General features: G+C 38.7%; 1 long non-coding RNA gene and 1 pseudogene across 2 annotated transcripts; both read right to left on the bottom strand.

The window, feature by feature from the left end:
• Nucleotides 1-28,705: 28,705 nt before the first annotated feature.
• Nucleotides 28,706-42,107, bottom strand: LOC140948767 (L-tyrosine decarboxylase-like; annotated as a pseudogene).
• Nucleotides 42,108-51,092: 8,985 nt separating this feature from the next.
• On the bottom strand, nucleotides 51,093-55,015 carry LOC140948413 (uncharacterized). 2 transcript variants are annotated; one of them, XR_012167038.1, is made up of 3 exons: nucleotides 54,835-55,015; nucleotides 54,624-54,749; nucleotides 51,093-52,197 (listed from the first exon to the last, which is right to left on the bottom strand). It is a non-coding gene; the product is annotated as an uncharacterized lncRNA (long non-coding RNA). The 2 variants fall into 2 exon arrangements; XR_012167039.1 differs by having other exon boundaries at nucleotides 51,094-52,197; nucleotides 54,624-54,729.
• Nucleotides 55,016-58,359: the final 3,344 nt, after the last annotated feature.

Genomic DNA, 58,359 nt, shown 5'->3' with positions numbered 1-58,359 from the left:
TATGTCGCCTTACAAACTCCTGCGTTCCAATGGACTCGTAAAGGTACTTGGACATGATTTCCGTAAATTCATGATGTGCGAGGCTGGTCAAAACTTCTACATCAGAAACGGAAGCATTTTTAAGATAGTGTCGACCTCAAGGTTAAAGAGTTCCCACTGTGAGGCCGAGCTGATTACTTTTCTTCCTTTACTCTCTGAGGCAGTAAAACCTAATCGGAGAAAATTTAAAAAAAGGTGAATTTTGTTTCCTAAGAATCTCCCTCTGGGAAAACATATTGAGTTTTGATCGACGGAAACAAAATTCCGAGACGAAAATTGTTGACGTCCGGCATTTAAAATTTAAGGGGGTAATGAACATGAGCAAAAAAGTCTGGAGACTAGGCCGAGGGCCGTAGAGAGTCAACCTTTCATCACACGGCAGAGAAAATTTGCAGGAAAGTAATGTTCTACCTGATAATTTTTTCATGACTAAAAGAGGGACATGACGTCATCAGCCACGTAATCAAAACGTTTTGAATGTTTTAGTTCGTTTTTAAACTACTTTTTTTTGTCTTAAATTGACAAGTTTTGTTTTTTTAATTCAACAATTCTTTACACAGTATTGTCTGTGAGTAATTATTATTCCATTTGTAAAGCAGTAGCAAACAAAACCTGAACCAAAAGTTGCGTAAATTGACCGATATTGCAAGTTAAAAACGAAAAAGAGACCTGCTTTTAAGACTTTTGTAAAATCATTTTTCAACTTAACTGTTTGTTTGCCGAAATTTATTTTATTAATTACTTGTAACGAAAAACAGCATGTTGTTTGTAGGCTACAAAGAGCCAGTTATTTATTGCAACTTAAGGTGACTCGACCCAGTTGTTTGGGGGGGTACCATCCTACTTTGAAGCTTTCTGGTATCCCCACCTTTACTTTTATCGTAAGTCTAACACATAGAATGGATATCATATAGATCAATCTACAATATAACATACAATTTTTGGCGATCGGAGTAAATGTCACGTGGTTATAATGCCACGCCCCTTTGAGGTCTGCGTCTAAAATCTGCTGTTGCCGGCATTTTTTCACCAAAATCGCAAAGACCCAATTCGAGAAATTCAGCGGTTTCCAAATTTAGGTCATAATTTATGCGAAAATGAAAAGCCAACTTTACACGATTATATTATATTATATCTAATAAACTATGAGATTTATCCCTTTATTTTGGGGATCTTTATAACAGATGGGTCCTTGCAAGTCAGCAAAAAGCTTTAGGGCCTTGTAAATGCGCGCGATTTCGAGCAATGCAAGCATACACAAATTATAGTTTAAGCTAGTTGTTGACGTTTGTAAGCGTTTAAGAGTCCTTCTCACGAAAAAAGCATTTTCTTAAAAATTCGTAGTTTCTTTTCCTTCAAATTTTTCCAGGGCCACAATTGATTGACTAACTACCCGGATTCTGAATTTCATGATCATTGAAAAACTGTGACATTATCTTATATAAGCCCAAACTTGAGCAAACATTGAAGATTTTTTAGCGTTTTGGCTGAGTTTGTGCTTTGGGACGTTTTAGCATCGGCCCGCCGAGTCTGGAAAGCTCAAATTTCAGAAAAATACTACTTGTATTTTTTGGCCTCAAAAATTTTCTTTTCAGTTGCCCATAGTTTTGAAAACAGATTTTGAAAGAAGAGATAACGCTCTTTAACTTGGTATAAGACTCGTCACTGAAATGGAGGTACCAGTCGACGATTTTGGGCTTTGAAATTTGCCATTTTTTCATTGAACGAAAACGTTCAAAATATTGAAAATAATGAAAAATCTCCAAAATATTACACTTTCGTTCAAACTGAGTAAATCACCACTTAAAATGTGTGCAATTATGTACTCTTCTGAATAAGTGATTTATTGTTCGCATTACAATAGATTTGAATTTTAAAACGATTTTTTTGTCACACATGGTCTCGGGCCTGGAAAACCCGGTCCGTTAGCCGCGAAACCAATAATCCTCCCCCCCCCCCCACCCCGTACGTGGAGAATAATTATCGGATCGAAGTAAAAATTACATTTAATATGTTAATAGGTTACCTCGTGCTACTTTGTCAATTTTTTTGCGAATTTTCGATTTTTCACTTTTGTAGACCTCTGGCCGATATTTATTGACATCCGCTCTTAAGGAATGACCAGGATTTAAAATTTCATTAAATCATTTTTTCTTTTCGCAGAATGATTCAGATGTGAATGCAGAAAACGAAATACGTGCAACAACAGCGCCACGTCTCATTTCAACGGCGGGGGCAACAATTGATGATGTTCAATCATTGGTGTTGGCATCGGAAGGAATGGTTGTCTGTCGTTTCAAAACCATCCATATTTTAAGTGCAGTTTTCACCTTACGTCCTAGTTGTTATGTCTTTTCAATGCCGACTATCCTAAAGGCCATGGTGGTCATAGCAAGAACGTGCATTTATTTTTTGAGTACATTTTGATGCAAAGGAGCAGACATGCACTGCCGATAAATGTTGGAAGCAGTGGTAAGCAAGTTGAAATAGAATGGCAAACAAAATAACTCCCCTTAGTTTAAAATGTATAATTTTTGCAAGCCTGCTCCAAGCATTAAGATCATGATGAGGGGCAAGAAGTGATGAGCAGAGTGAGGAAAAAAAAAAAGAAATAGGGGAAAGCATGTTCTTAGCCTCCTGAGAGCTTGCCCACAGGCTAGGAACTTCCCGTCGGTTTTTCCTTACTTTCTGGAATGTGCTGCTCCCCATCATCTGAATCCTTTGAAGAGGCTATATTTTAGGAAATTTGATGTAAGGAACTGATAATTTGCATGATCAGAATTATTCTTTTACAGTTGAGCTGATCCTAAAATGTTGGACAATTTGGTAACGTTCCCAGGGGAGTTCCCTTGTAAGTGGCTAAATGCTTATATCCTGCAATTCGTTCTATTTAACTTTGCCACTTTTGCTTTAACAGAAAAGACTTTTTTTTTTTTAATTCTTCAATGCTGTAGATAATTTCCGTGAAATGTGCACTCAGAACTGTTACAGCACGATCTCATTAACAATTATTCCACGAGGGCGCGTTGGATATGAGATAATAGATAGCCAACGAGGCGCGTAGCGCCGAGTTGGCTATAATCATCTCATATCCAACAAGCGCGAGTGGAATAATTGTTTTATTAAAAACGCCCACAAAATCTCGTTGAATCTCCCGGACAAGAACAAACCGAAAAAGACAAGGGACTTCCACTATTCACATGACACACGTCTATCAAAACTGTCAACGCGCGAACGGACTCGCCTGGACTGCATGAATGAAAAATCAAAACATTGATGAACATTAGTTTTTTAAAAACTCATCGGGATTCTAGGATTTTACACACATAACAGCTAAAAAAACCTGGCAGATAATGTAAAGGAGAAGAATTTTAAGTGACAGCCGTCGAAATTACTGTGAATTGGGATTTTCGGTGCAGTTATAAAAGTAAGAACAACAGAGAAAAACTATTACCTCGTACGCTTGTTATTAAGTTGTTTGAAGCCACAAGCTGGTTTTGCTGAACGAGAAAAGAAGCTATACTGCCGCCTTGATTGCTCTAGTGAATGGCTGCATAGCCTGTATTTGTAGCTGGTTACTTGTGATTTATATTCTTGATGTCGGATAAACAAGTCGCGGTTATCTATCGGCGAGTGACTCGATCGACGAATGGCTTCGCGATCATGAAGAAACAACACCCTGACTTGTCTTCTTTCGTAGCTGGTCAAGGTACTTCAGTTCCATGTGTTTTCATGTGTTTTTCGACAAACTTTCAAACAAGCTCTTGTGGCTTTTTGTTTGTTTTTGTCTTTTTTCTTTCGATGGAATTGCATTTCTAGTATTCTAAGAAATGAATTAAAACGATTTGCTTCGGGCGCCGCTCTATCCTTCGCGAAAAAAAATCTCAGCTAGCTTCCAATCTTAAACTGACGCGTACACCGACCATATATGGAGAGCATGGTATAATAGCTCATATACCATAACGGCTAAGCCATTCAAAATGCTAGAATTGCATTATCCATTGATTCAGTTTTTAATAATATCATTTATACATTTACAGTTAAATATATGAATATTGGCAGTTGCAAAAACAAATAAGAGTTAAGTTCCCATACCTGGAAAAATAAGGTTTAGTCCTATATTTTGCATTCGAGGACGCCATTTTTTTTACTGAATGTATACATTCGACTACGTGCATGTTTAATCAAGATGCAACAGAATCTGTTTGTCAATGTGGTCTATTTAATTGTTATTTTAACCCTCTTACGGGGGTTAAATCTAGTCATTAGTTAAGGTGAAATTAACAATTTCGTGTAACCTATTCTATTTTAGTTATATTAACAAAAAGTAACTAAAAAAAATGGGTTCTCTCAGATGCACCCCGAGTAGTATCTTAATAAATAGTTGAAATAACTAATTTAAAATGGTCTCTAACTTAATAAATTACGTTATTTTAAACAAAAATATTGGTCATTCTAACTTACAAGAAACTGGTTAAAACTACCGTACGTATATTAATAGTTAAAACAACGTAAATATTGAACTAAAAACAATGAAACAAGAAGGTAAAAATAACCTGTTGATATTTATTTTAACTGCTTTTTAATTAGTTATTTCACATCTAAAGAATCCAGTTATTTCAAACCAATCTAAATTGGTCTAAACAAAAGGAATCTCTCTGATGAACTTTGCAACAATTTCATTGGTTATTTTAACCACTCAAATTTTATAGTGTATATACCAAGAAAAATAACTTAAGTACGCGTCTTCCATTAGAAGCGTCCTAAATAAAACGCAAACTATCCTGTATAAATGATAGATTTTACGCGACTCAGCAAAGACGCGTCTTATCGAAGAGCAGATGTTAGCGGGCTGTTCTTAGCTACGAGGCGTCTTACCTAAATTTCAAGAGAAATGTGCCCTTTATACGGGATATTTAGGAGGCGCCTTATTTTTCTTTGTTTAAATGCCCCTGTTGTCTGCCAGACTATTGAAACCTCGATCTTGAATGTAATCAACAGCCCTGAACAGCTTTCTGGGCCCGTTAATTAACAATAATTGAACGGGTCCCTGGGTCCCAAAATACCTGAAAACCATACTGCAAACAGAAGATTTAACGGAAGGAATTAACGGTCCCTTTTGCACCTGTTCAAAGAAATTTAACGAAAACTCTTTGACTTGACATATTTTTGTTCAGGACATGTACAATTCCCGAAACAGTCTTGCGTATTTGACTGAAGAATAACTAAGCCATACACTTTTTCATTAAAATCAAATCTCCTAAGAGTGTTGCATATGGCTCTGACGCTAGAACCTTTCCTCTTCAGTAGGTATTGCTTTATTTGCCAAACATTGACTGTAGAATAAATATCCCTATATACAACACAGCACCAAAACCGAAAAAAAAATTACTTGTAACTCAACTTACAGGTGGGCTTAGAATGGAGGGAAAAACCAAATTTAATAATAATTGTTTCTTCTTCAGGCGCTACATACCCAGTTCGGTCCGAGAGAGGACATTCCCTTACTTCGCCTAAAAGGGCATGTGCCACTTAACGGGATTTGCTCAGTTTCATTTGCTCAGTTTCTCTATTTAGCGTGTAGGTCGTCAGAACGGGACCCTAATGCGGTCCCGGGGACGGGGTGTGAGGGCACTTAACAAAGTTTTATACGTGAAGGCTCCGCCCCGAGGTCCACCCGGCTTTTTTTTAAAACTAACACTCAACAATACATGGTAAATAATCCGATTTTACTTACATAAACACCAAATAAATTTGAGAGAAATCGTTCGAGCAGAAGTCCATCACTAGAAAGTCTTTTAGAATTTTAACAGCTGTCAAACTGTTTTGGAATTTCGACCACAACAGGGGCGTAGCCAGGATTTTTCAAAGGGGGGGTCACAGAGACTACTCACCAGATCACCATCCGGGGATCGCCGACTATATATGGTTTATACCGCTGCTCTCCCTCGTGTACCAGCGGGCTCAGTCGTATTATCGCGGCATGAAGGCTCATATTAACTAAAGACAAGAGCCGTTGACGAAAATACAAAGAAAACAAATTTTAAAAAAGTGGGCTTTTCAACAATGGCTTTTAAGGCCAAGATATTATATTGTCATGGCGTTTTCGCCAACTGAATATTGTAGGTTGTTTGCTCAAAAGAAGGCCTGCCAAGGGGGGGCCAGGGGTACCCCAGGACCCCCCCCCCCCCCCAGCTACGCCCCCTGCACAAATTGCTCTGAGGTAGAACGAGCCTGCAATTCCAATTTTCGGGAAAAGTTATTTCTGCTGCCTGCTAATCATGAAACCAAGGCGATAGTCGATTTTTCCATTCCGGCTTTGAAAAGTACCCTGCCTTTTTTTGGAACAATATAATATAAACTCCTCCAAACCTTGCTCTGACGTCGGTGAGTGATTATTCGACATCTCAAAGTCCTAGTTGTCGCGTTAAACCGAAGAAGTTATAACAAAAAGTTTGTCAAAGTTTAATGGGCCTTTATTAACAACGGAGCCACATTAACTGAAGTCAAGGCACTGTCTTTCAAATAAGAATAAATCATTAAACCACGAAGTTTTCTGGACTTTTTAGACCTGTACAACTCCTGTGCGCGTCCATTGTGTCTTTCAAAGCCTTAAGTTAAAAGTTTTTTTTGAAAAAGTATGTCTTTTGGCGATTTTTCTTTTCTATAAGAGAACAAGGGTCGGAGGCCCCTTGAATATCTCTCCAAGTCACGGCTGGGTCTGTATCAGATGCCGTTTGTCCATAAGTATGTTTTTCAAGTTCGAAAATGACGGTTGAAATTGCGTCACAAAGGTTGGAATCCTTTTCTGCGTTCTCAAGAGTTTGCTCAATGAGAGCTTCCTTCCTTTCAGGTATAACTTATTTGCAAGAGTTTGTTCTTAGACATATGAGAGCCTCTCCTTTGACAAAACCTTTTTTGACGCCCGTTAGGTGACAGGTGTTTAAGTGTGTGCACTGAAATGTTTCAGTAGGCTTAAAATATGTGAGCACATCGAGGATGCTTTTTTCTCGAATCGTTCTCCTTTAAAGACTGTTGTGTCCAAGAATGTAGTTTCTACTTCTGATACTTCAGTAATAAACTTGCTAGTAGGGTGATTAGCATTGGCTCTCTCTCAATGAAAAGTTTTATTATATTCCTTGTAGCCTGCAAAGCAGGCGAATTTTGCTGTGCGATCGACTTGGACTTTTCAACTGACCGAGATTTGGGGCGAGTCAAAAAATGATTCCAAGATAGAGGTTGACCCTTTGCCTGCCCTTCCTCCATATACCTTTGGGTCGCGCTTTGGGGAAAAAAAAAAAAAAAAAAAAAAAAAAAAGGCTGCTCTGCAGACTATGTTCCTTGTACATGAGTGCCACCACAAGATACCTTTTCAATGCTTTATTTCAATCAACAGTAACATCGACACTAATTTCACAACTACATTTAATTTCGTTACATCCAGTTTGCTGTTAATGGCGTCAGCTTTCCAATACCGTTGGTCTTTCAATCACAAGTTAAGGACTAGCCAGCCTTGATGGGTACGCAGTAATTCACCACTAATTTGCAAAACTTTGTCTGCGTAAAACGAAAATAAACTGTGTGAATTTTTTTAAACCTCGCCTTGTACGATACTTAAAATACTTTGTTGATTTCTTTTTCTTATCACATGCCAGGATTTTCATTGATTAAAGTTTCCCCTCTTAATCATTTGAGGCTAATCATCATTCACAAAACTATGACTACTACACCCTTTTTTTTATAAGAATGTTGTTTTTCCGGCCCAGGCTGAATATTCTTATTTTTCTGCCGATTTTAGGCTGAAAATATTCTTGTATTATTCTTAAATTATAGCTTATGACATTTCCGTTTTAGAATTTATTGGGGTATCAATTACAAGTGTTTGGTATCTACAATAGATCTGTGCTGAATACTGTACATGCGGTATTACATGTACCGTTCATCGAACTGTCATTAGCGTTGAACATTTTGCTATAGCTAGTGCAGGTTTTTTCGTATGTTGGCTAGTTTCGCCGTTCAGAGAAAGGAATAATTTTATACGGTTAAGTTAAAAACATAAAATTGTATTGTATTTACAGATGTTTCAACACACAAAATTATATCTATCCTTTTCAAAATCTCAGCCTCGGCTTTATTCTTAAAATATTCTTAAAATTTCGCAAATTTCAGCCTCGATATTCTTATAAAATATATTCTTATAAAAACAAAAGAGTGTATCTTGACAAAAGAGTGATCACTTGCGGCTGGAAAACGCACAAAAGAACTCGCCGTGAAACCGTAAATACATGTATCTAATAGTCGTATAAAAACGATTACATGTAACTTAACTACACCAAACCACATAATTTTTCTGTAAAACTACTTCTCGACATCCAAGTCCAAGTGTTCACAATGAAGACAAGAAAGATCTTACCTTGATGGGAGGGCAGGGCGCCGTCACGCACCAATATAGGATTCTTCGGCACTTTTTAAGAGAAAAGAATAAAACCATCAAAGTGAGTTTTACAATAATAGCTCAAAGGTACGTTACTGAAATATATTAAAACACCGTGTGCTAGTATTTTATTAATCGATGATACCATTCTTTTTCATTTGATGTTAGCCATCAGAAGAAAACGACGGCTACACTTTTTAACAGAACGGTTATCGCGCTAACATATTAACCAAATAAAATACACAATTTCTTGGTTGAGCGAGCGCGATTCTCTCGACGTATTCCCGAGGACTCCACACAAAGAACCTACTTTTTAAGAGTGTTAAAAGGAATCTTAAACAAATTAAGTTAATTCTCTACATCCCAGTAGCCTGGTTAAAAATGAACACAAGGGAGGAGATCTTACCAGCCGTTTTGGAAAAGTACCAGAGTCTGCCTCAGCACGCTCGGCAATGTTTTCACCTTTCTCTTCATCTAAGTACTCCTGGGCTGCCTCTTCCTGAAATGGATTCTCAGCCAGAGTCAAGACTACCGCTCCGAGAAACAGAAGGAGAATTAGAGATTTCATTTCGAAGCCAATATTCACTGCTAACAATATCTACTAGCAATGTGACCAGCATAGCTTTTCGCGCCCTTTTTATTGACCCATGACGCTGATGAACGTGAGGCATGTGACAAAGGCGAGGGCAAACACACATTTGCTGATTTCTGTTTAGTTTTGGTCAGGTGGAAGTTGATAAATACCTTATTGATCCTTATATCAACAGCCGGGATGTTTATCCCATTTTTCCCTTTTGTGAGCAGATGAGTATTTTTTTTTTCGCCAAACTCTTTTTGTTCAAACTTATGCCCTTTTTGCGCCTACGCGGAAGGGGTTAATAATTTACTTTGCGTTTGAAACGTTGCTAAAACATTTACCTCAAGTGCATTTCCGCACGAGTTCAATCAAAAGTGTGTATACTTTTTGCGGGAAAGGGGGAGGGGGCTTTGCCGGGAAAGGTGGCAATAAGTAAATAAATATCTTATTGACTCTTACATCAACAACCGGGATGTTTATCGATCACTTTTTCCCCTTTGTGAGCAGCTGAGTAACTTTTTCGCCAAACTCCTTTTCTTCAAACTTATGCTCTTTTTGCGCCTACGCGGGAGTATTTAATATTTTACTTTGCGATTGAGACGTTAGTAAAATATACGTGCTGACTTAAAACCTGTGTACACTTTTTGGAGGAAAGGAGGAGGGGGATGGGCCGGGAACGGTGGCATTAAGTTAATTAAGGTCCTTTGTATATCACGAATGGTAATTACATTATAACCTGCAACTAAAGAACTGAACTGGAAAGTGCTTCTAAAAAGACTTTCTCTAAAGAAAAGATGTAGTCATAAGCTATTAAGGTGGCTCCCTTATTAATAAAGGCGCATAGAGCTAGGACGAACTTTGCCTTGAGAGAGAACGAGCTACCACTCCAATTTTCGGGACAAGTAATTCTAATGTTTGCTGATTTTTACAACCAAGGCCGATTGGAAATCGTGCTATTCTTTAAAAGGCACTCGTTAATTTTAGAAGCACTATAAATTGCTCCAAATCTTGCTCTGCAGTCGAATGACTTGTTCCTTGTCGTTTCTGAAATACTCTTCAGCAGTTTTGGCTAAAACTGCTACTACATACATTTTAATATATTACATTCATGGGCTCTTACTGCTGTGCGCTGCTTCCAATGCGGTATGCTTATTATTGTGAATAAAAGCCGATACCAGAAATTTCCGTCAAAAAATCAGGAAATTTTTTTGCCAGACGCGATTTTCTTTGAACAGAAGGGTCCACTTAAGCGCGAATTTCTTAAAAAATATTCACCACCAGTATAAAGCATACGTATGTATGTAATACTATGTATGTTATATAGCCTATATGGGGACGTGCCGCTGGATAGGGTTTGGTTTTAGGGACCTTGCGAAACTACGAAGGCGTCGACAGGAGCGCAGTAATACAGGGCTTAGTCAGGTTTACGCTTTTCTGTAAGTTTCTTTGCCGTTATCCGTCAACTGCGAAGTGAAATGACCAAAGATTTAGTTTTCAAGAGAACGTGAACAGCAAGAGGCGAGCTGAAACACAGTCCCCTCTTTTCAGATCTAAATAACTGAGGAAAATTGCGTAACGGTTAAATATTGGTGCACAGTGTACAAGTTCGAAAGGATATCAAGTCAGTTCCTCAGTGGAGTTTCACAGTTGTCCCCGTTATCGTATTGTAAAGTGCCTACAGAGGCTACTGATACACCATTGGTTAAGTGCCAGCAACACGGGGAGTTGCAGAAGGGTAAGGCCATTGGAGGACAAGTCTGGCCAGTGTACTGACCGCAAAGTTCACCTGCCCTTAACGAAGGAACTGCATTGCAATGTCCCAAAAAGACCCCTTACATGTAGGTAACCTGAGACATGAGCCCATAAACTCCTAGCTGATATTGTTTTTGACGCTTACAATCCGCTGTGTGGGCTGGCATTCCGAAAGCTGTATAACTTCTTTACAAAGCAATATCAATTAAAAAGATCGTATTTGCTATTTCTTTGGCCTTTTGTCATCTCAGATGTAACAGTTAGACCGCTGCCCGGTAAGCTCAGTTGGATAAGTGCCGGTCTTCCTATCGGAAGGCCACGGGTTTAACTAAGCCTGGAAGGACCAATAACCTGGGTCTATAAATAACTAAGGAGAAAGTGCTGCCTTTGTAATTACCTGCAAACGGTTAAACGTTCTATACTTCTCGATTAAGGACATTAACCCCCTCCTGGATTAAACCGAATGCGAATGCGAATGCGAATTAAACAAATCGAAGTTTACTTGAAGGTATGCGTCAAGTTAATTTTAGGTGTTTTTCCCGCAACGAGGGAGCCCTCACCTTTTTTTATGTTTCTGTGGCGTTCAAAAAAATATTACAGGAAAAAAAATACCACCACGTTCCTAAGCCCACCATAGGGTATCTCCGGACGAAATATTAGGAATTTTGATTTTTCATCATGTGCCACGAAATTTCGATTCGGCTTGATCTTAGTGGACATTCCCTCTTAAGGTGGCTCCGTTATTAATAAAGGCGCATTGAGCTAGGACGAACTGTTCGTCATAACCTTTTTCGGTTTGAACGCGATGGCTACGAAAGTTTGGGAAGAACTTCTAATATCATTCAGCAATAATACGAAATAATAATCGGATTTTACTAGTAACGGTAAATATTTTTTTAGGAAATAAGCCCAACATTGCATCTCGTAAAAAATTTTGCTGACGTTTTATACTAAAATATTTCAGGGTATTAGGTTTTATTGATACCATACGTATGCCGTGTAAATTTCAGAGAAATCGTTGGCGCAGAAGTCTGTAATTAGAAGGTCGTTCCAAATTCAGCTTTGGAATTGTTTTGGAACATCGAAAACGATTTGCCTTGACATGGAAAATGACATGCGGAAATGTACCTGTAGTAAATATTTTAGTAACGTCTCAAACGCAAAGTAAAATATTAATCCTCCAGCGTAGGCGCAAAAAGAGTATAAGTTTGAACAAAAGGAGTTTGGCGAAAAAAATACTCAGCTGTTCACAAAAGGGAAAAGATGATAAACATCCTGGCTGTTGATATCAGAGTCAATAAGATTTTTTATTAACTTCGCCCCCGACGAAAAATAAACAGAAATCGGTCCCATTTCAACTGCTCGTCGTATTCCAACAAAGCTAGCGCTGGTAAGAATTCCTCCCTTGGCTCCATTTTTAAACAGGCTACTGGGATGGGGAGAATTAACTTAATTTGTTTCAGACTCCTTTAAACGCCTTTATAAAGTGAGTCCTCTGTGTGGAGTCCTCGGGAATACGTCGAGAGAATCGTGCTCGCTCAACCAGGAAATTGCGTATTTTATTTGGTTAATATGTTAGCGCGATAAAGGTTCTGTTAAAAGATGTAGCCGTTGCTTATTTCTAACGATTCGCATCAAATGACAAAGAATGGCATTATCGATTAATAAAATCTCAGCAAGCGGTGTTTTAATATATTAAACAGTAACGTACCATTGAGCTATTATTGTCAGTAAAACTAACATATTTTTATTCTCTTCTCTTAAAAAGTGCAAACTTGTCGGAGTATTCTGCCTTTTTAGTAAGAAGGTAAGATCTTTTTTGTCTTCATTTTGAACACTTGAACTCTGACGTCGAAACGTAGTTTTACAGCAAAAGTATGTAGTTTGGTGTAGATAACTTACACGCAGAGTGATTGTTTTCATACGACTATTAGATACTGGTATTCATGGTTTCCCGGCTAGCTCTTTTGTGCGTTTTCCAGCAGCGGTAGGGATTACCCTTTTCTAAAGAGGTGGTCATAGCTTTTTCAATGATGAAATAAAGAGAGGCAACTTAAATCAATGAAAATCCTGGCATGTGATAAGAAAAGGAAATTAACAGAGATTTTAAAAATCGTACACGGCGAGGTATTAAAAAATAGGTCCGCAAAGCGTACATGTGTCTAGTGCTGGGTAATTGAGTATTATCGGTAATCTTGACGGTTCTCGGTCTCTATGACGTTTTTCCTGTACTTTGCAATGTCTATCAAATTCTCTCACACATGGCGAGCACACCTCCTCATCAGTGCTAACCTTCGCAAGGAAAGATTCACTAAAAACAACCCTTGGGTGATATTTAACAAGGTTAAAAGTTCTAGTATGACTTTGTCGGAAGGAAATCGCCACAGCTTTCGTATATGTTTGGCTAACGAAAGGTATTTTCACTTTAAATCCTTCAGCGACGAAAGATTTTCTGCCGTTTACATTTCCCTGACAGGGCTTATTTCATCCCTCAGCAGGCTTTGTTATCCCCAAAAGGGGCTCAACATTTCCCATAACGGGCTTTTCTTTCCCCAAATGGGGCTCAAAAAGCTTAATTTGTATCCTCTTCGCAGGCGGTCGCAAAATTGCAGCATGGAGATTCTGTCCGCGCCAAGTACCTTGATCTTCAACTTTGAAGCACCTTTCGAAACCTTTCATTCGGCCGGATTAACACATACTTCGAAAGCTGTGGCATGGTGAGAAAATACGTCTTAAGAAATTCATCGCAAAGTAAGAAACTAAAAGGTAACTTACCGATATGACAACTCGTATCACACACGTCGTAAAGAGTTTTCTTGCATTTGTCGGAAGTTGTCGTGGAAAGCACATGGTGTTGGCGCAATTGTCGTCTCTACTAATACACATTCGATTGGTTCCGATTGTCATTAAAGGTTTATTTCGGGTCACGAAGAAATTACGAGTGATTATCGATGATATTACCCTCCTGGTACCCAGAAAAGAATGCTTTATGTAATGTGTCACGTAGGAGAAACCTCAGTGAAACTTTATTCGCAGGACGTAATAATTTGCCATATATGAAGCACTTACCAGAGGATTTTGGCGTTTTCTTATAGTGTCTGTGCTTCGCACTAGACGCAAAAATTCACTCATTTTATTTTCTTTTTCACGCAGACAAAGATTTGCAAAATACTAGTGGCGTTATACAAGCTTCCGGGCTAGTCCTCAACTGGTGCTTGAAAGCTCAACGGTATTGGAAAGCTAACGTGTTCCATTAACAGCAAACTGGATGTAACGAAATTAAATGTAGTTGTCAAATTAGGGTCAGTGTTACTGTTGATTGAAATAAAGCATTGAAAAGGTATCTTGAGGTTGTACTCATGTACAAGGAACATTATAGTCTGCAGAGCAAGCGTTAAAGCGCGACCCAAAGGTTATATGGAGGAAGAGAAGGCAAGGGATCAACTTCTCCCTTAGAATCATTTTTTGACTCGCCCCAACTCTCGGTCAGTCGAAAGTCCAAATTGATCGCACAGCAAAATTTCCCTGCTTTGCAGGCTACAAGGAATCTAATAGAACTTTTTCTATTGAGAAAGCCAAAGCTAATCACCCTGCTATCAAGTTTGCTACTGAAGTATCAGCAATATAAACTACATTCTTGGACACAACAGTCTATAAGGGAGAACGATTCGAGAAAAAAGAATCCTTGATGTACCTACACATTTAAAGCCTTCTGAAGCATTTTAGTGCACAGACTTAAACAGCTGTCACCCAGCGGGCGTTAAAAAAGGTTTTGTCAAAGGAGAGGCTCTCAGGCCTCTTAGAGTAAACTGTTCCAAAGAAGTTAAACATGAAAGGAAGGAATTCGAAGCTCTCAAGCAAAAATTGAGATCGTGGAAAAAGTTTCCACCCTTTGTCACGCAATTTCAGCCGTCATTTCGAAACATAAAAAACATACTTATGGACAAATGACATCTAATGCAGAACCAGCCGTGACTTGAAGAGATATTCAAGGAGCCTCTCTTGTTCTCTTATAGATAAAGAAAATCGCTAAAAGACGTGCTTGTTAAACCAAAACTTTAAAGGCTTAGCTTTGAAAGACTCATGCTCGGTAGAGTGTAAACATGGTATTAATTCCGTACTATAAACAGTTGTGTGAATTGATCATGTGACAACTATCGTCGGAGTCACAAGAATTGCGAGAGCAAACGTTTGCCGGAACTCGGTTGTGAGAATGTACTCGACCCAGGGGAGGTTTTGTGTCCAGCGGTTTTAGTCAAAACAAGGGTTTGTTTGGGTTGCTCAGTCTCGCGGGCTCAAAAACCTCAATTTGGTAGATCTTAGTTTGTATTTGCCCATCTAATGACATCCGTTCCCACTCTTCATTAGGTCAGATCCGTAAATCAGTCTATATAAATGTTATTTGGTCCATGCAGTGTAAAACGGCACGTCATGGTTACCGTAGGGGTGGCCAAGTAACCGCGTTCCATCAATTACACACGCGCAGGCTATAAAGTTATAGGTCAACTAATTTAGTCTCGCAAATTTCGTGCCGCACCTAGCCACGGGCTATACGCGGTGTGCTAGTGGTTGTTTACCATTCACAAAAAGTTTCTCGCACGCGAAGCGTGCCAGCGGAACACCATGGGTAAGAAAATGAAGTAATGTACCCATCCGGGTAAATTTAGTAATCCCATGACCGTACACCGACCGAGCGACCGTCTGTCCGCACCACAGGCATACCAATGTAAAATAACTCAATGAACAGGTATGGCAACCCAAATGCAACTCGAGGTTACTTTGGCGGTCAACTAATTTAGTCTCGCGAAAATTTCGTGCCACACGGTAGGATAGCCACGGGCTATACGCGGTGTGCTAGTGGTTGTTTACCATTAAAGTTTCCGGAAAATCTGGTTGGAAAGTAGATGGAACACGACTTTTTGAGTCTTTCCAGCGGAAGACTTCAGGGAGAAACGAGACATATAAAAGAATCTCCAAACAGAAATTTGTGTTCCATTTCTTCGATCATTCAAAGCCATTTTTGATATCAGATTCAGGCTTTCGCGGCCGTTTTTCGAAACTGATGGGACTGATTTCTACAAATGGAAAACGCGATTCTGGGACGAAATTTACAAATGTTGAATTTTGCTTACCATTTGGCCAAACCGTGAACCGACCGGTTTGCCCATGTAAATGGTAAAAAACCGGTGTTACGTAATATAGTTGGAGTTAAACGTTTTCTTATTACTTTCTTAAAGGTGACGTTACACGAGACGATTCGTAACGAGTTTTAGCTCAGCAAAGCGTTGCAACGTTATTGCGACATTGTTTCGAATAGTTTGAACATTGTTCCAACATTGCAACGCTGTGTTGCACTAATTATAAAAATCGTCGTTCCGGGTCCCGTGTAACATCACCTTATAGCTTAGATGTGGTCAACGCTAGATCGCTTTCTTGATTTCATGTTATTGCAAATCTAGCTGTTTTGGTCAAGCAGCAATCATGTTTTTTGAGCTCTGTCTTTTTCGTTTCATTTCTTCGCTCCAGTCGCTATTGCTGGCAGTCCGGGCCATAACCATTTCTGGATATCAGTTTCGTGCCTTGTGACTGGTTGAGGTCAAACCCAAAACAAAATAAACTTGGCCGAGAGATACTGGAAATTAGTAGAAGTAGCACAATCTTTTTTCATGGCAGCCTTAATAAACACTGCACGAAAAGGCAGCATAAAAATAATTCATTTATTTGAAACATCCAGCATACAAGTCTTGACACTCCCGCACTCTGAAAGAGGGAAGCGGATTCCTCCCAGTACAAATTCATCATTTACCGGAACGTGGTGGTCTTCCACACGCGAAGCCAAATAAAATTCTCAAACTGCATCGCACCAGAGATCAAATCGTGCATTTAAAGAAACAAAACCCCAGGAAATAATGCGGGAAGTAGGTCAGCTTTTTGGCCTGTTAACATACCAGCGGCAAAATAATATTTGCTCCACAGCATAATCTACCCGCTAGAAAGGAAAAGAATCAAAAAAATAATATTTTGCATTATAAGATAAAAGTCGTTTAGACTTGCAGACCTCGCCGTTTTTTACCGGTTAATTCGGGTCAGTCAATCACTATACATGAAAATTCAACGGGAATTCTGATGAACTATTCATCAGAGGTGAATTCCTGTTAGAAACAAAAAGCACAGGAAATGACCTCTAAATGTGAGACAAACAGCAATGATAAGATTTACTCAGTTTGAAAAGTTTGAAATTTTCCATTGTATTATCTACCCACTAGGAAGAGAATAATCAGAACATAACACGGCACTTCCCAGCTCCGCATCAGATTTTTTCCACGAAGACGACAATGGGTCACAGCGTAACGAGGCACAGCTGTTTCGAAAAAGGTTGTCGGAAGAAATGCGCACGCGACAATCCCGAAATGTAATATGGGATATGATCAATACACTGTTCGTAACGACTGAAGCTGTGGAACCTACTTTTGTTGCTTTCCTTTAGTTCTCGCAAACATATGTCCGTGGCCTCCCGTACCATTCTTTCAAATTTCTTTGAAGAACAGTGTTCTCAAAGCCACCCACAATACCTTTCGGGATTGTCGGATGCACTTTTTCCGACAACCTCTCTCGAAATAGCTGTTTTCAGTTCATTCATTAATTCATTCATTACAGTTCATTCCAGGCGTACATGTGAGCTTGTGTGTTATGAATGCAGTGTTCAAAACTCCGGAATACCGCGGCATATTAACTGGATTTTTATTCAATAAATAACAAACATTTGCAACCCCTTGCCACACAAACAGTTCCAAAGTCAGGAATATACAACTCTCCGACAGCTCTCAGGAGCTCTAAACAAAGGGAGCCTGTGCCTACTTTCAACGTCCGAGCACTTGAACTCAAAAGTTGAGCACTCGACAGAAATCTTGACAAATCGCAAGCAAACTTATTCTAGTTTTAGAAAACATTTTTTGCAGGAACTAGAAAATGCTACATATACCTGAAAACGTTAACTTAAGGGAGGCGAATCCTTAATCGCCCTCTCTCTAATCACAACCGAAGCTATCACCTATTTGCTTGTCGTATTGTTTTTATTCTTTGCCTTTCATTTCGCAAGATTTCATGGAATATAACTGAGGACTAAATCCACTAAGGCTCAAATAAGAGTAGTAAATGAGTTTCCTCGTAGAAGGAATCAAAAGCCATTTCTATGGTTATGGCCCGCCGTGGACTGGTTGGTTTTCACATGACGTCACTAAAATTTAAACTACAAAACTGTCAATCTTACTGAGATTTTACTCTCATGATGTATTAGAGCAACTAAAAAATAATTTTCATACAAATTTTCGCTTCGAAAAGGTTCTTGGTTTTGTGATAGAGTACGCTTGAATTTCTCAGCTTTTGCGCGACGCTGCATTTATGACGGCCAAGAGAGCTGTCATGTAGGTTAAAAAAGTGACTTATTTAGGGGAATTTTTCTATCTCAGTTCATGTTTTAGAAAAAGTATTACTTATGATTCCTCGAGGAATAAAAATTCACGCTTTTGTAGCAAAAGTCGGTAACAGATGTTTCTCTTGATTTCCGTCCGCCATGTTGGTGCCCATCTGGATGGGCACCGGCATAGCTTCTCCATACAAATCTCTATCTATCTCGCATGCGGAATATTCCTTTGAACTGAATCATAGCGAGCGTCTTTGCATATTTGCCTCCTTTCATTTTCCAAATTCTGGACTTTATCTATTGAACGGTTTTGATTTTTATTTTGATATATTCTGCTTGTTGACACCCCACTCTCACTGTCACCCACATATTAAACAATGTGACCTCATAGCTTTTATCTTTCTTGGCAAGGTTGTCTAAAGGCAGCACCTCACTGCATAATTTCAAAGTTAAAAGTTTTCATTACTGGGCATAACTGTATCTCATAATAGCCGGAGAAAATCCCTGGTCAAAGGTCTTAAATAACACCCCTGCTTTAGTTGTCAAGAATGGCATTAAGTATTGTTTAGTACATAATAAATAAGACTACTGTAAGTTCTCTTATTTATAATTAAATTATTTAGTTATAACAATAATAATAATAATGAATTTATTTTAGTGTCAATGTATTTAGCTTAACAGTTGGCCTAACTGGGGACACTTTAAAGTACTGGCACACTAATCTATTACATGATTTTTAAATTAATGATCTTACCTAAAACCTAAAACTATTTATAAAATAACTAGAATAGTACGCGCGCTCTCATTGGCCGAGCGGAGTGTTTGCATGACAGTATGTAAACATGGTTATTGTGGCGTCAAGATGTTCTGCTTTTCGGGCGCTAATCACGCAAGAACGAATTTAAAAAGTTTTCGAGTTCAAAACTCAACAAGTTTACTTTATTTACCCATTTCTTCGTCGGCTGAAACTTGGAAAATCGTTACAAAGAAAGAGCGTCAATTTTTTTTCGCTTAAACTGACATTTTAAGCGAGAAAAGTCCGTATTTTGGAAAGCATCTTTTTGCAAAACAAGAACTGATTTGGCGTGCAAGACTTCGTGGATAAGACAGAACAGTTCCCAGTGCCGATATATACTGCTGAAAGTAAAATAGGTAATAGCGTCATTTCGTTGCTATGACAACTCCGATGTCATTGCAACCCTGATCACAACAAATTTTCATTTTTATCTAGTACAACTGTGATGCCAATTTTTTCAAAACTTTGTTTATGGCGACGTAGTTTAAGCTCAAACTTGGGAGGTATTGGCCCTGGAAAACTGAGAGTGCATGTTTTTGAAATAGGCCTACTCTGGGGCCTTAAGTCGCCTAAAATTGCCTTAAGTCGCCTAAAGTCACCTTAGGTCGTCTTAAGTCGCCTTAAGTCACTTTAAATCATTAAAATGTTAGAGAGGTTTAAAGTGTCTCGTAGTTATTACTTTTTTAGTTTTGTTTTATTTCCAGAATACATGATTTCTCAAAAAGTGTGTAATAACCCATGTTCAATAATATTAGCCACAGACCCACTCTACCCCCCAACCCCCCACAAAGAAACTCCCACAGTGACTTAAGACCCATTAATTTCTTCTCCAGCCCTCTAATTTATACATTGAATTTTTTTAGGCAATTTAACACACATAATAATTAGTTGTAAGCAAGACATTCCTGTATTGTTAATTGTTTATGCAAAAATGACAACACATGGTACACAACTTTATCCAGTCACTTGTACAGGTATTTTATTTATTTAATCAGGGAAGGTTGTCTGGTATTTCCGAGTAAAAGTGTTGTTAATAATAAGGCATTCGAAGGTTCAAGTTCTAGCTAAATTATATTAAACAGCGTGCAAAGAGAGTAGACAGAGTAGTGTCCAGGCAATAGCCCTGGGTTGGATTTTATGATTGGTTTGGTGAACTGCATTTTTAACTTGCCTGGCTGGCAAGTAAAGGTTTTTAGGGAATTCAGATTACAGAAGAACTGTAATCAATCCAATTCATTAAAAAAAAATTGGGGCTAGTCAAAATGGCTTTCAGGCTAGTGCATTCTAGGTACAGCTTGCCGGAATATCATGCTGTAAAGCTGACTTTCTTTGCACTCTGAACAAATATAATCAGAAAGGACTGGGACCGGCATGGCGAACAAATAGGTCGCGTAATGTTGAGCAGGAGGCAGTGATTGCAATTTTTCATCTTTATACACCTCTAATGTCTTCCAAAAGGAAAGGCAAAGGAAGGCTTCTAATCAGTCACCTGAAGAGAAAAGAAGCAAAAATAGTGAAACGGACGAAGTGTTTGAAGCTCTGGAGATGGCGGAGGACGTCGGTCTGAAACTGCAGCGTGTGCTGAATAAATTAGAAAAAATCGATAAGATAGAAGCGCATCTTAGCGAGGTCTCTGCTAGTCTTGCTAGTATTGAGGAGAAAGTATCTCGTTTAGATGAAGATGTACAAGACCTGAAGCAAAAAACAAACAGAGTGGAAAAGAAAGCGTCCGAATTGAAAGAAAGTATCCAGTTCAACGAAGACGACATTTCAGACCTAAAGAAAGAGTCAAAGGAGTCAAAGTTTGAAATAAATGATGTTCGCAAGCAGTTATGCATCAGTCAATTCCACCTGCGCCCAGCCCCGCCTCGGGCTGACCCCCGGGCATTAGCATTTTTTTTTGCCTTGGATGGCAAATTCCCGGGGGTGGGGACTCTTGAGCTGTCAAACCCCCCGGGGTGGGGACGAAAAAAGAGGGCAAATGCCCCGTCCTCCGTCAACACTGCAACATTTTTCATTGCTCGCACAGTCAAATAGTGCCATTTTAAGCATTTTGATGTGCGATTTTTTGTTTCAATTGACGTCTTCCTTTGTAATAGCGCTAGGATTCTAATAAAGACTTCACGCCGCGACGACATGCACCAGCTTACGGTTTTAGTATTGATATGAAATTATTGACATCAAAATTAATACAGCGCTGTAAAGTTATATGTTATGAATAGTTTTATAAATATGAAAGGATGTTCTTCAAATAATATCAACAGAAATTTGATTCAATAACCAAAAAACGTTGATTCACATCGATAGCTCCAATTTCGCTACGTAATTCTGGCTTGATAATAAATGAAGAAATGCATACATACATGTAAAATCGAGAACATGCCTTTACAGCCCTCTACAATTTATTCCTGTCCTTGACAGATGAGTCAATGTGCTTTTTTTCCAGTTAAACCTTCTGTGTAGTTATATTCTGATAGAAAACCGTGTGCGTGTCAAAAGCTCGCAAATGGCCCGGGGATTGGCAAATGCCCGGCCCCCGGGCAGTGCAAAATTTGCAAATGCCCTACCCCCGGGGCTGACAAGGCGGGCAAATGCCCCGCAGTTGCCCGGGGGGGGGAGCTGGGCGCAGGTGGAATTGCATGCATTATTGTATTTAGAAACCTATTCAAGAAGAGAAAATGTTCAATTCTTTGGGATTGACAAAGTAGTGCCGGCTTCTGAAGTTGACTCCCCAACCGAGGATACAAGAGATTTAGTGTTCAAATTCCTGGAAAACAAGCTTCGTATTGAAAATCCTCGTAGTAGAATCGAGTTCCAAAGAGTCCATCGATTGGGAAAGCCTAACAACAGCAATGACAAACCTCGCCCAATTATCGCACGTTTCTTACGATATTCGGACAAGGAAATGGTGATGGATCAAGCCCGCAAGGAGTTAAAGAGGCAAGAGGACAAACAATTTTCGGTGTTTGACGATATACCAAAAGAACTTTACGAAATAAGGAAAAGTCAGATGAAAAAGTTCAAGGAAGCCGGAGGCAAAGGCTGTACAGTATATTTCAGCAAAGCGCAATCAGATAAGTTATTTGTTAATGGTAAATTTATCCCTGCAAATGCTCCATCGACAGATTTTGTTTAGGTACGAGCACCGCTCTCTACACATTTCCAGAGACAAAAATGTACATGTAAATATAATACTCTCATCGGAGCTTTTCTTTCACTCTGCTCTCAAATAGTCATGTATTTGCATATAATTTCCTCGTAATATGTTGTAGGCGTTAAGTACATTCACTTTAAAACTTTATTTCCGAATCACTGTCTCTACAGCTCGACTAGGCTTATGCTGTAGTACGCAAACATGCAATCTCAAACAACTTTACGTAGTTCCATTCCAGCGTGCAGCATTCGAGATAGTTATCTTGCTGATCTTTTAATTGTTTGTATCAGTATTTTAAAAGGTGCTAAAACTTTATCAGAGTTGTCTCTGATAAAGATTTATGACAATACTTTGAAAAATTCCTTGAGAAGAAAGTGTTCAAAAGTTATCTTTATTGCTATTAAAATTGTCATTGCCAGTTATATAATTTTTTGTTGTTGAATTGGTACCTATTACGGGTGCAAATGAATTTGGGAGACGCCCATAAAACAAGATACTGGTACCTTTTAGGGGTGTTCTCGACGAGCACCCCCTCCCCCACTTTTATAGGGGATTACCCCCGGAATATTTTTACCTTAGATACGCCGATTCCAGAAAAAAACGGAAGTTGCATGGAATCGCGGCAAATTTAAATAACATACATGGCGGACGATCAAGTCGATCTTACTGCAGAGGACATTCCTGGTGCTCGCTTTAGTGAAGAAGAGAAAGGAAAATTTACCTTTGCTCACCTAAAGTTTTGGCTAAAATGCAGCCGTATAAATCAAAATGGCAATTTAAAAAAGACACTGTTCAGACTGTTGGATCCGGCTTCGCGCGATCGATCAGCTGTTATGTTGTTTACTTTCAACTACAAGCTTAAATAGCGGCTAAGACACATGTTTGCGTACAAAATTTTCTTTCTCAGGGTCAAGAACCTACAAGGAATGAAAAATCTTAACTGACTGACGTTAAGTGCAGAACCATACTCAGCTTCTTCAACTATTGTGTGAAGTAACTTGTTAATATCCGCGTCAAGGATCATTTTCGGAAATGGAACAGCAGGATTAACTTTTTTGTATATTTTGTTTTAATCTTTCAACTTAAATATTCTAGGTCTAACATACGCGTTTTTAATGGTCTTGGATCGAACAGCATAGAAAGGACACCTCGACGCTTTCTTCCCAGGATGTCTGAGGAATGGCGGGGCTCTGTCATTAATTTGGCTTATGTTGTATGGTCCTCTTTCCCGGTATTCCCCCTTTTCTAGGTTTGGAGGTACAGCTACGGGTATCAATAGGTTGAACTTTCTTGTTTCTGAATATTTCATCCAGTTTCCAGATTACCAACACCATGTGGCAGCAACAACCATTTTTCCGGGCATACCCGCTTGTCACAGTCGGTAGCTAAAATTTTGCGTTTGCCGTTTCTCTGGAATACCATTTTGACTTTGTATTTCACAGATTTCCTTTAGGAGGCCCATCAAAGCGCTCTAAGGTAAATAACACCATCCTCGGAATCTGGACTCGCACACACTTGGAGGTCATGAACAAATGACAGCATTCTGAGCCCTTTAAAAACTATTAAACTCGGCAACGGCATCCCCAGATTTCCTGGCGTTCTTTTCACAATTCTTTAGGTGTTCTAATGCATCAGTTGGAACGAACGTGGGAAGGACGATAAAATGATCACCAAATGCTGCATCGATGGTTTGAAAGTTCTTGACGTTGTTTGCTGCATCACTCGCGGTTTCTCCATTTTCCCTCCGTTCTTCATTCTGTCTCGCTAACTTAACTTCGCTTTAGTGAAGCTCCTCTCTGGGTCAGGGTCATATATTTTTAGATTTTTCATTGTTTGCACGCAGGTTCTTGACCCTGAGAAAACATGCGTCTTTCTTTTAGTTGAAACAGCTGATCGATCGCGCGAAGCCCGATGATGTGCACATACCTTTCCAACAGTTTCTTTTTTAAAATTACCATTTTGATTTATACCGCGGCATTTTAGTTAAACCTTTTGTTGAGCAACGGCCAGTTTTCCTTTCTCTTCTTCATTAAAGCGAGCACCAGGAATGTCCTCTGCAGTAAGATCGACTTGATCATCCGCTATGTTAGTTATTTCAAATTTGCCGTAAGGGCTATTAAGCCTCACTTCCATGCAACTTCCGGGGTTTTTTTTTCTGGAATCGGAGTATTCGCTACTTATTTCCACTCACGATATTACAATTCGCCTTACAAGGTGGGAAATGGTTTGCCTTTGAACAGTGCAGCGAACGAACAATCGTAGTTTCGGAGGCGTTTTAACATAGTTCATTATTCGATCGAGTACAAAATCAAGAACATTACTGGTCATTTTTTAGCAATTAAGAATAAGGCTAACTGGGATATGAAGAGTTCAGCAGATCGAGGAGAGTGTTATCCACCGAGGCCGGAGCCCCGAATTCATTAATTGCTTGATTATTCATTCAAAATAATTCCTAGTTTAAAAACATAGCTAAAACATGCTTACCTGCATCGATGTTAAGTTCATCTTCGATAGTGTACGTTTAGGTTTGTCCAGCTCCGTAAATATTCTCCAAATAGCAGATGTTACCCTCCGAGTTGTCTTCTTGCTGTTTTTGCCATGTTTTAAGCAATTATGTCGCCTAGTTCCAGCTGTAGTTCTTACTCTTGAAAAGATTGAAATGTCCGCAATTTTTTTTTAAACCAAAACGGCTCAATCTCGTCCCCAGGTCTTCTCGGTAACGGTGGCTTAACCTGTAGCGTGCTGCACTTTTGACGTCATTTCCTCGTTAAACACAAAATTCTTCCAAATTTGGTCATCAGTAATTGGTTATGGTGAGTTATGCGTGTGCTTTAATTTTCGCCAATCAGAATTGGGGAAATATTTTGAATAAATAATAATGGTCATTATGGTAGTTACTACACAGTAGGCAGGCCTTACCACGTGACCGCCTGATTTGCATACAAGAAAAAACAGGTGAGATCTTAGCTTGCAAACATTATTTATTGTTTTATATTAGTCATTATTCAGGATTATTTTACATCTTCGATACTGAATTGCAAGATCGGCATAGTATCCGGTTCTGGGGTTCTGATCTGACGATAAATTATGCCAATTCAAATTTTTCGAGGGTGATATTCGTTTACAAGGTTTAAAATTGCGTGATAGCAGCAACTTTTAAACATTTAAAATGCGCTTGACGGTATTAATTTAGAGAGCTCGATGTGGTGACCTAATGAGCTCGAGCCACGCTGTGAGTAAGTAGTCACGCTGCGAGATTTTGCCGGCGCATTTAAACGTTCTTTTATTTTTAACGTCTGTGAGACTATAATTACCGAGAATTCCTGAGAATTCTCAAGAATTGCATTTTGAATTACCTTGTCAAATCAAAACACACATTATCCTCGAGAATTCCTGGGAATTCCCGAATGTCCGAGAAGGTGTGAAATTCTTGTAGACGAGCCCTTGAAAATTTTCGGGAATTTCCGAGAATTTTATAATGTCGATTTTCTTTGAAAAGTAGGGTCCAATTAAGGGCTAATTTCTTAAAAAATATATTCAACACCAGTAAAATCGGATTATCTCATATTGTTGCTGAATTATATCTGTAGTTCTTCCTAAATTTTTTATCATTTTTTTAAATAGCAGCTTCAGTGAAAAATTAAAAGTGTTTGTGCAAAGCTACTCTGATTATTGTGTTCCTATTTTGGCGACCACTTAAATACATAATTTTAAACGGAAGACGGATTTTTGGCTGCTCCTGAGGCTGCTATGACGTTTCGGGGGAGGGGGTACTCCCTTATAAACACCCGGAAAACTATCAAGGATCCAAAGGCATACAGGTGCAAGGTGTCCGCCCGCCTCGATACGAAGCATTAAGATTTTTAGACTCTCCAAATATGTAAAGATATTTAATGTTTTTTCCAAATTTTGTACATTATTATTCACATTTTTTATGATAGTTCTCTAGCGGCTCACCTTTACTCAAATAATGGACCAGTACCCTCGCCCCTTCCCCTGGCATGACGTTCCGTTTTACTGGGTCTCCGATATGATCCAATTCAAATCCTTAGTTAAGCTTTCATGTGAAAATGATGCATGTTTGGATACAGTCAACTCTCTCGTCCACTAAAAGGAGTAAAGAAAGACAAGGACCATGTCTAGGTGTCCGTTTTCTGTAACTTTATCGCAATTAAGGTGGCTCTGTCATTAATACAGGTGCATTTAGCTATGACGAACCTTTGGTCATAAATTTTAGGTTTTAACGCGAAAGCAACAAACATTTTAGGAAGAACTACATCATCATTCAGCCATAATGTGAATTATTATTCATTCAAAATTTTTCCCCAATTCTGATTGGCTAAAAGCACACGCATAATTCACCATAACCAGTTACTGATGACCAAATTTGGAAGAATTTTGTGTTTTCACGTCAAAAGTATGTAAACGCTTGAGCAGGTCACGTGCTAGTTCACGAGCATCTAATTTTACTTAAAGAGATTTTTGACGTGAACGACGTAAAGGCGGCCACATTGGTGTTCTAACACAATGAAACAGCTTAACTTTTTTGTTTTGTAAACGCTTTCTTTTGCTCCATTAATGTTAACTTCTGTTATTATGTTAACTTCTGCCAAAACGACAGTACAATGACATTTATTTAAGACATAAGATCTTTTTGTTTTTGTTTTTTTTTGTTATTGTTGTTGTTGTTGTTTTTTTAATGTGACGTCAAAGCCATTTGCTCAAAACTATAAACTAGTATATAGACATTAATTTAAAGAACGTTGTAAGCGTGTCCTCGTACGTTTTGCAACTCGCCACGGCTTTTTTTAAGTTATTCAAAGATTTTGCGAAATTTAGAATTTTAGAAAAGTTGCGTACTCACTGTCGCACAAAGTTAATTATCGTTGACGTGCACTTGGGTTTAATGGATATGCGTAGTCATGATACGTTTATCTTTTAGATCAAACGCCGCTCAAACAAATCGTTTGTCTTTATATTGCGTAGTAACCACATGATATTGGACAGTTTGCACAATTTACATATTCTTATTGAGCTGTTTAAAGTATATTTCTGATATTGAGCAGTTTACATAAAACAAAACCTTCAATAAAACCTTTTGAAATGAGTCTAAAGAATGAAAAACATTGATCAGGTAAACTCATTTCAGGGTATAAATTTCCTACGCTTGTACTTTAGCAGAAAGCATGCTCACGTTTCCAAAAATAGAATTATTTAGACTGTTATGAAAGGAAGGAAGAAAGAAAGAAAGAAAGAAAGAAAGAAGGAAAGAAAGAAAGAAAGAAAGAAAGAAAGAAAGAAAGAAAGAAAGAAAGAAAGAAAGAAAAATAAAACAGTGGCTAGAACTATTCTAATTTTTCTGGGAGAGAAAATGTTTGTGTGTTACCATCAGAAGAAATGTGCATCACGTGACTTTAGCAACTCGTAACACGCAATGGCTGCCATTGCAGGTGTGCCTTCTTGTAGAGAGACCCAAAAGTGGCTCGAAAAGCTTACCAGAACGTCTGTTTTGTTGTTGTTTTTGCTTTACTTCTCTAACTGCAAATTAAACCGAAGTATTAGCTTACTCAGACTAATCTTTAGTGAACAGGAAAGATGAAAGAAAAGGTTAAAAGTCTACGTACAAATAGCAAGTTTTCTAATCAAGGTTTAAAACAATTTTATTATTAGAGTTGGAGCCACATCTTATTTTCCGTAAGTTTCAATTGTTTCGTAACCATAATGAATGGTTGAGCTTTTTTCGTGATTTCCGGAAAAATCAAAGCCTGGCCTTGATTATTCCGGATATCACAAGAAATCACGTCTGCCATATTGGTTTCCCCAAACAAATGAAACGGCGGCCACGTTGGTGTCCCAAACTAGTCCCGTGGGAGATCAACCTTTTGATATGAAAAACCTTTCCACGTTTGTAACAATAAATTTGCATAGTTGCTGGCCACGTGGTGAAAAAGCTCTATAATTGTTTAGGGCTTCGAAGCCGCCCGATTATGCTTAAATTTCCAAGACTAAGAGCTCAGTGCATTCATGCTAAAAGAGAGAGGCATTTTGGCTGAAAGGTCAAGTCGAGTTTTTTTTTATAGACTTCTTTGGATTGCTCGCTACTTACGGTCACTCCGCAGCAGTAGGTTTGTCAAATAAAAGGTGTAAGTCTTGAAGGACATTAAAACACAAGAATACGCGAGTTACATCGTGGGTAATCAAACCGAATTAAACTTCAGCTATCCGACCCCTTAGGTGTAACTTATGAATTCAAAGAAAACAATTCAAAACTCCTTGACTTTGCATTTCTTATTGACTTGAAACTCTTATCAAAGTCTCAAACGCAATCCACACCCACCTCCCCCCCCCCCCCCCCCTTCCCCCTTCTCCCCACTTTGGAAACAGGGCTGCCAACTATCCACTCACTGCTATCTCTGGCCTATTTGCCACCACCAGCCTTGGCCGAAGGCCGTCTTTTAGAAACTAAAAAAGAAACAACTTTCTCTAAGGTTATCATGTGACACGTTTTAATCGGACACTAAAAGTTGACTTGGCGATGTCTCTTTATTCAAGTTTCCTACAAGACCCATAAAACTATTTAAAAACAATTTTAAGTACAAACTTAAAATTAAATCTATAAAAAAATTAAATTTTGTGCTTTAGATGGTTTTCTTAAAAGAGATAGACAACTTTGCTTTAGCAAATGCCAGTTCTCTCATACTTTGTTTTAAATAAAAGAATGATAAATAGCGAATTCACATTTATTCAAAGGTATTCCAGCTCCAAATTAAATAGCTTGGGCGAAATGTTATAAAAAAAATAATAATTTAAATAGCTGTCACACTGTTGTCACATATCCTTAGCCCTCATGCCACCTGCACTAGGCTTAAATATATTTGATAATTGCCATAACAATAAATGTGTTGTGTGTGTTCTTAAAAGGGCCCGGTGCCCATTTATAAAATAACAAAACAAATTGTACTTTCAACAGCATAAATTCCAAAACTTGACTAACAGTACAAAAAAATAGCGAAAAAAAACAAACACGAAGCAAAAAAACACTTTTACGTTAACTATTTGCTTGTTTGTTTCTGTTTTTGTTTTTCTTTTACAGTCTGAAAAACTGCAGTGCGCTGTAATTACTTAAATACCATAAGGGACCATTTTCTGAGACACCCTTTCTGAAGTCACTGTCGTTAACAATTCAGTGCAAGTCTAAAAAAAACTATGCGTATTGAAACCACTGAGTCTGACATTTTTTGACATTTGGATTTTAAATCTAAACTTGAAACAAATTGGTAATCCGCCGCCAATGCGTGTACGTGTTTCAACTTAAATTTAGCTGAACTAGATGACTGGCTAAATTCTCTGAACGAAGCATACTTTTTCTATCAGTGACTGAGATAAGATTGGAAAATGTTCTTGTAGATGGTGCAAACCAAATCTTTTTTCCTAATTTCGCCTTGGTCTTGACTTCTTTACCGTTAATTCCGACGAATGATATGTCGAATTCCTTTTTGTCCAAGGGTTCCTGAATTTCTCCGTTAAGAATCACAGGCTCACCAGGAATGCTGGGAATTTCGACTTCAATCCCATGCTTGAGTAAAAGTTCATCCTCGCCTTCAATTCCTACACTGTCTGAAAAACCATCAAGCTGCACTACCTGTAGCAAACGAAAAAAAAGGGGAAAACAAGGAATTTTTCTTGTCTGCATGTCCGGTCTGCTATTCACAAAATCTTATAATGATGATGATGATAATAATAAGGTTGATAAATGAGAGACTTAACGATATAATGATGATGATGATGATGATGATGATGATGATGATGATGATGATGATGGTGATAATGATGATAATCATGATCATGTGATGATGATGAAGAGGATAATGATAATAATAATGAAAATGACTGAATGATAATGAGTTGGTGTGAGTTCCTTGGTCGGGCACCGTTACCTGAAAAAAGTCGGGGCTCTTGGTAGGGATGTGAAACAAAAAGACGTTTTTCCTGTCACCGTACATAAAGTAGGAACTGTGCTCAGGGAATTCGTGGTTGTCAAAATGCTCGTAACGAGGAACATCGATGATCTTCATGTTTGGGCACATAAATGGGTGGTTGCTGTTGTCAGAAGGCAAGCCAATAAAACAGTCAAACTCTTCCAATTCACCAGAGTACCCTGTATCCTTAAAGAAGACATCATGAAGTCTTTGCTGTCTACTTCGGAAGACAATCGGTTGAACAACATCATTCCACTTTGACAGCTTTTTTTGGGTGGCGATGTACTTCTCGGCGTCTTTTGTTGCAAACGAATTTTAACTTGACAATTGCTTCGTACTGCTTCGGAACTCTATTAAAATCTCCAACATAACAGGCGATCACTTCGTTCTGTTCATTTACAACTCCTGTGCTGACAAAGTTGTGAAGGGCAGTATGATCAGTAACCTAAAATAGAAATCAAAACAGTTTGACACATAGTTGCAGCAGTCAAGCTGCCTCCTTGACTTGTCAGTATTGCTTAAAGTTATTAGAAGACCCGTGCATCTCAAAATATTTTTTTATTCTCCAGTTTATGATGACTATTAATACCGCAGTTTTATAAACTGCCAAACTGTTTTAAATCACCAGGCATATTATATATAATTTATATGTACATATTAGACATGTTAGGCTGCTTTGCTTATGTATAATCACTTCTACATGCTTATTATTCTCGTGAATAAAGCGATATTCAACTGATCAGGAATTAAAGGCGATGTTAAAAACGGTAGCCTCTGAAAATGACGAAACCTTTCCGAATTATTGTGATGAATGGTAGAATGGCTTAAAGGGATCTTGACACGCTATTCCCTATTATTTTTCATTTTTCTTTTTCCCTATTATACTTATTTTCTTTAGCCCTTGAAACTATTTCCTATCGTTTGCTGCCACGGATGGCAAGAATGGAGTTGGATTGAAACTTAAAAAAGTTGGTCTTGCTTTTTCAAGTTTTAATGCGATGCTTGCAGAAACCACCCACAAAGTTATTATGGTTAGTCGGCATCTCCCTTATGAAATTTGTTTCATATCTTCTTCACGTTTCTACAGGAGCATTTTTGGATCTTAAAAAGCAATATCGTGCTGACATTTCCCCTTTAGGAAGAGCCTTAACCGTTATAAGTAATCGTCATGGTTCATGCAGTTGGACTCTTACCCTTCCAATGGCGCACAAAATACTGTTCCTCATAATTGAAGCCATGTGGTTCATGAACTCTATTGATGTGGCCCAGGGATCCATACAAGTTGTTTTGATGTATTTGACTGGCGCGTCGCTGTTTGAGTTGAGCTAAATCAAAGAGTAGCAAAAAGGAAATTAAATAGATGATTGCAAGCGGGTGAGCAATTAAAAGGACATCCAGCCATTTAAATAATACCACATATTAAGCGCATAGTAGTAGCACATAGTGGTGAATGTATAATAGTTTCGAATAATAATAATAATAATAATAATAATGATGATTTGGAGGTAGCACATCCACAAAGTGGTTCTTCGTCTACGCTGTTCCTGGTCGAAGTGGAATTTGGAAATGCTTAGACTAGCATCAACTGTTCACTTTTCATTACTAAATTAAACACTAATTCATTCATTGTTTACAATCGATAATCTCATGACATATCACGTGACCTTCTTTTATTTAACTCACATAGATTAGCATGATTACAGAAGGGTTAATATTAGTGGGTTATATTATAAAGGATACAAAAAAAGAAAAAAGAAGGAAAAAACAGAGGAAATAAGGAAAACGAGACAATGTACAATTCCTTGTTTTCAGGAACCTATCTCCTGTTGCTTTATACAGAAACGAAAATGAGAAAAGGGAAAGGCAAATTATTCCCGTTCTAGGATGATTGCGTAGAGTTTGGCCAGGCACCTTTTTGAAAAAGAAAAAGACAATGAGATTGCTTAATTGACAGTAATATATATATAAATCAGTTAAAAAGTTACTTAAAAGGGAAAAATTGGTTGCTAAGTAACTGAAACTTCAAGTCAGCGATATAGTTAAATCTAATAAATTTTAGTTGCATCGCAACAACTGTATTCTTATACATGAATACTTCCAGTCGATAACCTACGGTTTTGCTAGACGTTTAACACATTTTAACTGGTCGTTTATTCAAAGAAATCTTACCCCTAATCTTCTCTTGAAATTTGTAGCTGCAACACTGTGGACGTGGGATACCAGACTTGACGAGGTAACAAGCATTGGAATACGAAACGCAGTATGTTCCCCTGACGTATGACTGAGGCTTTCGAATATCGCTGTGTTGATTGCATTGCACACTTCCACACTTTGGTTTCCTTTCAGGTTTACAGAGAAACACGGTATCAAGGTGTCAGGACCCACTTCTTTTAGGTAAAGCATAGCCTCATCATCCTAAAAGACAGGAGAAGCTAAATGCTTACCACGTATACGTCGCTGTGTTGTTAGTGAATTGAATCACAAAAATATAGCTTTATGAATTATTGCCACCGAAGAAGAAATTTAAAAAGAGACTTTTATAGTGCTTGCCCGTCCTTACAAAAAAGGGCTGCAACGCTCGAGACATCAGCTTTGATAAAACAAAAATATCGATCATATTTTTTTAATTATCAACCAATCATATTATTCTTAGCCACACATCGTTCGGTCATAAAATTTTTAAATTCGATTGGCGGCTAAAAGTCACCTAACTCTTAGTCTAGCAACTTGAAGTACAATTAAAGACAGTTAAATTTGAAACAGTTTTAATATTTATGACCCTTTTTTCCGTAGTCACGAATTTTTTTTTACATGTAAGAATAAAGAATAAGCAATTTATGAGGCATTTTGATACGGAATTAGTAGTAGGACTCCATCAATAGTTTTAGAGATTTTTTTCGTAGATTTTCTCGGCAGAAAACTCGAATCCCAGTAAAATGCAAAACAATCGCTAGTACTTGGGTGCATTGCGGCGGACTCAATGAACATTAACATTTCAGTCTAACAAGCTGAAATATTTACCCGTGCAAGTTCTTCGTTGCTTTTGCCAAGGATTCGTTCCGTTATAAATTTGATATGCTCTTCGTCTGACCAGTTATTTAAATTGGGTAAAGGCTTCGTTGTTTTGATAACAAAAATGTCGTCTTCTTTAGCCAGTGTTGCCCACTGACAGTATAGGATCTTTGAGGTAAACATGCACTCAGCCAGGATACGACCGTAACCGTTCCTATGAAGACCGATCACCTGCGAAGTCAAGAACACGAAATTATAAGGAAAACTAAGCCTTTGGTTTTGTTTTCTTTTGTTTTCTAGTTTCTTTTTCAATCTATATCTGCAACTATAAGGACTTGAGGGCGCCAAACAGTAAGTACTCTTGTAGAAATGGACTTACGATGGATTTTCAGTTTGTTTGATGTTTTTGCTCTGTATGAATATACGTTCCCTGAGGCCTAGGAGAGTTGAAAGAATGTCTTAGCCTTTCCCGTGCGTGTCAATTACCCTGATCCCGCTTCCAAATTGCCCCATTTGCATTATTAATAGAAAAGGGTTCCCAATCTTCCACCCCATCTCTCCACTGATCAAACCTGGACAACTTGTTTACCAGAACTGATCTGACTAGCTGATCTAGCCTGTGCCACAGACGAAACCAAACTCTAATTACGCCCTTCGACAGCAAAAGAGCAGCGAAATCCTTGTTCTGGGCCCCCACCTGTGTACCAGGAATTAAGTACGCCCCATGATTACCCTGTATATAAAGCCATTGTTGATTTTGCCAATAGACTGATAAAAGGAGGAAGCTCGAAGCGCACTTCCAGTAATTCGTTGAGTCCTTTGGGGAACCAGAACAATGATCACCGGGCGCTGCTTCGTTGACGTTACTAACCGAGGTTAAATGACGTCTGCGACGCAGGCTAGAACTGATCTAATCTTCGAAAAAAAAAAATTCTGGGACAACTCTTCCCAGCTGTTTTCTGGAGAGACTCATTTCCAGTGTAGGATCTCTTCTCTTTTGTTACGACAGCAATTAGATCTGCAACATTAAAAAGGGCCCAAGCTCAGGAAAAAAAAAAGAGATTTGCTTGGAATATTCCACTAAACAGCGTGATGTACTGAGATAAAGCAATCGTGATGTTTGTACTGAGGATTTCTTTTTTGCTTTGAACCAATATCGGAAAAACAGTCATGAATGATTACCCTGTTTGCCATCATGACCCCTGCAGCAGCTGCCCCAGGTTTGGATCCCTCGATACCGACGTCACCGAGAATCATTTTTCCATGGTAGTAGAGCACTTTAGTGGTGATTGACAGAAATGAGTTCATCCTTCTGTCTCTGTAACAGATTGCACCGCCTGGATAAGGACAGAAGCCAGATTTGTGGGGATCTACAGTGATTGTATCACAATGGTGGAGAGCTGATAACTGTTCGTGGACGTAGGAACTCAGGTACATTTCCGGAACAAATCCTGTTTCTTTGGCTGTTGGCATAGGACTGCTCTCCGGCTGCGCTCGCAGCATACTACAGAAATATCCTCCCCAGGCCGCATCCGCGTGAATGCTGAAGTTAAGACCCTAGTTGTCAAAAACATACAAGTGGAGGGTTTAGTAGATCATTAATAATATACATGAAAAAATTTCTCGATTGTGATTGGCTAAGAGGAATGCAGTTTTTAGGTAACACAGTGCAGAAGAAAGGTAATTGAGTGCAAAAAAAGGTAATTGAGTGCAGAAAAGAGTAACAAACGTGACATTCTGATGGGCTAATAGACAAAGGAACTCACTGAGAACCAATCAAATGCGCCATCTAAATGGCGCAAAATTTGAATCCGCTCCGGACCAATCTCGAGCAAAAACCGCAATGGTTGGCGATTGCAGCACATTTGCTTTTGCGACCGAAACAACTGTAGAGGAGCTGAAAAACTGCTCTAAAAACCAAAACACTGCAAAAAGCATTGGTTTTTGGCTCTCTTTTTGGAAGAATTGGTGCGTAGGTAAGGAAATTACTGATGAAATAGAAAATTATGAGCCGGCTGGGCTTAACACTTTGCTCGAGCATTTCGACGCCAAAGTAAACAATACAAAAAAGGTGAAGATTATGAACTAGAAAGCACACTTAAAGAACAAAGGCTGCACCCTGTCCATTGTACGTGATCGAGAATTTAGTTCGTCCAAAGAGGTGTTGGAGGAAAAAGCGAAACAGCTTCGCTTGGCTGGCCGTGGTAAGCGCCCAAACAAAGCTCGGCAAGTATCAGAGGAGGAAGAAGAAATTCTCTGGATGAGCGGTAAACTCGAGGTAATAACCCAGAATCTTTATTTCAAACACATTGAACAATTCCATGAACTGTTCAGCCCGTTTCTGCAGCTTGCAAACTTTAAAAACATCGAGCAAAATGTTGTTTTGACTGCACGTGTGATGATAATTGCAGCATTTGAATAATTTATTTTTGCACGTATTTTACGCGGGTTGACTCCCTATTAAAGAGATTTTTAAGCTATCTCGCAATTTTTTCATGAATATTATTAATAAGTAATCACATGATTTTTCTCGTGCAATTTGGAATAAATAAGCACTCGTAAATTTTTTCAAAGACCACAAATTGCACTCGCCCTACGGGCTCGTGCAATTTTGTTAGCCTTTGAAAAAATTTACTCCTGCTTATTTATTCCAAATTGCACTCGAAATCATGTGATTACCTGTACAAATCGCATTGCTAGTTTAAGTAAGGGAAACGAGGTATATTGGGTCTATGTATAGAAAAACGAAAAAGCGATAAAAGTGTGACTTCGCCGACAATTATTCACTGATAGTGTTTACAATAAAGATAACAGCGATGATGATGATGATGATGATGATGATGATGATGATGATGATTAGATGATGAGGATGATGATGATGATGATGAGGATGAGGATGATGATGATGATGATGATGATGATGATGATGATGATGATGATGGTGATGGTGATGGTGATGGTGATGGTGATGGTGATGGTGATGGTGATGGTGATGATGATGATGGTGATGATGATGATAGTGATGGTGATGATGATGATGATGATGATGATGATGATGATGGTGATGATGATGATGATAGTGATGGTGAATTGGTTTTTATTAACCGAATAATTACCTTACTTCTGAACTTTTCACGCAAATCGACAATTGCAGTCACTGGATCCACAGCGCTTTGTTCTGTTGTTCCTGTAACAGCTACCACGTTAATGACTGGAATTTCCTTATCCAATTTTTCTCTCAGAATCCGGTGCAATTCTAAACGTTGACAAACAAAATTAACCTTCAGTTTAAAACAACTTTTCTAGTCTAATATATAAACAGCAAAAATAGTATCAGACTGAAATTAAGCTTAATTCTGTTCACACTTATGTAAGCAAAACATGCCGACATACATTTTGTACGCATGCAGTTGCAGTTGCTGTTCTTTGTGCCTGATTAAGCCGATAGTGAGTGACATTAGAGTAAAACCAAACACAAATCAAAGCACTGCAAGTGGAAGACACAACACTGGTCAGTTCTGATTTATTGTACTTTAGCACCTGCCAATTTATTGATATAAAGTCGTTGAAGAGTAATCACTTTTACACCACAAAGATAACAGTTACATTAAGTGTTGTACTATTATTATTATTATTATTTTTTAAGCCAAAACAAAGGCTACTGTCTTCCACTGCAAGGAAAATCTCGTACCTCGAGTCTTCCTCCCGTTCTGCGCATGCTAGCTTGACAAAACTGGCGCTTTTCCAGACCGCTGGTCAAGGGGAATGAAGACGCTTGGTACGAGGGTGCTGCAACGATTGAAGTACATCAATACAATATAGGTAGATAAAACTGTGTGAATAAAAAGAGAGTTGTTTGTGGCTACTCGAAGATAACACAATAAAACATTACCAGTAGGATCCATCCGCGAGTTTTCGTCAACTGCTACAGAAACAAGGCTCTCTCGACCAAGTCCAAGGATGGTAGCTGCTTTCGTTAAAGAAATATGTAATGTGCTTGGAACAACAATGCATGGACTTTGTGTTAGCATATGTCGCCTTACAAACTCCTGTGTTCCAATGGACTCGTAAAGGTACTTGGACATTATTTCCATAAATTCATGATGTGCGAGGCCGGTCAAAGCTTGAACATCAGAAGGCATTTTTAAGATAGTGTCGACATCAAGGTTAAGGAGTTCCCACTGGGAAGCGCTAATTAATTGTTCTTCCTTTCCTCTCTGAGGGAATAAAACCTAATCGGATACAATTTAGAAATAAAACAAGTAAATTTTGTTTCCCAAGAATGGCTCAGAATCTCGGTCTGGGAAAACATATTAAGATTTGATCGAGGGGAACAAAATTCTAAGAGAAAAAAATGTTATATGCAATAGCTCAAAAAAGGTAAACTTTTATGGGAATAAATTCACGCTAGCGGTCAACATACTCGGGAAGTGAGGCAACCGCACAGACACTTTGGCGGGAAGCAGTGTTATCGTCAGATGTCATGTGACCTCCACGTTATCCGCTAGAGAGTGCTGTTATAGGGAAAATTCTAAGTTTTATAACACAACAGTAGCCGAAAAGCGGCCTGCAAAGTACAATTCGCCTAATGGAATTATGTTTTAATTTTATATTTATAAGTGCAATTTTGAATCCAACAAAGCCAGCCTTTCATATTATCCCTAACATCCAGTACAACGTGTTGCAATACACCTGATAAATTAGAGCAGAAATGAAGCAAAGAAATTTACCTTATATCCTTCGGCACCAGAAAGTCTTTCGTCTTTTAACAAAGCCTCTTGCAGTCCCAATGGAAAGTACTTCACATTTCTTCCCGCCCAAATTGCTTCAATGTTGGCTACAGACCCTCCAGCGGTGAGATGTCCCATACATCTGTCCCTGTCATACCCCAGCATGACACACAGGTCTTTGCCCACTTCCATTTCGTATTTACTGGTGACAGTGGAGACCTCCGACGCGCAGTTGTTTTGGTTGTATAACATTGCAGACATATAGCCAAGGTTTGCTGGCATCGCTGTCTCCCAAAGAACGTGACCCTGAGTCAAAAAGAAGTATTTTTTTTTTTCCTTTTTTGTTATGTAGTAGTGATATCAGTTTAGTTCTTCCTTTGGGGTGGGGAGCGGGGTATTCGGTTCCTTTGATCTAAAAAGGCTTCTTCACACGTTATATTTTTATTATTATTATTATAACTATTATTATTATTATTGTTATTGTTATTGTTATTGTTATTGTTATTGTTACTGTTACTGTTACTGTTACTGTTACTGTTATTGTTATTGTTATTGTTATTGTTATTGTTATTATTATTATTATCATTATTACTATTATCATTTTGTGATCACAATTAACGATAAAAAGTCATCACGACATTTCATGTTAAAATTTCGCCCAAAGTCATTTGGGGACACATTGTGCTGATGCCTCGGGTGTCTCAGGTGGTTTCCGATTGTAGTTCCCTTGTGCTCTTCAGTTCGCTGGTGTAGCCAACATAACCTGTATCGCACAAGTTATTATTATTATTATTATTAGTAGTAGTAGTAGTAGTAGTAGTAGTAGTAGTAGTAGTAGCAGTAGCAGTAGCAGTAGCAGTAGCAGTAGCAGTAGCAGTAGCAGTAGCAGTAGCAGTAGCAGCAGTAGCAGTAGCAGTAGCAGTAGCAGTAGCAGTAGCAGTAGCAGTAGTAGTATTTTCATTGTTATCATCATCATTATTATTATTATTATTATTATTATTATTATCATTAATTTGATCTGATTGATTGATTTGATTGATTTGTTTTTTGTCTCTTTACAGGTTATGGAATTTAGATAAAATAAAAAAGGATTATCATTATCATTTATCATCATCATCATTATTATTATTATTATTAAAATTACTAAGATTTGATGAAGAAAAAGAAGGGAATGAATGATTAAATGGATCGATGAATCAAAGTAATAATATACCTTAATTCTATACATGTACCTTGTATCTTGAACTAAAGAATGGGACAGAGTTTTTTAATTCCAGTTGCAATTTTTCCATTTCAGATTGTAGGTTCTTCATGGCATAGCTGAAGGATCCTGCTTCCCGCAGCTCATCAGTGACATAAGGGGGATCACAGGGAAAATAACTGTTAAATATAATGGACAATTATTGGATGAGGATGAATAGGATTGAAATAGTTATTTAAAAAAAAAATAGAAATTATTAGATTCACCTTTCGCTAGATCTGAAAATCGAATCATGCACAGCAAAGAGGTTTTATCCACCAAGGTCGAAAACGCCATGGCGTTGATAACACTCTCCTCGATCTGCATAATTCTTCAGATCATACACACGCCAGATACAATAATTGTTTTGTTATTCATTCAAAACACTTCATAGTTTAAAAACATGCTAAAAATTTCTTACGTTGATTGGTATTATGTTTCCGTCTTCAATTTCCAGTTTCTCGCCGAATTCAGGTTATAAACTAAGGGGATGGATGTTTAAACTGGGAGATATTCTATATGTCATTCGTAAAGTGACATTTTTGCTGTTCTTGCAATGTTTTTAGGCAGTGCTTCGGCTTATTTCTTCTTCTCAAAAAGTGTGAAAAAACGTTTTAACGCCTTGCAGTATTGATGTCATTTTATCAGATCTCTCAAACGCCTTTCAAATTTGGTCAATGGTAGCTAGTAATAAAAAATCATTAGCCTGGGAATTTGAAACAATCACGAACGGAGAAATAGTTTGAATGAATGATAATAATCAATAATAATAATACTAAATTATCATAATCATAATCATAATAATCAGTACTATTATTGTTATTATATATCATGTAAAGGCTAATCTTCCTGTAAACAAAACAATATATCTGATTACAGATCTCCCACTACAAGCCCGCCCCAACTTAAATGCATTGAAATGATTTTATTTTATTATGATGTTTTAAAGCCTAATTTTAAACCAGCAAAACCAAAACATATCTGGATTTTGGTTAGCACTCTCACAGCTTGTTTCGAAGAGCTTTTTTCCATTCCGGCCCGCCAAAACCCCTTACAAAGATTTATAAGACCAGGGCAGAAGTTTACGGTAGCCGTACTGCGTGGCCCATGACAGAAGTTGAAAAAAAAACTGTGGAAGAGTTTATTTCAGCTTACAAAAGAGGCACAAAAACTACCAAAAAATGCCTATTCCTCAGAATTTATCCCTTCACCCTACTGACACCTGCTAGGCAGGCTAACAAACTATCTTATATGAGTATTGTATGCCCGCAATTTTTAGGGCCAGAAACAAAAAACGGTCTCCACAAAAAAGAAAATTGAGTAACTTGAGTAAAGTAGAATGTAACTTCTGCACAAGTTCAATCCACTTGGAAAAAGCATCACCGCGCACTTTTGTGTTTCCCATCAAATATTACTTGTAATAAAGTATTATTGTAATGTACCTGTGACGGAATCCGATGTGAGAATCGATGGCCTTTGTCAACAAGTCCCGAAACACTTCTCCGTTTTCTGCTTTGGGTCCCAAAAACCAAGCTCCAACGGATGCCCATTGTTTTTGCCTGTCGACCACGTGATCTCCTCTGGTAAATACTTCTCTTTGCTGCGAGTACATCGGGGCTTTCGACAAGCGTGCTCGCTTTGTTGCTGTATTACAGTCATCTTCTCGAGCAGAGCTTCTTCTGCGTCTAAACATCCTTCCTTGAGAAAAAAAAATATATATATATATAATAATAATGATAATAATGATAATGATAATAATAATAATACATACGGATAGCGGACTGTCAGTGAATGAGCCTAATACAGTGATCAAGGATCATGCCAACCGGTGTTGCAAACTTATACAACTGTAGAATCGGTACCATCTGACCGAAACACCTCAACGAAAGGTGTTCAATTTCTTTAAAGCTCGTGTTAATTACTGGGCTGCCCACAGGCAAGCCCAGTTATAATTTCCACTTTCGGGCGTCTGAGCAGAAAAACGATCACCCAGGGGAGGGAAGACAAGAGGTCTGGCACCAAGAAATGATGTTCTCAGCACTTGGACGTGAGCCATTCAACTAAAATTCTGACCGGTCTGACTGCGAAAAGTGGTTCACCTCAAAAGGTGGATCATGGACCAGTTGTTTCAAAACTTTTCCAGTTAGACCAAACCGATCCATTGAGTTCTGGACTGAAATTACCAGAAATTCTGGTTGAATGGATCACCCCCCTTGTTTCATACGATTTTTCCTTGCACAAGTATTTTTTGTATCGCCACTTTGGAAGTCAAAATTTTGGATAATAATAAAGAAGACGTTGAAAAAAAAAAAGCTTTGAGAATTTCGCATACAAGTTCAATGCTTCACCGCGACAGCCGCGAGCTTCACAAAGACCACCTTGACGGAAATAGCAGCTATTACTGACAAGGTTTGGCGACTGTGTAGAGCTTACAGTTGTTATCAATGTAGTCCAGAGGTTTTGCTTTTGTTCGTATCTCTATCTTGCTAAGCTTTTATCATTAACTTTGTGCATGATCTTGTTATCATTTGTTAATATGCTTCTCCTCAATTCTGTGTGTTCGCCCATTCAGCAAGCACGATTATTGTCAGCATTAGCGAGTTTCGATAAACCCGTTTAAAGTTCACAGCTCGAGTAAAGTTTCTTGCCATACATACCGTTTTATGTCGATGTAAACTAAAGCCACCGCGAAATGGGAACTTGAAAAAGCCAATAATCGATTTATCTCGAAACAAAAAAAACTTTCTTAAAGGCATTCGTATTCGTCGACACCCTATCAATTCTATTAGTATTTTTGTTTAACTAAATGAATCTGCATTTATTAACTTACCTTGCAAGTTTTATCCGTTTCGGTTTTAAAGTAAACAGATTTGCAAATTGACTGTATAGGATTTGTATGGCTGTCGGCGATAAAACACTAAACAGAGTCCAGTTAAAGTGTTCCAGTTCTCGTCCAAGTTCCTCACATACAACGACCAGTGATCGGTTCTGGGAGTTGAAGATGCTTACTTTCAGGTCCCGTTACATTTTACACATACCGATTAAAATTTCTCTCGGTTTATAACCTTGAAAACACCGTAAATTTCAGTATGGACTCCACGGTTAAATTTCCTGTTATTCGCTTCGCAATATCTCCGCGAAAAATCGTCCAAATTTCAAGCAAAACCTCTCGTTTTGACATTTTGAACACTCACCCGATTCACGCAACCCCTATGGGTGATACCCGCTGAAAATGCACCAAATTACGCGGGCATCACCCGCTGAATTACGTACTATAGTACGGGCAATATGGCGGTCCACAGGCTACACAACCATCTGTGCAAGTAATCGTGATATTTAGATAAAATAAAAATAATTCCGCCTCTTTGATACAGTGGAAAATGGAAAGACTAAAATATTAACGTCTATTTGATATATAAACCGCAAATTTTCAAACAATTCCAGCTAATTCCGCATAACCCGAAGACGAGTAACGAATAGGGCGAAGTTAAGTTGCTCAAAGTGAAGTTTTATTTCATTGTGTTAGGTTAAAATCCATCCGTGATTTGAGATAAAACGTCTTTAGTAAACAATTGTAGTTCTCAACGCGGAAAATAAAATATTCTGGGTTTCGGGAGTGCGGTCTGGCTCACGTCTAATAGGATGCTGATACGACGGGCGTTTTTGAGACGGGCAAATTCGAGAAAGACATTTTATTACAGTTCCCCCAGATGAAGTGTATTTCTATGATATTCACATCAAACTGTTCCGAATCGTGTAATAGACACGTTTTAAGCAAAAATCTGGTCTTCCAAAAGCCCAAAGTAAAGAATTTTGGAATGGCGAGTGCAGCGTGTGTGACGTCCTAGGCTATAGGATGCCGATTCACGGGCGTTTTTAAGGAGGGCAAATTCGAGAAAGAAATTTTATTACAGTTCCCCCAAATTAAGTGTATTTCTATGATGTTCACATCAAACTGTTTCGGATCGTGTAATAGAAACTTTTAAAGCAAAAATCTGGTCTTCCAAGGGCCCAAAGTAAAGAATTTCTGAATGGCAAGTGTAGCGTATGTGACATCCTATAGGATGCCGATTCACGGGCGTTTTTAAGGCGGGCAAATTCGAGAAAGAAATTTTATTACAGTTCTCCCCAAATGAAGTGTATTTCGATGAAATTCACATCAAACTGTCCCGAATCGTGTAACAGAAGCGTTTTAAGCAAAAATCTGGTCTTCCGAAGGCGCAAAGTAAAGAATTTTGGAATGGCGAGTGCAGCGCGTGTGACATCCTATAGGATGCCGATTCACGGGCGTTTTTAAGGCGGGCAATTTCGAGAAAGAAATTTTATTACAGTTCCCCCCAAATGAAGTGTATTTCTATGATGTTCACATCAAACTGTTTCGGATCGTGTAATAGAAACTTTTAAAGCAAAAATCTGGTCTTCCAAGGGCCCAAAGCAAAGAATTTCGGAATGGCAAGTGTAGCGTATGTGACATCCTATAGGATGCCGATTCACGGGCGTTTTTAAGGCGGGCAAATTCGAGAGAGAAGTTTTATTACAGTTCCCCCCAAATGAAGTGTATTTCGATGATATTCACATCAAACTGTCCCGAATCGTGTAATAGAAGCGTTTTAAGCAAAAGTCTGGTCATCCGAAGGCGCAAAGTAAAGAATTTTGGAATGGCGAGTGCAGCGCGTGTGACATCCTATAGGATGCCGATTCACGGGCGTTTTTAAGGCGGGCAATTTCGAGAAAGAAATTTTATTACAGTTCCCCCCAAATGAAGTGTATTTCAATGATATTCGTATCAAACTGTCCCGAATCGTGTAATAGAAGCGTTTTAAGCAAAAATCTGGTCTTCCGAAGGCGCAAAGTAAAGAATTTTGGAATGGCGAGTGCAGCGCGTGTGAGGATGCCGATTCACGGGCGCTTTTAAGGCGGGCAAATTCGAGAAAGAAATTTTATTACAGTTCCCCCCAAATGAAGTGTATTTCGATGAAATTCACATCAAACTGTCCCGAATCGTGTAATAGAAGCGTTTTAAGCAAAAATCTGGTCTTCCAAGAGCCCAAAGTAAAGAATTTCTGAATGGCAAGTGTAGCGTGTGTGACAATATCCTATAGGATGCCGATTCACGGGCGTTTTTAAGGCGGGCAAATTCGAGAAAGAAATTTTATTACAGTTCCCCCCAAATGAAGTGTATTTCGATGATATTCACATCAAACTGTCCCGAATCGTGTAATAGAAGCGTTTTAAGCAAAAATCTGGTCTTCCGAAGGCGCAAAGTAAAGAATTCTTGAATGGCAAGTGTAGCGTGTGTGACATCCTATAGGATGCCGATTCACAGGCGTTTTTAGGGCGGGCAAATTCGAGAAAGAAATTTTATTACAGTTCCCCGCAAATGAAGTGTATTTCTATGATATTAATATGAAACTGTTGGGAATCGTATAATAGGAGCGTTTAAACAGAAAAACTGATCTTATGAAGGCGCAAAGTAAAGAATTCTTGAATGCGCCATTTTCTCATAGACCTTAATGCGACTTGTTTACCCCTTAAAAATGTTGCATAACCATTGTCTTAAATTTATCTTGGGACGACTGTAATACCCAGGAGAGATTGGAAACAATGGTTGTGCAAAATTTTGGGCCTTAAACAAGGTTCATTACGGTCTATGAGAAAATGGCGAATTCAAGAATTCATCCAGGGTCACGTCATTTTTAGGGCGGGGAAATTCGAGAAATAACGAAAGGAACTTTATTTCAATATTAATAAGACCAAAAAGATCGGAATCGTATGATAGAAACGTTTAAAATGAAAATCTGGTCTTAATTCTAAATGCGCAATCATCCGAAATCATCTGGGCCAATGACATACATGATGGGATGGACTGGTAATTTTAAGGGTGGGCAAATTCAAGAGAGAGACTTGATTACTGTTTGCCTAAAATGAAGTATATTTCAGGATGTTAAGATCAATGTGATTTGAATCGTAAAATAAAAATGTTTTTAGCAAAATATGTTTTTCTGAAGGCGCAGTAGCCGCAGTTAAGAGTTGATCCCTTAGTTAAGCTGCACCGTCGGCCCTCTTTATTTTATTGTCGCAAATGCAGGGAGCGTATTAATTAACTGCAGAGATGAGTTAACTGACCTTGAGTACTGAGCATTAAACTTTCACACAAGTGAAAAAATAAAAAAAAATTTTGACATCCCCTTCAGCTTGTTATCCCTGCTCCTAGAGAAATATGGAATACTTCACATAACGTGCACGAAACACCACTATTTGACAGCTGTATTTGATGGCAGTTGGTGAAAATACACTGATTTCACTGAGCGCATCGAGATGCTGGACTATTCCTCGTAGTAAACGGGTCTAAAGGCCAGCAATGCGTAGTTGCCCCAATATTCCATGACAAATACAATAAAACCCACAAGTAAGATCCTGCAGTTTCTCACTGAGTTAGCTTTAACAGATTCTTCATTTGAAATTTGCGTACCAGATTAGCATTTTTCTTTATATTTTAGTGGGGATAACTCCGTAATCTTTTAATTTTTACCTTTTATAAACTTTAGATTTTAGCGAATTATAAATTCAGCTTATGATATTAAGTATCAACTCTTTTTATAATTTTTTTTCCTATTTTTTCAGTGTCCCCAATTAGCTTTTATAAGCTAAAGTCATCGACACTTAAATAAAGTTGTAATGTTTTGTTGTTATGTTATACTAAAAAGAAGAACTGAATTGCTGACTTGTCTAATTACACTCAGTTCTAACAGTTTTACACTCTTGGCACCTAAGTCTCCCCAACATTTCCTCAATGTTGACTTATCTTCAGTATTTGCCCAAGAGCAAATAGACTTTAACGAATTAATAAGAACTTCTTTCAAATTTTAGCCTAACAGGTTCTTAAAACTCAGGTTCTTTATAGTCGCGCGGGTTTTAGTTGAAAACACACACTGATTTATACATTAACTCATCGAAGTGCCCACTGAACATTTCCAAATTATTAGAAAGTGGGATCCAAGCAGGGAACAAAACTGCCTTTTTGAAACACAATGCTTTCACGGCAGTTCGTCGCATTCGTTAAAGAGATGGGATCTAGGAGTCAAAAATGTCTATTTGGCCCATATTTCATGCAAACTGGTGGAAATACACTTCAGTTCACAGCAACTCACACAGTAAATTTTAGGTAATTTGTTAGGTACAGGATAACCCCTTTTATGGGGTTACTTTAACTCCTAAAAAAGATTTCCGGTTTTAACTCCCAGTCTGGAGTTAAAATAACTCCGAAAATGGGGTTATTTTACTCCTTACATGAGTTGTTTTTACTCTTATTGGAGCTTCTTTAACTCTCAGCTCTGTTCAAGTGGAGTAACAATTTTAGGTACAGGATAACTCCTTTTTGGGGGTTATTCCAACTCGTCAATATCTGGGTGATTTTTACTCCTGAAAAAGAGTTCTTTAAACTCCTTTTTGGAGTAAAAAAAACTCCCCCCCACCGCCCCCCCCCCCCCCCGCCTCCCCTCAAAAAAAAAAAACCTCCACTGTAAGGAGTTAAATAAACCCCACTAGACTAGAGGAATTTTAATATTATGGAACTGCCGGACAATATCGCTTTTGAAAAAAAAAAACTGGAAGATCTCAGCCATTCTCAGGGCCAGAATTCGAAATGCGTATTGGCCATAATATTCCAAAAATTCTAGGGGAAACATCTGATTTCACAGCAGCTCATCAAAGTACCAAACTATTTCGCGATTATTAGAAGATGGGATCCAAGGACCGAAAGATGCAAATTTAGCCCTATATTTCATGGAAACTAGAGGAAAGGCCCTGATTTTACCTCACTTCATCGAAGTAACGGAATATGTTTCACTCACATAAAATACAATAATTTCACAGCAACAAACACTGGCGAAAACAATTCGTTCAAGTGCTGGAATATATTTCGCATTTATTGAATACTAAGAAATTAGGATGAAAAAAGCGTTTTTGGCACCATATTTTCTGAAAACTATAATAATATTGATCAGAGTGACATACACTACTTATTTCGAAGCAATTTATTAAAGTCCTGGGGTGCTTACCATTTGACAGAAAAATCCGGTTGGGGTGTCGAAAGCATAATGGTAAGCGATTTACCAGTTTACCGTAGAAATGCCACATCCGTTAGGGTTTGAATTCAAAAAAAGGGCAAATTTGTGTAGCGTGTGTCTGGAACCGAGAAGGAACAAGAAATTGGTTAATGGTAAGCAACATTCCGTTTGGTTCGTACCAACCGGAATGAAGGGACTACCTCAAAACGTACTCCTTAATTTTCGGTTTGAATTTCCGAAAAGTGACCTCACCATTTACCTTCCATCCGGAATTTCCGACATTTTCTGTCAAATGGTAAGCACCCCAGGACTATAAAACTCCGTAGTGGCCCACACTCCAAATTGAAGGCCGACGAAAATTCCGCATATTTACCCGGATATTCAGTGAAAAATAGTAGGAAACACTCATTTCACCGCAATCCGTTCAAGAGCAGGGGTTTTCCCCATGCATCACAAAATGAGATCTGCAGGCCAGAAATGCGTAATTTCCATATAATGTTTCTTTCATGTTTTAAGAAAAACGCTGATTTCCCAGCAATTCATTTGAGTGATGGACTATTTCCCAGTCCGACGAAAATGGGATCTAAGAACAAGAGTGCGTCGTGGCCCAATATTTCATGATAGAATAGTGTCAATAGTGAAAACACAGTAATTTCACTGCAACCCCAAAACTCCGCATATTAAACCGGATCCGTTCCAGGAAAAGTAGTGGAACACCACACATTTTCAATGGGATCTAAGAACCGCGTATTTGTCAAAATATTCCATGTACGCCTCCATTCATGTCCAGAAATGGATACAATGGCGAAAATGGCAAAATGGCGAAAAATCGTCAGCCTCTGACGGTTTGAGTTGGATGCCAAAAGTGGCCCCTTGGAGACTGGCGATTTTGGCGAAATTGGCGATTTCGACGAAAATCGCCAGAGGGCTTGTGATATCCAGAATTTGGCAAATATTCAAATTGGATGCAAAAAGTGGCCCCTTCAAATTATATAACTAAAGACGTCCCTTAGGGTGCAAAGAAAGTCAGTTTTACAGCCTGCCATTCTTGCAGGCAAGCTGTAGCTAGCAATTAAGTACTAGCCCACAAGTCATTTCAACTAGCCCCCAAACCCCTTTTTGAATTCGGAGCCGATTACAAACCCTTTTTTGCTTACGGTTTGGCGATTTTGGCGATCAATCGCCATTTCTGCCATTTTCGCCAATGCGTGCATTTCTGGTCATATCTCATGTACAAAGTCTGAGGGTAGGTGTTAAATGGGAAAGGGGAAATTCGGGCGCGGGAGCGCGAGGGGCGCGCGTGGAGGGGGAAAATCCATGGGAATTAGTGAAAATCCTTATTTCACAGCAGTTCATTCCAGCGCAGCGGACTATTTCGCATTTCGTATAAAATGGGATGCATTATATGCATTATCATAAAGTATTTTTTGCAAACTAGAGGAAACATAGCGATTTCACGGCAGCTCATCATCGAAGTCCCAAACTATTTCGCAAGAAATGCGTAGTGGCCCATATTTCATGAAAAGTAGGGGAAACATACTAATTTCACGTCAACCCAAAAATTCTACATCTTCACCCGGGGCACCAGCTGACGGCAGCTTGCGTATTGAATGGCTGGACCTTCCCCTCACCATTTGGAGATCAGATATCCAGAAACGTACGCAACAACGACATCTCTTTTGAGTCAAGTTTGAATTTTCGCCAACCCTTAGGTGATTTGTCGTCACCTTTGCCATTTTTGAATCGTTGTATGCAAGTTCGCCATTTTCGTCGAATCCCCACTTGTCAAGAGAGCCCTGTCAACATCTCAATAGAAATTTTGCCAACCATATCGCCATTTTTGTCAAAATCGCCACTTTTCAAGGGGCCCCTTTAAACCCCCATCTCTTTAGAATTTTCACTAATTAAACCTTTGGCATTCGCCATTTTTGAATTATTCGTCATTTTCTTCAAATTACCCTCTTACCCTCGGGCGAATTTTTCCAGATTTTCTATTGACGCCGTTGCTGGTTCCTTTCTACACATAAGTGTGCATTAGGACATGGGATCTAAGGACAAGAAATAACATCCCGAATACCTGAACAATGCACTGTCAATATGGTCAAAATCACATTTTGTTTCACTATCCAGTGCATCATCCTCTGTTTCCGGGAGTAGCAGTCAGACATTTCCTTAGCCTCGCCCTTATCGTTGTTGAACGGAATACTCATTGATTAAAAAATAAAGTTTGGGAGGGAGATGTCTTCAATGTGACATTGCAAAAATGTTGGACCTTTAGAAGTTGCCCCTCAAAAGGAAACAGTTTCATTTTCCGAAATATATTTTACTTTCTCCTCTAAGGGCAAACTGAACGAGATACCGTGGCATCTATGAAAGGCTGGTTTTCACTAGCGACGAAGTCTAAGTCGGAGACGTAATCAGAAGCGTAAAGCTTATGATCTAGTGAAAGCAGCGTTCCGATTCCGCTTTCTTTCTCCGTCGCTTACGTTCCGCTTATGATCTAGTGAAAACCAGATTGTCGGAGTCGCAAGCAGAAGCAGAAGAACAAAACCAATCTCAAAGCGTGGGACCGTGCATTGTGATTGGCTTATCCCTCCGCTTCTGCTTCCGACAATCTGGTTTTCACTAGATCATAAGCGGAACGTAAGCGGAGTCGGAAGAAATGGAAACGTTCTCATTCTTCTGACTCCGATTCCGTTGCGCTTTTGACTCCGCTTACGACTCCCACTTTTTGATTTTCACTGGTCATAAGCGCTCTTACGATTCCGACTCCGTCGCTAGTGAAAACCAGCCTTTACGAAGCGGAAAACGTCGCGTGTTGTCCGTTTAAGTGTTCAATAAAGGCTGGATTTCACTAGCGACGGAGTTCGGAGTCAGAGTCGGAGTTGTAAGAGCGCTTGTGACCTGGTGAAAATCAAAAACAGAATCGTACGCGCAGTCACAAGCGCGATGAAATCCGCAGTTTCCCTTTTTCTTCCGAGCCCGCTAACGACTCCCGTCGCCTACATTCCGCTTATGTTTTAGTGGAAACCAGATTGTCGGAGTCGGAAGCAGAAGCGGAAGGCTAAAACAATCACAATGCACGTTCCCACGCTTTGTGATTGGTTTAGTTTATCCGCTTCTGCTTCCGACTCTGACAATCTGTTTTTTACTGGATCATAAGCGGATTGTAAGCGGCGGAGTCGTAAGCGGAATCAGAACGATGTTTTCATTACATCATAAGCTCTACGCTTGTGATTACAACTCCGACTCCGTCGTCGGCTAGTGAAAACCAGCCTTTACGTTCCTCGTATTTTCTGAAGTAAGGTTACGTTTTTTTTAGCTCGATGCAGTAGATGCAAAGCTCTACGTCAGGGGCGGATCCAGAATTTTTTTTAATTAGGGAGTCCAATCTTTGATTCGGAATCCTGAAACGAACAGATCATTTGAGAGTACCCTCTCAAAATTACATATTTTTCAAATATGCCTGAATTTCGTGCCAAAAGGTACCGCGCGTTTCAATGAAAAATCAACCAGTTGAGTCGTGATATGCGATCCTATAGATACAAAACTTTCAGGGTCAAACAAGCAATAAAAAACAACCGCAGGCCTGATAGGGGTGGGTCCGGACCCCGCCCCGACCCTCTCACTGCATCTGCCACTGTACGTCTTACGGTTATGGGGACTGGCAAGTTACAACCCACAAACTCTTTTTGCAGCCAAAGGTCTGCTTTCGGGTAATTCACTTGACCCCAAAGGAACGTGGGAATGGCCTACCACACTCAAAATGTAAGATTAAATACAAAAGTGTGCCGTCTTTGCCAGTTTCGGCAGCCTTTTTATGTAGTGTAATTTTACAAAATGTAAAAAAAACACATTAATGGAATATAATTTGTCTTCAAGTTAAGTGTATGCATTTGCCTTTCATAACAATATTTGGTTTAAAATTACACCCACAACTCAACAACATTTTCTACAATTTGAAATACGGCATCAATCTAACAGTTTGTGTATAAAACGGTGAATCACACAGGGCCGAGTTGTTCAAAGCTGGGTTAAGATAACTCAGGGTTAGTGCGAGATTTGAATTCAGATTTGAAAGCTTAAAAAGCATTTCAGTTTTAATTCTTTTTGTCTACAAGTTGATGATTGGAAGCTCTAAAAATAACAGAGAAAATTACCCCAGAAAATGCTTTTGAACGCCAGAATAAGAAACCCGGGTTAAATTTAACCCCGGGTTAAGCGCTAATCGGCCTTCCAACAACTGGGCCCAGAACTACAAAATATAGAAAATAACCTTTTTTACTCACTATAATTAACTTGTCCTCTACCAATAACTTGAAACAAAGTTGATGGTTAACATCTGAAACTTGCATTCAATTCAGTTCATCAAAGGATGGGCACAGAAAAAAATGGGCCGTAAAAAGTCTGCATCCCTTGTTTGTTTTGCTTTGCTTTTCAATCTTATGAAACACTTCTTACAAAATTTGTATCCCTAATCCTCAAAAGAAAGAAGACATGCTTCTAGAAGCAAGGAACACAATTTTAATTGAAAACTCATTTACTCATCTTTCTGCCATATAATGCAATGTAATATTATTCTTTTGACAATATATAAGACTCGGGCACTAGTTTTATGAACTTTGGGTGCCTTTGATAAGGGTGACACAAATGCAGCTTCTTTGCATACTTATTTCAATCACATAAACAGTGACTATAGCAGACATATAAATTACATGAAAGTATTAAAGCCAGCCCACAGATAGCTAGCCTCCCATGCAGACATTCCTAGGCCATGTTCTTTGAAGAGGATTGTGTGATGAGCCAAAAGAAAGACAGCGTCAGTGGAAGGCTAACTGATAGCAAAACTTGGGTTTAGTAAAAGGCCACTAAGGATTTAAGCTGTGAGCTGGCTTCCAGAGAGTAACATCTCTCCTTCTCTTTCAATGGTTTCTTCTCTGTGACAGTGCATTCTTTCACTTCCTCTAATCCCTTGTCCTTTGTAGCAGACACCTGCATGTAAAATGAAATTGGGAAAAGAGATTTATTTGATCATTGCTTTTAGAGAATATTACTTGCACATTTGTCTGTGTTACACAAGTAGTAGTATTGTTAATAGCTTTGTTTTCACACCATCATGTATTATGTTTTTGCTTCCCCAAAGTTTCACTTTGCAATTCAGGAACTTAAATTCATCCTGTAAATTGTGAGCATTTCTCTCCTCTAAATACCTGCTTTGTTGGGATCTTCATATAACACAGGTTGGAAATGCTAAGGATATTATTTTGAATTTTAAAACATATCACCACTCCCTGTGTGTATGGATTAATAATTTTATAGTGAATGTTTCTGACTTCTTAACGTAAGTCAGGCTGATATCTCCCAATAACACTGCCTGGTCGGTGGACAAGGGCCATGGTGGAAACGATAAACACAGCTAAAAGATTTTAGAACTTGGTATCAAAAATTAAAAGCTATAGATATTCAAATGCAAAATAATTCAAAACATTTGAATGCCAACTCTGGCATGGTTGGTCTGGAACCCCTAAGATTAAGCTTGGTAAATTCAAAAAACTTGGCGGGTTCACAGCTGCAAACATGTTCATTAACAACCACTTGAAATACTAAAGAACTGACAAAGGCAAAAGAGTAATATTTAAGTTATGTGCTGTAAGAGTACAAAAATATATAAAACACAGTAATCAATGCACATTAAGCAGATGTGTAAATCAACTACATTGAACTTAAAGAAATCATTGACGACTGGCTTTATAGCACCACATTTTAAATCATAGGAATAACAATAAATACAAAAGAGGCGAGGGAGAGCAGGATGTTAAATGAGCACTGATGTCTGTCAAGCACTTTGCAGGGTTCTTGGTAAGATGAAAGAGTAATACAGTTGAAACCCTCTACAGAGGCCACCTTGGGGACAGAAGAAAGTGGCCATTGTAGAGAGGTTGAAACAAGAGTGAATGTATGGACTGTCCGCCAAAAAATGGCCGTTATAGGGACGTGGCCATTGTGGAGTGATTCGTGGAGGTTCAACTGAATATATAATTCTCCTCCTCGTAAACAAAAATTATGGAATGCCATACTCAGGAGGAAGGGACTGGCTGAGTAAGAAACCACATCAGACAAGTTGCAATCTAGCAGTCCTTGTTTCAAGTCCTGCTGTGGTCACTTGCCTGATTTGTTCTTAGTCGCAGCCTTGATTGTTAATAGTTTTAATGGTTGCCTCCAGTGCCAGTTGGGGTTTTGAATTCTGTTACATTCTATTTGTTGAATTATTTGTTTCCATAATGATTTGCGTGGAGTGCCTGTAGAAATAGCTGGAATGCATACTAAGTGCACTTTTCACAATAACAAATCTGGCACATAAAGCATGAAACAAGGATCAAAGATGCATTTTTTAGCCCTATATTTCATGCAAACTAGTTTAAATAAACTTGTTTTTCAACCATTTCGAAAGGAAATCTCCTGAAAATGACAAACCAACAATGGGGGCAGCTTCAAATGCATACATTGGTTTCAAATGGGATCTGTAAAACCACAGAATAACAGGAAGCAAGGAAAATCTTTGTGATGGTGGTGCACACAAGCTAATACAGAAACCAAGGCTTGTTTGGAGGCAGCTGGGGATGCACGTGATACTAAGGCAGGTATATATTTATAAAATCATGTTAGACCGTCTGCTGCAACTTCTATATATAAAATTTAATAAGATAATAATTTGAAAAAAAAGCAAAATGATAAATTGTAATGACTGACAAATAACGTAGTTGACCAAGGGATCTGAGAGCAGTTTCTACTTCTAGCCAAGTTTAAGCAACTTCAATGAGATCATGGCAGTTAGAGCAGCTGAGAATGCAAATGCTTTCTCTTAGTACCACGTGGTAGGTAACCTACCACGTACATTATTTCAAAAATAAAATAATTAGCATGAAGTTTAAAAGCATAAGGGGGATTGACTGGATTTACAACAATTTGATTTGAAGTCCGGGTTGAACCTGTAGAAATTTACATTTTCAATCAACTCGTACTCAGTATTGCAACTTATACCAACTTACGTACCTAGATCAGGGACCAACTTAGTCTTAAGTACCTTAAGGATTTCCAGACGATGAAAAATATCTAGTTTGTCGTGAAACTGCACAAGATTCGCAAACCTTTGCTGTTGTACTGCAGTCCAAGCAACGACGAAGAAAACCAGCTTCGGAGTCACAGAGGTGACACCTGTTGTTCTTTGAAAACGACCCTTCTTTAGAAAAGTTGTCGTTCGAGCAGGTTGTCGTAACTTGGCACACACATCGTCTACCCTTGACAGTCTTTTTATAGCGAAGATCAGTGCTAAGCTTAAGTTTACATCTAGAGGTTTTCTGGTTTAATTATCGCTGAAAGCGAGGTTCGAATGCGAAATGGTAAGCTGCATAACATACCTGCCAAAGATTCAGTCTACGTCATAAATCGTCGCGATCCTGTTCACTGGCATCATCCGAAATGCTCGCACTAAGCTGTTCTTCTCCTGCTTACCGCAGTGTCCGCCTGCAACCAAACGAACTGGTCTGTTAAAGTGTCAACAACACTAGAAAAGATAGGTAAACAACGAAGGCAAAAATAATGAACAAAATAAAGGCTTTCACAACTTACCGGCCCATTAAATACTGCTTTGCACGTTAAAATATAACCTCAGTGACAGCGTGCTGCAACAGATTTTATAATAAGACCGATAAACGTGCAATTACAACACGATTTATCCATCATCCTGCACCATCCGGTACAGCACTTTCTCAGTCGTACTATAGTACGTACTATGGCGGGTGATACCCGGTAATTTGGGTATCATTTTTACGGGTGATACCCAGTACCCTCTGAGTGAATCGGGTGGAACACTTCAGAACAATTGACAGTATTTTCGTTCAGCGGCCATTTTTTTGACTGTAAATAATGTCGTGTATGTGTATCGTGACAATAAGCCCGTGAACTTACTCATGCAGTTAATCGGATGCTACTATTCTGAGATTTACGAAGTAGAAGCAGTAGAAAAAGTTCGTCCTGTTCCGCTTCTTCAATTATGAACGCTTAGAGGCGCTACCAGAACGTAACTAAGCCGATGAAGCTCCCCTTAAACAGATTAGTATTAAAGTAGGTAAATAATACGAGTAGTGCTGGGAAAATGTTCCCAGTTCGTCACGTTCGAGTCACGTTTCCTTGCGTTACTAGCTGCACCAAGTGATGACGCCATTGTTGATGTCACAGGAAATACCGTGCGCAAAGTCACGCGGAAGGGAAAGCGTGGATCTGACGGATACATCAGAGGTTTTCTCTTTCTTCCCTTACACAAAAACTTGGTTTATACAAAGCTTATTAATCTCTTTTTAAAAGTGCATGTCAGGCATCTCGTTTCGGTGGTTTTCGGAGCAGGAAATAGTAATTTCGAAGCCTTCGAAATAGAAGTAATATGTCATTTAACAAAACAGCTGAAATCAAAGCAGGTCAGTTCGTAAAAAAAAGAAGAAGTAAGCAAATGGGAGATTTTTATCAACCATAAGTTCAATCTCTTTTCTGAAATGTTAAAATACGATTACAATTATAATATTGACGGTGAAACCTAATCACACTGTTTGCACAGTTTTGTATTTATGCCTTAATTAATTTCAATCCCCAGCATTGACGTCAAGACAGCGCCAAGTGCCGTGAATAATTTACTTACATACGTATACATAGACGTGCAATTGTGCAATAGCCAAACAAATTAACTGCATCGCACAAACTCTGGAAATTTTTTAACTGCTTTAAGAAGCCCGGGCCGTTTCCTTCTAACATTTTCAGAATAATTGCCTTCAAATATCTTTTTTTTTTTTTTTTCCTTCTTCTTTTTCATTGATACCGAATAATAATAATAATTTCAAAGCGATCTGAAGTTAAACAATAATTCAGATAAAACTAACGCGTGATCACAAGTCGAAAACTTACAAATCAAACGTAAGTTTTTATAATTTCCGATTACTTTCTTACATAAAGTCTTCAATGCTCCGTCGATCGCTTTGTTGAATCTGGCTGTTCTGGGCAAGCAGGAGTCTAAAATAACTTTAGTCATGCGCTATAAAAGGTTTTGTCAAGGGTTTGTGATAGGAAAAAAATACTTTAAGATTTCACGGTCAACAGATCAGTTAAATTGAAGTTCAGTTCAATACTACTTTGAAAGCTTATCTATAAAGACTACGTACGGTTTTTGGTACTTAAGTCGCTGGCATTGACCTTCTTTGAGCAACCTGATACAAGGACTGGTGCGTAAATTAAAGAGTCATTTGTCTCTGTTATTTCTATTATAATTTTTTTAAAATCAGTGTCAAGTACATTTGTCAGTTTTTCGTGCTGTTTCAGTTTTTTTGTGTGCTGGTTCGTTTTACATGAACATATGAGGCTATTTTATAGTTTTCATTAAACTCTAACCCGACTTATAGCAGCTTTTAGAAATTCGTCGATGTCAATGCAAATCAGTGAATAAAATATTAATGTAAAATGCCTGTAAGGATGAAACAAATCGTTGCTCTTACCTTAGTGCACTTTTTCTGTGCAGTTCGTCCAAATTCCGGCGTTAATTCAACGTTACTTTCTAACTTAGCCTAAATTAGTTAACCGATGACTTTATAACCTGCGCGCGCGTGATTGATGGAACGCGGTTACTTGGCCGCTCCTCAGGGTAACCATGACGTGCCGTTTTACTCATCGGAGTGCCGTTTTACACTGCATGGACCACATAACATTTACATAGAGTGAGAACGGATGTCATTAGTTCCGGCAAACGTTTGCTCTCGCAATTCTCGTGACTGCAAGGATAGTTGTCACATGATCAATTCACACAGTTGTTATGGGTCATGTTCACACTCTACCGACATGAAACGTGCTGACACGAAAACCATATCCCGGACAGGGCTTCTATTCACTGAAAGGCTGAGGGATTTGGGCGCGATTTCTGGAACCTGGAACCGCTCAATCATCTGACCCTGACCAAGCGTTAATGTCATGGTTCTTAAATGCCAACCAAGATTTCAGTAGTTCTCTTAATGGTATAAAAAGTGGAAATAAATTAAAAACAAAAACAAAAACAAAACAAAAAACAAGAAAAACAAAAGAATTGAAAAAAGAAACAAATGTGAAGAAAAGATTTTTTAAAAGAGTATGTAAATTGATGTGACTAGCCCTTAGCCTAAGCCAGAGAGGCTATGTTCCTACAGCTGTGTCATTGCTCATAAACCCTATTCTAGTTCTAAATTCCCGAATGTTGTGACGTCACGCTATTGTTTCGCACATTTCCAAAAGTGTAAATCTTCTGGACTGCCGATCCGGGGTTCCAAAAAGGAAATTTGATGGGTATCCAATTACCTCCCCACCCCCTACCATGGTGGGTCAGCATGGGTTTCCTTGTACTTCCGGCGGGTTGAGGCGGGTAGAGGAATAAAATCATCAAAATTGAAAATCTGGTAAAAAAAAGAAGTAATTCTCATAAAACGTCTTATAATTGTTGCTGTATGAATGAAAAACTAGCTAAGTAGGATAATGTTGATCAGGGCTCTCATAGTGAACTTGGGCTACCTGTGATTTGTACTGAGGATATCTTCTTTGCTTTTGAACCAATATCAGAAAAACAGTCGTGAATGGTTACCCCGTTGCCATCATGACCCCTACAGCAGCTGCCCCTGGATCCCTCGATACCAACGTCACCGAGAATCATTTTTCCATGGTAGTAAAGCACTTTAGTGGTGATTGACAGAAATGAGTTCATCCTTCTGTCTCTATAACAGATTGCACCGCCAGGATAAGTTTGTGCGGATCTACAGTAATTGTATCACGATGGTGGAGAGCTGATTACAGTTCGTGGACGTAGGAACTCAGGTACATTTCCGGAACAAATCCTATTTCTTTGGCTGTCGGCATAGGACTGCTCTTTGGCTGCGTGCGCAGCTACTACAGAAATATCCTCCCCAGGCCGCATCCGCGTGAATGCTGAAGTTAAGACCCTAGTTGTAACTGTAAAAACATAAGTGGGATATTTAGTAGATTAGATTTAGTAGATGCCATTGCTAGTTTAGATGAGAAAAACAAGGTGTATTGGCTCTATCTAGAAAAACGAAAAAGTGATGAAAAGTGACCATGCCGACATAATAAACC

The sequence above is a fragment of the Porites lutea genome, chromosome 9, assembly GCF_958299795.1.
Source record: "Porites lutea chromosome 9, jaPorLute2.1, whole genome shotgun sequence".
NCBI classification, from domain to species: Eukaryota; Metazoa; Cnidaria; class Anthozoa; order Scleractinia; family Poritidae; genus Porites; species Porites lutea.
Note: the sequence above shows the minus strand (reverse complement) of the source record. Positions and strands in the feature narration are given on the sequence as shown.